The 63,602-nt window shown below is 41.3% G+C and overlaps 1 protein-coding gene and 1 long non-coding RNA gene across 2 annotated transcripts; one reads left to right on the forward strand and one right to left on the reverse strand.

The window, feature by feature from the left end:
- The first annotated feature begins 32,562 nt into the window (after positions 1–32,562).
- Positions 32,563–37,451, forward strand: LOC118888772. Its single transcript, XR_005018367.1, has 3 exons — positions 32,563–32,642; positions 33,767–33,853; positions 35,545–37,451. It is a non-coding gene; the product is annotated as an uncharacterized LOC118888772 (long non-coding RNA).
- A 706-nt stretch (positions 37,452–38,157) lies between these two features.
- On the reverse strand, positions 38,158–60,431 carry VSIG4 (V-set and immunoglobulin domain containing 4). The gene is made up of 8 exons (XM_036839879.1): positions 60,233–60,431; positions 54,143–54,499; positions 53,097–53,378; positions 42,561–42,623; positions 41,948–42,025; positions 41,509–41,613; positions 39,254–39,275; positions 38,158–38,914 (listed from the first exon to the last, which is right to left on the reverse strand). Exons 1-8 carry the CDS (start codon positions 60,285–60,287, stop codon positions 38,677–38,679), a joined length of 1,200 nt encoding a protein of 399 aa, XP_036695774.1. The 5' UTR covers positions 60,288–60,431; the 3' UTR covers positions 38,158–38,676.
- Between the last annotated feature and the right edge of the window lie 3,171 nt (positions 60,432–63,602).

A 63,602-nucleotide genomic window follows, 5' to 3' on the forward strand; every position in this document is an offset into this window, starting at 1 on the left:
GGGTGAGCAGACAAGCCTCTCAGGCTGGTGAGTGCTGGTTGGCACCAATACTCTGTGTGGGAATCTCTCTGCTTTGCCTTCTCTACCCCTATTGCTGTGCTCTCTTCTGTGGCTCTGAAGCTTCCCCCCCCCACCCCCGTCTCCACCAGTGAAGGGGCTTCCTAGTGTGTGGAAACTTTTCTTCCTTCACAGCTCCCTCCCAGAGGTGCAGGTCCCATCCCTATTCTTTTGTCTCTGTTTTTTCTTTTTTCTTTTGCCCTACCCAGGTACATGGGGGTATTTCTTGCCTTTTGGGAAGTCTGAGGTCTTCTGCCAGCATTCAGTAGGTGTTCTGTAGGGGTTGTTCCACATGTAGATGTATTTCTGATGTATCTGTGGGGAGGAAGCTGATCTTCACGTCTTACTCCTCCACCATCTTGAAGGTCTCCTATGGATATTTCTAAAAATACAAATGCACTGGGGCAAGCCCCATTCCCTGATGCTTCCAATATCTATAGCTGAGGAAGCAGTATATCAGTTGGCTTTCTTGGGAGTTAACACAGCGTGTTTAGCCCAAGACCTAATTGGAGGAGGAGAATCCAGACAGAGGCTACAAAGTCCATAAGTTTTGTGACTTTCGTCTGTCTCCTTCCCACAGGGCTATCCTCTGGAAATAGGAAGCAATGTTTGAATTGCATATGTGTCAGTCACAGCACCCCAAAGCACTGTGGCACCAACCAATCTCCCAGCAACCCTTCCTTTATAGATGTGCTGGGGACCCCAGGCTTCCAGATGTGTTGGTTGGCAATCTCCTTTGTGTCTGCAGGGCCGTCAAGAGGGGTTGGACTGCACACAAGCAGCCTGCCTTTCAGTGCCATGCAGCAGAGGCCAGCTCACCCATAGAGTGTGAATTCCTGCCTCTTCCTTCACACCAAGTCCTGTTTGCTTAGTGCCTTCCTCTCCTTCCCTGTTGTGCCCCTTGTAGCACAGTTCATGCTAAAAATGGACTGAGGAGAGACAGGAAAGTGACTGTACTATCCCAACCTGCCTCAGCATCCTCTGGTTAAGAAGCAAAGAGTTTGCAGGAAGCAACTCTGGTTAGAAAGAGAAAATTATACATTGACCTCTGTACTTTTTCTGCCTAAGTTGTCACGCCAGTTAATCATAATCATTTATGGAGCAAGTGAAAGAAGAGAAATATGTGGAAAACTTGGTTTCTTCTTTCAAACAGTTCACAGCCATGGATAAAAGGACTGAGGAGAGTACCAGATATGCTAATTGACTATAATAAAGTATAATCAATGTTATTAAAGACAGATTAACTAAATTTAGGAGGAAGCAGCAAATTTACTTTGGGAAAGTTAGGGAAGATTTCACATTTAGAATGAAATTTACAGTGGGTTTTGAAACTGAGTTTTGTGTACTGAGGCAGCATAATGTGCAAAGAAATGAAAGGGCATAGTTAATGGAAAGTAATTTTTAATTGCCAGGGATTAGGGTATGTGTCAGTGGGAGAATGGAAGGTGGTAGAAGGAGTGACTATGAATAGGATGTTTGAGATGAAATTTTGATGCTGCACTAAGAAGTTGGCCTTATCCTGTTGATGATTGGGAATCATTAAATTCCTATCAGAAAAGTAACATAAACAACGAATTATCAGACAGAAGTATAGAGGATGAAAGGAAAGTTGCAGTTGAAGTCTTGAAAGAAAATTTTGTTTAAAAAAATTAAAGGAAGGGGCTTCCCTGGTGGTGCAGTGGTTGAGAATCCGCCTGCCAATGCAGGGGACACGGGCTCGAGCCCTGGTCTGGGAGGATCCCACATGCCGCGGAGCAACTGGGCCCGTGAGCCACAACTACTGAGCCTGTGCGTCTGGAGCCTGTGCTCCGCAACAAGAGAGGCTGCGATAGTGAGAGGCCTGTGCACCGCGATGAAGAGTGGCCCCCGCTCGCCGCAACTAGAGAAAGCCCTCGAACAGAAACGAAGACCCAACACAGACAAAAATAAATAAATAAATAAATAAATTTATAAAAAAAAAATTAAAGGAAACCAAAAATGAAATAAATAAATTACAAAGACATAAAAGTGGACAAATGAAAATAGTAGATAATGTATGTCTTAAGAACCAAATTCTAGCTATAGGATGCCTTGTTTGATCCAATTTCTGGCTATGGAGACCCCAGGCAGGTGGTGGAAGTGGCTCAGATAGCTTTTGATTCAAAGACAACCAAAGCATATTGACAAACTACTATATGTCTGGGAAGATGCTAAGCAATTTTACATATATTAGATGATTTTCCTCTGGTTTTGGGATATCAGATTTGATTGTTCCTCTATGCCAGGTTACCACTCATCCCCCTCTGTATCCTCTGTCCCAACATGGATGTAGGGACAAAAGCAGGAGAACAAAAATCAGGAGGCCTTTGATCTAGTCTCAGTTATTACTTTGCTCTACTGTGTGACCTTGGGCAATTCCTTTCCCCTTTCTGGGCTCCATTTTCCCCTTTAGTGCAAAGAGTTTGAATTATCTCTAAGGATCCTTCCTACTCTGTCATACAATTTTCTAAGTAAGTAATTCAGATACAGTGAGTACTACATAAATTCTGAGCAGAGAGAATCTTATGGGCTGGGCTGATCAAGAAGGGGTTCTTGGAGGAGGTGAAATATGAGCAGAAGCTGGTAGAACTGGGCATGTCTTTCATAATTTTGTTTTCCTTTCCCTATTGTACTGAGAATAGCTGAGAGGCAGGGAAACGTACTTAAAAGTATACCATAATAGAAAAATACGAGTTTTGGAATTGGCTGAGTTTAGAGAGGAATCCTGGATCTGCTATATTATGTGACCCCAGCTGATACTTCCAGCCCTAACAAACATCTTGATTTCAGCTTTATGAGATCTTGAAACAGAGGACCTCGTTAAGCCATGCACAGACTACTGACCCACAGAAACTATGAGATAATAAATCTGGTAGATTTATAGTAATATTATTACAGAGCAATAGATGACTAATACTATGGAACAAAATGAAATTATTTCAAAAACATGCTTAGTGAAAGAAGCCAGATCCAAAAGTGTACATATTGTGTGATCACACGTATGTAAAGCTCAAGGTCCTTTCTAAATTGAAAATTGCTTGATTCTAGAAATACCATGTCTACCATATAAGGAAGACCCTTACAAATCTAGCTCACATTATCTCCACTTTCAGACACCATAGAGAGTTTTCATCACATTGGCTGGAACAACTTAGCCTCTAGTGTTTGTGTCAAACTGTGATGAGAATTTGGTTCAGATTTACTTTAAAAAATGTATCTTCAGTTCCAGAGCGTTGTATAGAACCTGGTGGCCCCAATCTTGCTCTTCCAAACAGTTTGATTTCTACTCCAACCCAGTATCTGAACATCCAGGCCGGTAGGTCTTGTTGCCCAGCTGCTCTCCCTTTGCGCAGCTCAGCCTCAATGCCCTCTGCTCTAAGAACTTGTGAAAAATGGCCATTCAACTTCCACAAAGAAAAACACTGTCTGGAAATTACAATTTTCCTTTCCTTTCCCTTCCTTTCCTATTCTTTTCCCTTCCCCCTTGGCAGTAGCAAGGAAGAAGAGCCAAGCAGAGGAAGTGGGTAGTTACAAATTGCTTAGAGGTCTCAGAGCAGCTCATTGGTCATTATGCTTGTTGCTAAGGCAAATGTTCCAGGCTATGAGGTAACTTTTGCAAAAGTATACGTGTTCGAGATTAAGACTAAATGATGAATGATGTCAATTGGGGGCCTGTTTGTTCTCTAAAGTGAAGGGTAATCACTTGTTAGCTGATGTAAGACAGGATGCCTTGATGACAGGGAATATATTTAATTCTACCCAACAAATATCTTGTAGGTTCTGCCCCAGATCTGGCTCCAGATCTTTAGCCAGTCACTTCTCCTCTTTGGGTCTCATTCTCCCCATGCATATAATGGGACCTGGATCTTTCTTAGTGTTCCTTCTGAAACCAATATGCTGGAGACATGTCAGATCTTTACTGTTGGGGGGGAGATCTCAGCTATGATGAGGACTGTTGAAGGTTTTGAAATATGAGATGTAGAGGAGTTAAAAGTGCACTGAACTTTGAGTTCACCGTCTTAACTTTTATACTAACAAGCTGGATGACTCTGAGCAAACCACCTCATTTCTTAGAGTTTCCTTTTTCTCATTTGTAGAACAAGGGCTAGATGATCCTTAAGGCCCCTTCAACTTTGGAACACTACAAATGCATAAATTTCCAATAACAAAGACTCTATTTCATGTGCTGTGGAGACATAATTGGATAAGACAATTTTTGCTCTGAAACAACTTCACATCTAGTAGGAAAAATGGATGTTTACTGTAATTGTCCTCCTTATATCATCTGGAATCCTTCGTCCAATTCACAAATTCTCAGCCCTCTCCAATTCAAAAATTCATTCAAATGACATTTTCTACTGGATTGAGTGATTCACTAAACACATGTTAACATGCTAAGTATTTGAAGAAAATTTATCCTAAGACATATCCTAACTCTTATCTGGCATTCCAATCTGGCTCTAACCTAGTTTTCTCAGTCCTTTTGTATACCTCTATTATCACATAACACATATACAACTAAGATTTTGTGATATATCTGTCATTCTCCAGGTGGACACTTAGCTTCTGGAGGGCCATGACTAAGCCTTGGTAATTTCTGAGCTCTTTTCATGGCACTTGGCACATAATAAATGCCCAGTAAATATATGTTAAGCAAAAGAATAAATGAATAAGTGAATGAATGAAACAAATCTAATATAAGTGAGAGGCATATATAAATCACAGAGGAGATTCTAGCTTCTGGTAACTTGTGACTAGTGGAATTAAAGGAGGTTCCATGGAAAAAAATGTTATATAACAATGTTAGTAAAGATTATTAGAGTCTCATCTTGGGGAGGATTCCAATGGAGGGAGCCAAGTAAAGCCAATCGAATTAGGCAGGGAGGGGTTATGTTCAGAGACTGGGGAGCAGTTCAGCTTGGCCATTCCATGCAGGTTGATGAAAAGGTAAGGAGTGAGACAAGCAAAAGTTCTTTGGGAACAGATTATAGTAAATTTTGAGTACCAGGCTAAGGGTTTTTAACTTTCTTCTGTAGGCAATGAAGAATTACTGGTGGCTTCTGAGCACATAAATACTGTAATCCAAGGTGTGCTTGATGGAAAGGATTGTGGGAATGGGGCTGAGGAGGCACTGAAAGTTTGGGCAGTGACATGAGACTGCCTCAGAGACAGGATGACAGACCCTAGACCCTGCTGTGAGATGACAGAAGAGTGGCATTCTAGCATGCTTGTGAGAACTCAAGCCATCATAATTTAGTGATAGATGCCAACAGTTTCATGAAGGATGGCCTTATTTTCAACAAATAAATAATGAATCATTCTTTCCAGCTGTGAACACTAGGCAGCTGTGGCCCATATACGTAGTGCCAATCACCCGGGACGTGACATACCAGTTTAACAGGGGACTCTAAGTTCTGACTGAGGCTCCCTCCAGCAGTACTAATTCCTGTGTGACTTGGCCCATTCCAGCTGTGAGCTGTTCCCTGTACTACTGGGAAAATTTTTCTTGTCATAATATTGCCCTCTAGTGGTCTTTATTCTTCCTACAAGCAGAGGCACTCAACCCCATCTTTAAACTGTTCCCCTTTTCTCGCAAGTTGCAGTTTTCTTTTATGTCATTCTCTTCTTTCTCTCTCATCTCTACTTCCTTTCTCTCCTTCTCTTGTTCCATGGTAGAATGAAATAAGTGAAGCAGACAGGACTAGACTGTATTCACCCAATATTACAGGTAAGGAAATTGAGGCTTAGAAAGGTGAAGTAATTTGCTCTATATCACTCAGTTAAAAAGAGGCTGGAATGGAATTCAAACCTTATCACTTGACTTAGAATTCTGGGTTCCTTCCAGGTGCCTTTCCTCATTCTCTCCTCTCCCTTTCCATACTCTCTCCTTCCCCTTTCTTTCTTTCCACAAATGCCAAGTGACTAGTCTGTACCAGGGACAGTGTTAAGACCTGGAGATGAATAGATCCTATCTTAGAGGGAACTCCCAGTCTCTCTCTCAGTACAGGCAGACATATAATAATTATAACCCAATGTGATTAGAGCATTGATAGCATCATATTGAATGTGCTGGGTCACCAAGGACATAGGGTAATTTACCTGTCAGAGAAAGGGGGGAAAGGGAGATGATTTCAGGACAAGGGACCAGCAAGCATTAAGGCTTGAGGAAAAGATACGGCATTTTCAGAGAAAGGGTAAAGGAGTGGAGGAAGGAGTGAGGTCTGGAGCCAGATTGTAGCAGACTTTGTGTGCCAGACAGAGTACTTTGGACTTTAACCTCTCTATTTACACAATTTCTGAAGCTTATAGGCAAATATGTTTTCTAAGCTATTGCCACCCACCCCCACCCCCACATACACACTAACTAAGCTGTTTAGTTCATTTGTCAGGCAGATCAAAAAAATAACAAGCAAATTATTATTATTATTATTAACATCTTTATTGGAGTATAATTGCTTTACAATGGTGTGTTAGTTTCTGCTTTATAACAAAGTGAATCAGCTATACATATACATATGTTCCCATATTTCTTCCCTCTTGCCTCTCCCTCCCTCCCATCTTTCCTATCCCACCCCTCTAGGTGGTCACAAAGCACAGAGCTGATCTCCCTGTACTATGCGGCTGCTTCCCACTAGCTATCTATTTTACGTTTGGTAGTGTTTATATGTCCATGCCACTCTCTCACTTTGTCACAGCTTACCCTTCCGCCTCCCCGTATTCTCAAGTCCATTCTGTAGTAGGTCTGTGTCTTTATTCCCGTCTTACCCCTAGGTTCTTCATGACCTTTTTTTTTTTTCTTAGATTGGCTATATATGTGTTAGCATACGGTATTTATTTTTCTCTTTCTGACTTACTTCACTCTGTATGACAGTCTCTACGTCCATACACCTCACTACAAATAACTCAATTTTGTTTCTTTCTATGGCTGAGTAATATTCCATTGTTTATATGTGCCACATCTTCTTTATCCATTCATCTGTCGATGGACACTTGGGTTGCTTCAATGTCCTGGCTATTGTAAATAGAGCTTCAATGAACATTTTGGTACATGACTCTTTTTGAATTATGGTTTTCTCAGGGTATATGCCCAGTAGTGGGATTGCTGGGTCGTATGGTAGTTCTATTTTTAGTTTTTTAAGGAACCTCCATACTGTTCTCCATAGTGGCTATATCAATTTACATTCCCACCAACAGTGCAAGAGGATTCCCTTTTCTCCACAACCTCTCCAGCATTTATAGTTTGTAGATTTGATGATGGCCATTCTGACCAGTGTGAGATGATATCTCATTGTAGTTTTGACTTGCATTTCTCTAATGATTAATGATATTGAGCATTCTTTCATGTGTTGGTTGGCAATCTGTATATCTTCTTTGGAGAAAGGTCTGTTTAGGTCTTCTGCCCATTTTTGGATTGGGTTGTTTGTTTTTTTCATATTGAGCTGCATGAGCTGCTTGTAAATTTTGGAGATTAATCCTTTGTCAGTTGCTTCATTTGCAAATATTTTCTCCCATTCTGAGGGTTGTCCTTTGGTCTTGTTTATGGTTTCCTTTGCTGTGCAAAAGTTTTTAAGTTTCATTAGGTCCCATTTGTTTATTTGTGTTTTTATTTCCATTTCTCTAGGAGCTGGGTCAAAAAGGATCTTGCTGTGATTTATGTCATAGAGTGTTCTGCCTATGTTTTCCTCTAAGAGTTTGATAGTGTCTGGCCTTACATTTAGGTCTTTAATCCATTTTGAGTTTATTTTTGTGTATGGTGTTAGGGAGTGTTCTAATTTCATACTTTTACATGTACCTGTCCAGTTTTCCTAGCACCACTTATTGAAGAGGCTGTCTTTTCTCCACTGTATATTCTTGCCTCCTTTATCAAAGATAAGGTGACCATATGTGCGTGGGTTTATCTCTGGGCTTTCTATCCTGTTCCACTGCTCTATATTTCTGTTTTTGTGCCAGTACCATACTGTCTTGATTACTGTAGATTTGTAGTATAGTCTGAAGTCAGGGAACCTGATTCCTCCAGCTCCATTTTTCTTTCTCAAGATTGCTTTGGCTATTCAGGGTCTTTTGCTTTTCCATACAAATTGTGAAAATTTTTTTTCTAGTTCTGTGAAAAATGCCAGTGGTAGTTTGATAGGGATTCAAGCAAATTATTTTTAAGCTTATCCAGAGACACAGTGTAAACCCAGGGCCAAAAGGGGACCAAACACTGATTTCCTACCTTCCAGGTGTCCTGATGTTGATCAAAATTGAGGAGAAGAGGCATATGTGGAGAAAGAAATTCAAAAACAATGAGACAGATTCCAGACATCTAGACCAATCTCAGGTAAATAATTATTAGCCTGGGGCTTACCATGAGCAAAGTCCTCTCACAACCACTGGGTTCTTCAACAATCCTAGGAGGGATGTTAAGAGGCAAGTTCAGCTCTTTGTTTTCCAGAAGAAACAAAGGTTCAGAGACTGACTTACGCCATGCTAAGGGAAGGAGGCAGAACAGGATTCCAAGTTCAGTACTGTTGATAACCATCTAGTTCCTGTCAAGAAATATAACCAAAGGAACACTAAAGCCTCAAGCATTTTGAAGACTCATTAACAACACTTTAATTTAAAATACCTCACAGTTAATTTCCATTTCCTGCACATTTTCTTCAGACATATGGTCTTAGGACCCAGAGAAGCCACATTGAGCCGTGGCTGTGACCAGTATGCCACATTTACATTCTGAGCCAAAATACCAACAAAGGTCATTCTTACTCAGGGCCAGTTGAGCAGCATTTAGGCCTAGGATTCCAGGAACTGGAAACATACCAAGAAATTGACTTATTTTCCCCCACCAGATAAAACAGTCCTTGAAATTTGTTCAGTGATCTTTAGGCATTCTTCTGCCTTTAGATGCTTCTCTTTCATAACTGACTTTCTCTCTGTTTGCACCTCCTGACCTCAGGGCATGGACCTCAGGGATCTGCTACTGTTCTTCTCTAAATGCTCTTTCTTTTTGTGTCTTATATCTCCATCACTCTATGTGTATGTATCCGTCTCTAAGAGAGATCTCATCTCCTCTATGCTGAGACTCCCACATGTCCTCATGTGGTACCAAGCCATAAACATTTATAAATTCCTTATAAATCCTTACAAAATACTATGAAGTATGTGGGTAGCATCATTAACCTTTTTTAACAGATGAGGAAACTGATGCCCAGAAAGGTTAGGTTATTTTCCCAAAGTCAAACTGTTAAGAAATGCAAGATTTGAATCCAAGTAGTAGATTCTAAAGCCTGTATACTAAAGCACTGTCCATGTTATCTTGCTTTTAATTTCAACATTCAGGGCCTCTCACCTCTTGCTTTCACCCCTTGTCCCAGTCAGTTATCCTAATATATTAAGTTCATTTCAACCTTTATATATTGGTTTAAGCTGCTTCCCCTACGCCCAACACCATCCGGTTTTTATTTCTCTGTACCTATAAAGATATTTGGAGGATTAATTCAAAGTCCTATGTTTTCCACAAAGCCTTCGCTAAACACTCCAGGATACATAACATCTTGATTGCAGTTAGCATGGAATCTTAGAATGTCTTTTCACTGATCTTTTAGTACGCAGGGATAGATATCTTTTCAATTCTATCTTAGCTTTTTCAAGAACAGGCACTTCTCTCATGGCAGTCAGATAGCTTTAACACAACACTTAGGTATATACTTCTAGTGAACCAATTTTCCAAATCTAAGTAAATACTGGTGTGACAACAAGTCAAATTACTTGAATCTGGAATGAATGGTCCCAGTCCACAGGGTAGACTTTAGCTTGTGCAATAAATAATTTAACCAATGGTTAATTAAATAATCAATTGTCTTAGTTAATCAACTCATGTTTATAAGAATGTTAACAGATTTGTTACAGCAGGCAGATAGCTAGATATGAGCAGAGAAAGGGGCAGCAGGGGCCAGGTGGCAGGAAAGCATACATCTTGTAAACAGCGGGGGTCTATGGGCAGACAAAGAAAAGTAGGAACCTCCAGACTGACAGGAAACCACACATTTTGGGGGAGAAGTGTCCTGGAGGTGGACAGGCTGGACATGTGGGTGAGGCTGGTCTAAGAGGCTTGTTCAGGCTTCCTGGTGGGAGGGACTAGTGCCTGCCCACTAGTGGGTGGAGCTGGGTCTTGTCCCTCTGGTGGGCAGGGCCATGTCAAGGGGTGTGTTTAGAGGCAGCTGTGGGCTCAGGAAGACTTTAAGCATCCTGTCCACTGGTGGGTAGGGCTGCATTCCTGCCCTGTTGGTTGTTTGGCCAGAGGCATCCCAGCAGTGGAGCCTATGGGCTATGGGGTGGAGCCAGGTCTTGGTGTCAAAATGACAACCTCCAGGATGGCTCATGCCAGTGAGTACTCCCCAGTACCTCTACCACCAGTGTCCTTGTCCCTGCAGTGAACCACAGCTGCCCCCCACCTCCCTAGGAGACTCTCCAAGTCCACCAGGTAGGTCTGGCCCAGGCTTCTATGAAGTCACTGTTTTTTCTCCTGGGTCTCGGTGTACATGAGACCTTGTGTGTGCCCTCCAAGAGTGGAGTTTCTGCTTCCCTCAGTCCTGTGGAGTTCCTGTGATCAAGGCCCACTGGCCTTCAAAGCCAAATGTTCTGGAGGCTCCTCCCCCAATGCCAGACCTCCAGGCTTGGGAGCCTGATGTGGGGCTTAGAACTCTCACTCTTGTGCGAGAACCTCTGCAATATAATTATTTTTCAGTCTGTGGGTCGCCCACCCAGTGGGCATGGGATTTGATTGTATCACAGATGCACCCCTCCTACCATCTCCTTGTGGCTTCTTTTTGTCTTTGGAAGTAGAATATCTTTTTTGGTAGGTTACAGTCTTTTTTGTCAATGGTTGTTCAGCAGGTAGTTGTGATTTTGGTGTTTTTGTGAGAGGAGGTGATCTCAGGTCCTTCTATTCCACCACCTTTTTCTCAGACCTGGTGTCCCAGCCCAGGCTCCCTCACCCAGGGCAGCACCCACCCATTTGCTGTGGGTATCTATGAGGAGCACTCAAGACAGAGCACAGGGCCTGCTCCCGGTGCCAAGGTCACAGTCTTGGAGGGGTGCCCATCCTTGGGTCCAAGCCACAGCAGACCCAGCAGATCCTCTATATATTTAACAACCATTTGGTTTTCCTTTTCCGTGAAATGCCTGTTCAAATTCTTTTGCTGATATTTCCATTTTGGTTTATCTTTTTTTTTGAATCACATTAGAGGTTTATATATAAAATGCCACTAAATAAATGTACACAATGTTAGCTTGTGTTAGCATTTTGAATGTTAAGAGGCAAGTGGACTTTTCTTAATATCCATTGATTCTTTTTTTCAACTATTTGTTGAACACCTGCTATGTTCCAGACTCCAGAGTATATAATGTTGAGCAAAAGAGATATAATTCCTGCCCTCATGAAAATTATGATCAGTTAAATGGGTAGATAGATATTAATTAAACTATTAATTAACTAGTTACAAATAATTATAAGTGCTATAAGAGAAAAGTACTTTGACTAAAAGGATTGAGGAATCCAGGCTGGTGGGCCATTAGGTAGGCTGCAATAGAGAAAGGATGAGTAGCAGTGCTCCCATTCAAAGAGCCAGAACCAATAGGAAAGGATCTCTCATCTCCTGAAGACAATCACCCTCTAAGGCTGTTTCTCATTAGCTCTAGGATCACAATCTGCTTGAAAAGTATTGCTTTATGAAATAAAGTTAGCTATAAAGGCACTGGATGAATAGATAATCTAGCACTTCAATATTAATCTTTGGCCAAAAATGAGGAAGAGACTATCCTCTGTATCCCCAGGACAAGTCCACTGCCAGAATCCTTCTAGGAAAGCCAGAAGAAATATGTGGTGGGTAAACCAAATGTTTTCTGCAGAAACTAGGGAAACTGTGACTTGTGGAACCTCAGTAAGACTGTGTACTCCATTATAGCATTATCAACACCAGCAAGAGCAATGATATTAGCAACATCAAAACTCAGAGCAATAGCAAGAATATCAAGATGCTTAAAAACAGGAGCAACAATATCAACACGAACAAGAACATCAATCACAACAACAGACAGTATAAGGACAGAGGATGATAAGAGCACCTCAGACTTTTTTGTACTTACTCTTTCAAGAAGACAGTAACAGCAAGTTCAAGGATGCTTGCCACTTCTGTCATGCTATGCAGTGAGAAACCACCTTCAACCTCAAGAAACATGGAATGGAGGATAAAGTGTGGCCCCAGAATGTGATCCATCAAACTCCAATGATCCAGTGGAGAGACACCATCCACTGTGAGGAAAACCACAATCCTGAGCAAGAATTGCTCCTAAGAGTTGTATGAGGAAGTCCAAAAAATTTGGAGAAGTAGTCCAATTCATCTGGTCTCTACTCCCACATTTCCAGCCTTTCCATGCTTGACTGAGAAGCCCATCTAGGCTTGGGACCTAAGAAAGTCTTCCTAACACAGAAAACAGTTTGGGTTGTGGTAGGCAGCATTGGCCTAAATAGTTTTTATTTATGATGCTTTATAACAAAATAGAATGGCCTTTACTTTAATTGACTCATCATTTTAAGACCTTGAAACTTAAGAAGCAGAAGAATATAAGACTTCAAATTCTCCAGGACTCATGGCTCTCTGGCTGATGAAAGCTTCAGGACATGGTTTGAGGCTAGGCTGTGATAAGGGCTGGGCCGTAGTGAGCTTGGAAGTTAGGGCTGCTCCAGGGGGAGGTTTGAACCCATAGCCACTCTAGGGAAATGTGGGGGTCTCGGCTGTCCCAGTTTGTCAATGTTCCTCTCAGAGTGTGGTGCCCATAAGGGAAAACATTCTGTAGTCTGACTTTTTTGGCCACCACATTTCACAATTGATGCATACTGAACTCACTGTCCACCGAAATCCCAAAGCTGTATTACACATGCTGCCTCTAAGCCACATCTCATCAGTGGCCCTTCTCCTTGGATAGTGTCAGCGGCGCATCAACACATTCTTTTGTTTTTGTCTCCTCTTTCTCTAGCCTCCAAGGAGACTATCCCCCTCAACCTCCTGTCTGTTGTGACAACACAACAGTAACTTCAGCCAAATTACAACATAATTGAATAGGTTACTGTTTTCTATATACTAAATTCCATTCCTGCTATGTCTTCCTAAACACTGGACTTGGGACACAACTGGTCCTTTTATTGAGACTTGGGACACATTCGAGTTCCATCACACCAGTAATACGTGTCCAAATCCCTTTTTCAGGCTCAACTCTTTCTGCAAAAGGCTGAGCTCATATGTTTCTTGTTGATTATGTTTGATTCATTTTCCAAACAAACAAATTTGGTCTAATTTGACCTCTACAGGAGCAAGTAGAGGAGATGGGGTTGGTTGGAGGATGTGATCCTTGTGGGATTTGACACACCTTCACGATAACTATCCAAAGTTCAACTCCTCCAGAATTTATAATAATCAGCTCTTACATATCATTTTTTTCTTTTTAAAGGTTAAACAAGTCTGATTTTATTATAAAGAGGCTTTACTCTTTCTTTCTTTCTTTCTTTCTTTCTTTCTTTCTTTCTTTCTTTCTTTCTTTCTTTCTTTCTTTCTTTCTTTCTTTCTTTCTTTCTTTCTTTCTTTCTTTCTTTCTTTCTTTCTGGCTGTGTTGGGTCTTTGTTGCTGTGCACAGGCTTTCTCTAGTTGTGGCCAGTGGGGGCCACTCTTCATTGCAGTGTGCAGGCTTCTCATTGTGGTGGCTTCTCTTGTTGTGGAGCACGGACTCTAGGCTCATGGGCTTCAGTAGTTGTGGCACATGGGCACAGTAGTTGTGGTTCGTGGGCTCTAGAGTGCAGGCTCAGTAGTTGTGGCACACAGGCTTAGTTGCTCAGGCGGATTCTTAACCACTGCGTCACCAGGGAAATCCCTGCATATCATTTCATTTAGTCACTGTAAGAGTCCAGTGAGATACATATTTTCACCTGTTTATTGATGAGAAAGCCAAGGTTTAGAGAGACTAAGGGTTGTGTTTAAGAGTTACACAACTAGTTATGAACAGAGCTGAACACAGAAACTCTCTTGAATAATAATGCAGGACTTTTCTGCCTTTCCATTTGGCTTTACCTAAAAGTTGGTGGGACCTCCCACCTATGCTACTCCTGCCATGGCTATCCTGTTTCTGACTGTTTTTGGAGACCTCACAGTGGGACAAAATATGCCTGTGACAAAATCATGTGGTGCCTTGTCCAGACCTGAAGTAAAAGAGAAAGGAAACTGGCCTCATTGCTTAAGTGCTGCTGCCAATGAGGTGGCCTGGTCATAGTGCTTAAAGAGGAGGAGAGAGATTTAACCAGACTACTAAGAAGGTCTCCCTTTGCCAGGGACTCATAATGCCCTGAGAGAGACATCAGTGGACAATGGACTAAAAAAAATTGGTCTCTGCCTGTATTAGTTTTTTAGGGTTGCCATAATAAAAAATTCAGACTGGGGGGCTTAAAAAACAAACAAAAAATATTTCCTTACAGTTCTGGAGGTTAGAACTTTAAGGTGTCAGCAGGTTTGGCTTCTCCTGAGGCCTCTCTCTTGTCTTGGAGGTGGCCACCTTCTCACTGTGTCCTCACATGTTCTTTCCTCCATGTGTACACATTCTTGGTGTCTCATTTTGTGTCCAAATTTCCTCTTCTTATAAGGATACCAGGCAGATTGGATTAGGGCCCATCCCAATGGCCACATTTTAACTTAATTACCTCATTAAAAGCCCTATATCCAAATACAATCATATTCTGAGGTACTGGGGGTTCAACATATGAATTTTAGAGGACACAACTCAGCCCATAATACTGTTCCTCAGAGCTTGGACTGAATCTAGTCCTCCTTTTAGTTTTAAATACATAAAGAATAGCTGCATAAAGAGACACATAAATAAGATATTTCTGAGAAGAAGGATGTGTGGTGAGAGGGGTCAAGATATTGATTACCATCTAGTATCTATACCTGTTCCCCCAGGTTCCAATTCCTTCACCCCTAGGCCTAGAATTTCAGGGTTTCTTGGCAACCCCTTATTGTCTTCTTGCTAGCAGAATCTTATTTTTCTTGCTGAACTGTCTCTTTTTCTCCTTTTTAGCTAGTATTTGATCCTTTGAGAAAGTTTGGCTTTCTGGAAGCAAGTATAAAAAATAAAATTTTGATCTATATTTATAGATCTTTGATCCAAAAATGGACATTCTATCTTTAGGCAATGATAATCATAAATATGGTAGACATAGATTTCAGATTTCCCAGCATAACTTCAGGTCTAAAAGTTTGGTCTTATTGCTCCCATAATTACATGCACATTTGTTAGACTGTTTGTTCGCATCTGGGTTCAGAAAATATACTTCAGGGAGTTACTAAATAAATTTTAGTATTCCCTTCAATAACTTTCCATTGTTTGGGGGACAAATTCTAAACTCAGCATGACATTCTATGTTCTCAGTGATTTGGACCTGCACATCTATCCAGTTTCATCTCCTGCCACTCCTCAACATAAACTTTGTGATCAAACCACACAGAATTTTAGTCACCCAAAATTACCTGCTTCATCTACATGTCTGCACATGTGTTTTAGGATACTCTTCTAGAATGCCTATGATGCTCTTCTTCCCACCTCTACCCGTAAACTGCCTGCTATCATCTAATTTATCCTTCAAGTCTCACTTAAAATCTTCTCTGTGAAACTTCTCCTGCCCTCCCCAGGAAGTTAATCACTCCTGTTTTGCCACTGTAGTTTATACGTACTATATTACATATTATATATACTATAATATAGCTTATACATATTGTATTACATATTATACTTGAATATATCATAGTGATTATCACTTTGTCCTAATTGAACCATTCCGTTTATTTGGCTATTTTCCCCACTAAACAGGGACCTGACTCAGAGTAAGTACTCATGTGTTTGTAAATTAATGAATAAAAAAATATGAAGAGGACATTGCCAAGGATGTGTGTCTTCCCCTTCCTACCCTCCAACATGATCAACATAATTTCTGTGATTAATGATATGGGAGTGAGGTAGAGATAAGAATAGCTAAACCTAGGCTTCTAACCTGTTTACCAGTTATGGGATCTGATCTGATCTAAGCTGAATTACCAATGCTGGGCCCTAAGAAGACCAATCCAAGTTGTCAAATTAACCTAAACTCCAAAAGGTATAAGTAGTGCAGGGGAAAGCAGGATGGCCTGATAGACATGTTCCCAGACAGGCCAACTGTCATGTTGAGGGGTTCAGAAAACCTGGCTTCTTCCGCCTCCATCACCTGAGGTCCCCATCCCAGGGTCCCTGAGACTCTGAGAGACCAGAATATTGCCACAGAAGTGGGGAAATACCAGCTTGGAAATTGCCACACGTAGGCTTTGGGGAGGTAGTATGGGGGTAGGATGGAGGAAGAATGGTACAGAGGGACTGATGCAAAAGCCAACTGTCATTCTTGAGCAACTGAGGAGGTATGGGCTAGAAGTCCAGACTGCTGTTGCTGGGACTTCCCTTTCACAATGACTCTGCAGTGAGTAACCGCTGGGGAGGCGGTTACAGAGGCCACCTCAGGCCAAGCGTGGGCTAGGGGTGGTGGCAGATAAGCCACCCACTCATGAGTTCCCACCCCATCCTACTTTCCTTCTTCACATCTATTATTACATCAGATCTGACAACAGCCCTGTAGTGTAGGCAGGGCAACGATTATGACCCTTTTTTCTTAAAATAAATTTATTTATTTATTTTTGGCTGTGTTGGGTCTTCGTTTCTGTGCAAGGGCTTTCTCTAATTGTGGCAAGCAGGGGCCACTCTTCATCGCGGTGCGCGGGCCTCTCATTATCGCAGCCTCTCTTGTTGCGGAGCACAGGCTCCAGACGCGCAGGCTCAGTAGTTGTGGCTCACGGGCCTAGCCGCTCCACGGCATGTGGGATCCCCCCGGAGCAGGGCACGAACCCGTGTCCTCTGCGTTGGCAGGCGGATTCCCAACCGCTGCGCCACCAGGGAAGCCCTGACCTTTGTTTTACATTTGAGGATGTTGAGGCCCAGAGCAGTGGTCCGTAAAGCAGCCTCTTTCCCTACTAAACTGCTCAACTGCACTGAACTAATGGTCCCTCCATGCCCAGAGCTTGAGCTCTGCTCTTGCTGGAGCCTCATGTCCATCCAACTTAATAGCTGTTTGGCCTTTCCATGACTTCAACTTCTCCATTTCAGCCTAAGTATAACACTGACCCCAGTAATGTCAACTTCTCTCATCCTGACTTATGTTGGGTCGGAGGCAGCAGTCATTTACTCACTAAATATTATTTAATGTCTCCTACCATGTGCCAGGTACTAAGCATTAGCTAATATATCAGTGAATAAAACACAGTTCCTGTTTTTCTCACAGAGCTCACAGTCACAAAATGCAGTGTCCAGAACCAGGGAGGTGACCAGCAATAAACATGTAAATTGACCCAAAATTAAATTATTCAAAATGGAAGGAAGCATTATACTGTGAAGAAAATCAGTAGGGTTTTTACTGTGTGAGAGAAAAAGGATAAGGAGAGCTACTCTTTGGTTGGAAGGGGGGCCATCCCATGAAAAGGATATTTTAAGTTAAGACCTGAAGGATGAGAAGGATTCAGACATGGGTTGAAGGGAATTTCAAAGGCCAGGAGGTAAAAAAGAGCCAGAGATGTACATAGTCCACCTGACTAGGGTTAATAGCCATCTGGAGGCAGTGTAGTACGCAGGAACAGCACTGGATGCAACCTGAGGAATCGCTTTGCTGTTAGAGCCATTCATGCTAAAAGTTCTTTAAATGGCGCAGAAAGGAACTGGCATTTACTAAGTGTCTACTATGTGCCAGGCATAAATTAATCCCTTTTCCGCATGGATTTTTAAATTTTGTTCAGTCTCAGCATTCTCATCTGTATAACAAGGAAGTGGGGATATTTGTTGCCTAAGGGCTCTTATAGCTTGGAGACATTAACTAGTCCATGACCCCATCTTCCTGTTAGAAAGTTGAAGCCTGCAGAGATGAAGCGCTTTTGCCTCAGGTTGTCTGATGGATAAGTATATCACTCTTCAACTCTAGGCCTGATCAACTAGGGTAGGACTGAGATAGTCTCATCTGAACTAAAAACTAAATGGGCACACCAGACTCTTGGCACTGCTCAGGAAGAAGTGTACGGCGGGACTCCATCTTGGATGCAGAGGGAGTAAGTCATCTGTGAGCCCATTGACAGTATGGTTTCGCCTTTGGATGTCAGCAAAGCTTTTCTTAGCAGCAGATATTTCCAGGAAGAGCAGAAACTGCAACGCAATGTTTTGGGTAGATAAGCTTTATCTTGGTCGGGGCAGGAGCCTTGGAAGAGGGTTAGATATAAAGTCCAAAATCTTTGTGCTTTCATGGGAGGAGATCTGATGAAAGTTTCAAATCCATTTTCATTTATTTTCTATAGCCCTCTTTTCTTCTACTTCTCCTCTGCCTCCTTCTCCTCCTCCTCTGCCTCCTTCTCCTCCTCCCCTCCCCCTTCCCCCTCCTCCTCTTCCCCCTCCCTCTCCTCCTTCTCCCTCTCCTCCTCCTCCTCCTCCCCTCCCCCTCCCCCTCCCCCTCTTCTCTCTGCAACTCAAAGTGCTACAGCCAGTTATAACCTCAGGCTCAGGTTTACCTTAACACTGGTCCTAATATCTATCCCAGCTCCCAGCTTGAGGAAGAGAATAGAAGAAGATAAAGGAGAGAAGGAGAGGAAAATGGGAGAAGAAAGAAGGAAGAGAAGATGAGAGAGGAATGACTAGAAATAAAAAGGAAAGTAGAGGAGAGGAATGCAGGGGAAAGAAGGAGAGGATAACTTCTCTTTGAATAGTATTCTCACCAATCCTGCCTCACCATGAAAGCAACTTCAACGAGGCCTAAGGCTTTTCCCATGAAATAGTATTTCACCTTGATAACAATGCAACACTTTGGTTACCAAACTTCTCAAATCAATAACCTCAACAGAAATAAAATGCATCTGCAAATCCCCTGAATCTTCCAGAGTCCCTTGAGCTCACTCCAATTACTATCAGGGGAGAGAGCAGAGCTCTTTGTACATAAGAGTAGGGGCAAAGTGAGACCCTCTTCCTCCTTTCCCTCTACCCAAAGCAAAGGTTCCTCTGAGATTTTGCTCAGTAAAATCAGCACGTACTAGATTAGCCATCTGGAGAAGTCCTTAAGGGGATAGAAGCTCTCACTAATCAAAGTAGGAAAGAACAGAGCTTCACAGAAATCAAAAATCTAATTAAGGTGGAATCTCAAGAGGTCTGATAGGGTATTAAAGAAGTTCTAGAAAGCTCATCAACAAGATTAGCTCATCTGCAGAAATAACACAGAAGGGTGGGTGGGGATTCTGTATGAACACTGGAAAAAAACAGGACCTAGAGCTGTAAGTGCTCATTGTATCCATGGTAGTGTCTCAGGGACAGAGAAAATAAATAGGTTACCCTGACCCTCATTTTCACCCCATTTTAGTTGAGGAGGTTTGGAGAAAGGAAGAATTCATTAAGTTCATCTAATGTCCTTTGTCCTGTCTGTGTTTTCATCAAGCAATTTTGTGATTAATTTGGTTTCCAGAATGAATTTTTCTGAGCAAGAGAGAAATTGTTGTTCAACTAACAATTCCCCAGCTGTTTGGGGATTATATTTGTTCTGGAATTAAAAATACAAAAAACGAACAAAAAACCCTTTGTTATTACATCCATTTCCTGTGATTTTGTCTTGTATGAGTCAGTTCATTGACTATGGTCAGGTCAACTCCAGGTATCTTCTCAGAAATGGAGTTTTGAGGTCATGTAAAACTGAACCCTGTGCCCCAAGATGAGAGATCTCTGAGAAGTGTATGGTCAGGACACTCAAGATGGCTGTTCTCTTGCTTTCTGTACATCCCCAACTCGACCAGTGCCTGCTTTATCTACACCCTACTAACATGACTGACTTTCCTACATACTTGCCCCAGGCCCCAGCTAGTGACTGTTCTTATCAAAGGGGCTGTGTGGGGCGTTCTCCTCTGCTAGTTTCCCTGGTAACTGGTGAGTCAACCTGACGTCAATTCCCGCTATAACTGGCAATCTCCCCTTACCCTGGGAGCGAGGCCTGCTGCCACGTCCTGCCCACCTTCCGCCCCATACGGTGGGGTGCTGCTCCATCACCTTGCTTCAGACATGTAAGATCTCCCATCCATTAAACCACTGTCGCTGAATCTGGGCCCTTTCTTCAGTCTTGAAGCTGGGCAAGCACAGGGGCTTGTAGGCCCATGGAATGCAGCCCAAGAAGTAAGCCCATATCCTTAGAAGGCACTTCTATCTCATTCTGTAATGTCAAGAAGCCAATTTATTTATTTTGCAGATGGGGACAGTGAAGTGCAAGAGGGCAAGAAACTTGCCCAAGTGGGTCAATGGCAAAGCCAGGATCTAGGCCTAGGTCATAACCTTGTTCTACCTAGGTTCTTGTCCTATACCATTCTATGTCTGCATTTTGTAAACTCTCTCTTAGCCTCTAAATAAGGATCAGGAGTTCTGTGAACTCTCAGAAAAGTAGTCATTAAATCAATTGAACCTACTTACTTTTCTAATAACTGCCCAAGGGACAGAAGTCTATTTATAACTTTGCTCCTTTTGACTTTAGATGACAGATTTCCTCCCTCTACTGCCCCCACCCCCCCCCCATGCCCGGGTTTTCCCTTTTCTCTCAGATTTTAATTTCCTTTTCTTCCTTACTTAAGGTGACAGGAACATAACCCTGATTGAAACTGTGTTCATTTCTTTTCAAATTTTCTATCAGTATGTCCATGGGAAGAAAGTAGAAGTTTAGAAGAAAACCCAGTTGCTGTGCCATCCTATTTTCACCTCCAGCCAGAATCTGATTCTAGGTCTTTCACTAAGAGCCTACTCTGTACTAGGTATGGAGCCTAAGAAAAGAGATAACCCTGTCAGCTGAAGAGATTTGGACTGGGGCAAGACTGGAGTTGGAGACTGAACATGTATGGAAAGGATCTTTCAATAAGCATTTTAATCAGATTTAACAAGAGTTTACAGAAAGTCTGCTTCATGCTGGAACTTACTCTAAAGGCTCTGGGAATCCCAAAACAAGTTAAGTTAAGGTCCCTGCCTGATTGATCTCTCCTTCTAGCCATGTAAACAGATAACCTAAATGCAATGTTTTCAGGCCGTAGTTGAGGTATATACATAGTACAGGAGACTTCATCTAGGGGAGCCAAGAGTGGTTTCCCAGAGATGATAATTGAGCTGAGCCTGAAGAACAAACACAAGGTCACCTGTCAGGATAGATGTGAGGGGGCTAGGAAACCTTCCAGGTCCACAGAGAGGCATATGGAAAGGTCAGAGGTATACTACTAGCGTATAAGGGGTGTCGTAGTTGGAACATAGGATGTGTGGATAAGGGTGAAGACATAGGTTGTGGACAGGTTGTGAAGGGTCCTGACTAATTGGCTGAGGAATTTTCAACTTTTAGCTTCAGGCAATGGGGAACCACTGATCATTTTTAAGCAGTGAAGTAACACCATTAGAACAGTGTTGTTGAAAGACCGTCTTGGCAATAAATACCAAACTTTAAGGAGAAAGAAATCATCAACTGAAAATAAGCATCATATATATATATATATATATATATATATATATATATATGAATTATATATATTCATTTTCATCTTAATCATTAAGAATAAGATTACCCTTTCCCTTAATACAGGCTCTCTGGTGGCTGACCTCATTACCATTCATTCATTCAGCTAACATTTCCTAAATGCTAACTTACTTTGTGCCCCAAACTGAGGATACAGAAATTAACCAAGGGCCCCTTGCCCTTGAGGGAACTCCAGGCTATAACAAGAGGAAGACAGGGGCATAAAATATCATGATACAAGGAAGTGTTATAATCAGAGTATTAATAAAAATATATAATGGTGGTCAAAGATGACTGATCTCTCTATCTTGGATTCCCTTCATGAAGATATGGATTCCCTTCAGGATGATGAGAAGGTTTGAGGTATAGGGTCAGGGACATGAGGACTTCTTAGACATTCAGGGGGATATGCTCAATATTCAATTGAATCTACTAATGTAGAGGTGAGGGAGATAGAGGGTGAGCAAGCTGCAGACACATGCACATACACACAGAGAAAGATATAGAACTCAGGGAAACACTATCGTAATAAGGAGCAGGAAAAGAAAGAGGAATTCATGAAGAAAGCCAAGGAAAGTAGTCAGGAAGATAAGCAAATAAGAGGAATGTAGGCAAGCAAATTCAACTATTCTCACCGAACACTACTCTGGATCAGGTGCTGTGTTAGGCACTAGGGAAACAAATGAAGAAGACAGTCCCTGCCATAAGCTATGATCTTCTGGCAGAAAGTTGATCTTTACATCTCATCTGAGCCATGCTTGTGTGACACTGATGACAAAATTCATTCTGAAGAGAGAGGATAACTTCTAAACCACAGGACTTCGAGAAAGAAGGAATGGCTGACAGAAGCATCTGTTGCAGAGACATTGAGGGAGATGAGAGCTAGTAAAGAGGCTTTTGGCTTTGTTGAGAAGGCGTTCATGGTAATTAGGTGACACCAGATAGCAGGGTCAGTGCATAAATGGGGATAGAAAACAAATAGAAAGCTAAGTTATGGTGAATTAGGAGGATAAACAACGAGGCAACCTTTAGAAACTACTTTTCTAAGAACTTTGAGTGAACTGAAGAATGATGGAGTGGGCATTGGAAAGAGATTTGTTTTAAGTTGGTTGTGATCAACATATGAAGGACCAAGCAGGATGACATCTGAGAAGAGGCCATCAGGCTGGATGAAGTTTCTGTGAGCAGAGCCAGTGGAGTAATGGAAGCAGGTGAAGTGAGAGTGGCCTTAATATGAGTTCTGAAATGCCTTTGTTTGGCTTAGGAGTCAAAGAGGGAGGTTCAAAAGGGGCACAAGAGGGCTTCCCTGGTAGCGCAGTGGTTGAGAATCTGCCTGCCAATGCAGGGGACGCGGGTTCGAGCCCTGGTCTGGGAAGATCCCACATGCCATGGAGCAGCTAGGCCCGTGAGCCACAATTACTGAGCCTGCGCGTCTGGAGCCTGTGCTCCGCAACAAGAGAGGCCGCGATAGTGAGAGGCCCGCGCACCGCGATGAAGAGTGGCCCCCACTTGCCGCAACTAGAGAAAGCCCTCGCACAGAAACGAAGACCCAACACAGCCAAAAATAAATAAAGAAATAAAATTAAAAAAAAAAAAAAAAAAAAAAAAAAAAAGGGGCACAAGAGGCTGGAGGCTTGCAACTCAGGGATGAATGTTTGGAGGAGAAGTAGGATAAGGGGAGAGGAAGTTGACTTAAACCACAACAGGCATGGTTCAGATGAGATGAGAGGATCAACTTCCTGCCAGAGGAAAATAGCTCATGGCAAGAGAAGTGAGAGAAACTCTATATTTGCAATCTCCCCAAATTTACAAACAATTCTCCCCCTGCTTTGCAATAAAAATTGGTACTGTCCACCCTGGAGGCAGTGGAAGTTACTAAAATGACTCTTCCAAGTGGCATGTGGTATAGAAGAAAGTAGTAATGTTGGTTTGAACTTCAAGCACTCAGCTGCTAACTGAGTGACTTGAAATGAATCATTTGAGCACTCTGAGCTTCATTTTTTTCATTCGTGGAAAGGGAAGAACAGCTGCTACCTCCTAGAATAGTTGTGAAGGTTACATGAGAGGATGTGCATAAAGCATCCAGCACAGTGCCTGGGACATAGTAGCCATTAGCCAACTGTTGGCACACTTCCCCCACTTCCTGTATCCCTAGTCTTATCAACACAATGTGCTGGAGTCTCCAGATGCCAACCCCCTTTCTTCTCCCTGTTTACACTTAATAGATAATGAGAATATGGGAAAACCTGTGGATGCTGGGAATCCATGCCACAATGTCCAAGAGCTGACCATCTCCTGGATAGGGTCAAGTTGTCCAGAGGGGCCCACAAAGTACCCCTCATCCTACCTCCTTTATCAAGCATTGAGACAAGCCAAGCTGCTTTCCAGGATGTCTGATAGCATCAGTGAGTCAGAGAAGTGGGCTTAATATGTAGTTAGGAACACTCTCAGGCTCCAAAACAGGTCTTTGTTTGTCAGAGACAGATGGTATTTGCTTCACACTACTAGAAGGAGCAGCAGATCCCCCTATGAGTCTCAGGTTCAGGCTCAGGTTCAGCCTCAAAGGGTCCTGGAGTAAAAGCCACCCACGAAGTTCCAAACAGGTCCAGAGAAATCCCCAGCCACAAGAAAAAAGTTATCCCTCACATTCATATTATCATTTTATAGTTTAGAAAACTTTTCTCACACATGTTAGGTTAGGATTTATATGAATATGTTTGTGTTTAACATAATATAAATATAGTTTATAATAAAATTATAAATTGTATAATAAATATTATATATAATAATAAATAATATATAAACATGATATAATTAATATTAATATTATATATATATTATATATATATAATATATATTAAAGAACCAAGGCTCAGAGAACTTTACTTAGTCTGGATCATCATTCAGATGTCAGTTTTAGGCCATTTGGAAGAAAGACTTACCTAAACTCTTATACAAGATTAGATTTACTATTATTTTCTCTCATAACACCCTATATTTATCCTACAAAACCTTGTATTTTTACTGTGAGATTGTTTGGTGAGTGCCTTTTTCTCTCGTTAGAGCATGAGTTCTGGGAGGGTAGGGTTCTGGTCAGTTGCATTATCTTTGGTATCTCTATCACCCAAACCATTTGAAAAATTCTTAAATGGGAGAAGGGGGTTCTTAAAGACCATATAGTCCACCACATTTATAAAGAAGAGCAAAGAAGGAAATTTCCCAAGTTCATACTACAAGCCATGGCATAGCTGGGCCTGGAACTCAGTCTCCTGCCACTGTGTCTAGGGCTTTCTTTAATGAATCTCCAATCTCGATTAATTCTGGGTCCTCAGTCATTAGGCACCAGGGTCAAGGGATGATCAAAGCTTTCAATATTTACATGTCACCTCATTTTCAGACCTGTACAACAGGAATAATTATTTTTCATTAACAAATATTTATTGAACACCTACTATAAGCAAGGCATTAGGAATATAGTTGTGAATAAGATAAAATCACTGCCCTCATGGAGCTTGGTAGAAGACACAGACAATAAACAAAAATATAAAATGATAGAAGCAAAGTCAAAAGACGAATGATAGACTAGTGAAAATATTTGCAATTCTTATTACGTACAAAAGGAGAAATCTCTCTAATATACAAAGAAGTCCCAAACACAAGAAAAATAAATTAGCAACCTTATAGAAAACTGGATATAACAAACATGGTTCTTGACCTCATGGAATTTGTAATCTAGCAGGAGAACCCCCTTTTCTCCAAGGCTAGGGAGTGGCTGGACTGCATGGTTTTAGGACACCAAAGGAGATGGTGAGTCCTTGAGTAGCTCCTCTCATGTCTTCTTAGGTATACAGCTAATAAAAATCTAAATCTCAGCTCTGTCACTTACTAAATATGTAACTTTGAGGGAAATTGCCTAATTTTTTTGAGCTTCAGTGTCCTTATTTTGTGAACTGGGAATAATTCTAATTCTACAGGTGTGTTGAGAGGACTAAGTGATATAATAGATGTGAGAGTACGTGGTACATAATAAACACTCAACAAAACTTTTTTCCTTCCATTTCCCACATCTCATTCTGCCTAGAACTGAGAATAGAGGAGCAGTGCCTCTTCTTCTGTGAATATTTAGCTTTTTTTTTTTTTTTTTGCTTCTTACCATGTAATGTCTGGCCTTGAGAGGAGTTCTCAGTTATACCACTTTCCTGAAATCCCATGAGGTACCTATTTATTAGCTCAATTTTGAGATGGGTAAATGGATAGTCGGAAATATTAGTAATTTAGCCAAGTCCCCACAGCTGGAAAGTGGCAAACTGAAATTCAAGTCCAGGTCTTTGAACTTCAAACTCAATGCTCTTGTCACTATAGCACAAGGCCTTGGGTGACAATCTGCAATGCCTGCCACCAGTCAAGCACCCACTTTTAACATCTTTGATATTTTTATTTCCCACTTAATGAAACTGTAACAGTCTTTATGAGTAAGAGACATTAGACCATCTACATCATAGCATTTGCTTTGGGGTTAAAAAAGTTCAGGTTATACATTGGAGATTCTGAACTACCTATTGCCATACACATTGTGATGGTTGACACTTTTTAGATGAGCCTGTGAAAGCTAACATATGCAAATAAGGGACAGGAGCATTAAGGAAAACTGTCTGTGGTGACTAACCCTAGAGAGAAGTATGTAAAAATTGACTACCTCCTAAATCAGTGCTAAACTAAGTTCTAGCACCCTAGTTCTAGAAGATGTTTAGCTGTGGTGTAAGCACAAAGGCTTGGCCTAAATTCTCTTTTTGTCCCCACAAATGCACCATTCTTGCCCTTTGTTTAGTCAGAAGAAACACTAAGAAGATGAAAATGGTCTGTGTGTCAAGTCAGTGAAACCAGGGGAACCCATCCCAGTCTGAATTAGAGACTATATATTTTAAAGAAATGCAGTTTTGTTCCTTCCAAATATATGCAATGGGCTATCACAAGTTTTTCCTCCTTCCTTCCTTCCCTGTCCACAATTGTTGCCTAGGGGTTTTAACCTTTAGGTGGACCATTGTGGAAAATAGATGAGTGGTTGGCTAGTTATTTCTTCAGTTATTTCTGTCATAGATGGAAGCTTCTGAAGGACTCTGATTGGGAGTAAGGTATAAGAAGTGAGGAGCACAACCAGCTTACTTTTCTAAGTCTTTAAACAACTCTCTGGAACTCCTATCTTATCTTATCTACCTTTTTTTTTTTTTCCTTTGGTCACACCGCATGGCTTGCAGGATCTTAGTTCCCTGACCAGGGATCGAACCTGTGCCCTCAGCAGTGAAAGCGCGGAGTCCTAACCACTGGACCACCAGGGAATTCCCATTAATTCATTTATTTTTTTCTTTCCAAGAAGCTAAGCAAGGGTCAGCTCAGCTCAACCCCTCTAATAGTCATAAATTGGAAATTAATTGAGTTTTTTCTGAATAAGACTGCCCTTGTAGACTGAGATGATAACTGACTTGAATTTGCTATTTCTTAACCAGAGCCATATTATATATCTTTGTAGATTGCTTCAAAATTCCTACCTTTCATAAATTGTTGCATAGCATTTGGGCAAGTGACATGACCTCCCTGAACCTCAGCTCCTCTTATGTCAAATGGGGATAATTTTAGTATCTCCCTCATAAGGTTGTTGTGAGGATATTACTAAACTAATACATGCAAAGGGTTTGAGACAATGCCTGGCACTTAGTAAATTCTCTTGGTAGGTCCAAGGTCTTTGCCTGGTTTCTCCCAGAGCACATTTGGTGAGTTGGATAGGCTTTGGGGTGGCTATTGTTCTAGTGCATCTATAGATATTCAAAAATATACTTAAGCTTATATTTACCCTGTTACATCAGTGGTCCCTCCATTCACACATGCTCACCATGTTCTTTCCTACCTCTGCACTTTTATTTGTGTTCTTCTTTCTGTCTGGAATGCTCTTCTCTGACTATTGATCTTATTATCTTTCAAGGCTCTTTTTAAATGCTGCCTCTTCTGTGAAGTCTCTAGTCCACCCAGTTGGAATTAACTTTTCTTTCCATGGCCTAAACTCCAGAATTCCTTGTCTTGAAGATGGAAGAGTATTGCACCACCTGTACATTCTCTGATTTCTCATGTCTCATTGGATAAGTTTCAAGCCCTCAACATAATATACAAGGGCTTCCTCAGTTTGGCCTCCTGTTACCTCTCCCACTTTTCTTTGAGCTATTCTTTCCTTTGCTTACTCTATTCCAGACCACATCAGCCTCCTAATCTTCTTGGAATATGCCACATATTTTCCCATCTCAGAGCTTTTACACATGCTGTTTCTTCTGCCTGGAATGGGTTTTCAACAATTATTCACTTGGCTCACCTGTTCATTTTTTCTTATTCTTCAGTCACACTTCAAAGGTCACTTCCTTTGAGAGGTTTTCTTGACCTATTCAAGCCTTGTGGATTAGGTTCCCTGTGTTCTCCTAGCTTTCTGTGATTCCTCCTTTCTTGTCATATTTGCCTGTAATTATTTGTTCAATAGCTATTTTCCACCACACTGCAAGTGCCAAGAAGGTAGGCATCTTATGTGTCTTGTTCTCCTCTGTATCCCAAGTGCCTCGCACCATGCTTGATACTTAGAAAACACTCAATATATTTTTGTTGAGTGAATGAATCTAGTCCAGCCTCATTGTAGATATGGCCCATAGAGAGAGAGGGCTTTACTCAAGGTCACACAGATAATCAGTGGCAGAGAATAGACTGTAGTCTGGGTCTCCTGACTTCAGGTGCACTGCTCGTTTCCATACATTCACCACCACTATAGTATTTGTTCTTTGTACATGCTTATGTATTAATCTGGATCCTGGACTAGGCTGTAAATTCCTTGAGGGAAGGGACTACATTTTATACTTTTGTTGTCCCACATGGTAACTACTAGCTATGTGTGGTGATTGAACACTGAAAACATAGGTAGGCCATATTGTGGTGTACTGTAAATTTAAAATACACACCACATTTTAAAGAGTGTAAAATACCTCATTAAAACATTTTTCCATTGTTTACTGGTTAAGATAACATTTTGGATGCATTGGGTTAAATAAAATATACTATCAAATTACTTTCACCTATTTATATTTCAAATTTTTAATGTCACTATTAGAAAATTTGTGGCTCACATTGTATTTTTATTAGATGTATAATACTGCTCTGCTGTGTATTTATTTTTCCCCTTGGTGCCAACCATAGAGCTTTGCAGCCAGTAAGTGCTCAACACACCCTTGTTGAATAAAGTTGAGTTATAGTTGGTAGGTTAATTGCTGCCACATTTCTTGTCATTGTCACTGGGTTTGTGGGGAACCTCACAGTGAAACCTCTATCTCCAAGCCCATGAGTACATGAAGTTCTTCAGTCTTGGCCTGGGGGTGCCCTGTACATTGCATCAGCCTTTGGATTTCCTTTCAGAGGAAGCCCCAGTGCAATCATACACATAGCAATCACCAGGGTTGAGGTGGAGTGTGTGGACACTGGCTTCTTGCACAGGAAGTGGCCTCAGCTTTGCAGTTGTCCCTGGGGCATTTTCTTGACAAGCTTCCTATAGGAAGTGGGGGTAGGTGAGCAGAGAGTTGAACTCAATGTTGAAGGGGGCTTCTCAGTTCCTTCATGAAAGTGAGGTAAGCTAAGGAATGTGGGGATCTTGGGTTCTTTCATTTGCTTATGCACTGATGCATTCACTTATTCACCTCACAGTTCTGGGGCAACTATTTCATCCTTGGCCCTGTGAAGAAAGGAAGGGATCAGATACAGTCCTATTTGGGGCAGTTCTTGGTCTTTTTGGAGAGACAGACACATAAATGCAGTGTGGAGAGGTTTTTGAGACTAGAGGCAGGCAAAGCCAGGAGCCATTAATTTTGTCAGGAAAGGGGTGGTCAGAGAAAGCTTTCTAGAGACAGTGAGCATCATTATTTTATCTCCCCATCTTTTAAAATCGAGCTAAGATCCTACTTTTCTAAGAACCTTTCTAATCACCACCACTTCCTCACCCTCTGCCCTGGAAGAATCATGTCTTTCTTACCCACTCTTCTGATAGTACTTTGTACCTTCATCAACTTGTCTCACACTGTAGAGATATATATTTCCTTGGGTGCATGCCTGAATCCCTCTCCCCTCTAGCCTGACAATTCTTCAGTATGATGTGGTGACTGATGCTCAGACAGGCTGTGCATGATTTTTCAAGGGCGTACAGTTAATGTTACAGAGCTGGGTCTATAATCCAGGGGCTATAACACAGGATCCAAGACACAGGGACTCAGACTCAAAATTCAGTGTTGTTTTTCATTCCAGCACTGAGTGAATAAATGCATGTATCTACAGTGTGGGACCCCTGCACTGTCTGCCTGCTCCCCCTATCCAACTCTCTTCTCCCTCATCCCGCCTCATAAGCATGGTCAAGCCAAAGAGCATCCAAAATGGAAGAACTCTATGTCTTTTGGTTGGACAACAGACCTAAAGGAAAAGTCCCGTTTGTGCTGTTGCTGCAAATTGGCCCTTCCAAACATGCTTTGTGTTTGTGAGGCAAAGAGGAGCTCCGAGGAGCCCCATGTCATTTTCTCTAATTCAGACCTTTTGCATAGTAGGCATGATTTGTAGATCCTCCTGGCTCCTAATGTTTTTGTTTTTTTTTTTTTTTAATTCGGGTATAGTTATTTTACAGTGTTGTGTTAGTTTCTACTGTACAGCAAAGTGAAGTAGAGTTCCCTGTGCTATACAGCAGGTTCTTATTAGTTATCTATTTTATACATATTAGTGTATATATGTCAACCCCACCTTAAAGTTTTTCTTTCATGGATCTACTATGAAGCTGAAGTTGGCCACCATTAATTACTACTTTAAGTGAAGACATTGTTTCCAGAGGGCCTCTGTTAAAAAGCTAGGAGAGTACCTTAACTGATAAGTGAGAAAAAAAAACTGAGTGGGTAGCTGAACTTAATCTCTAGGATATGAGTAGGGAGGAAGGGTCCCTCCCTAGAAAAGTGCCCACAGGACAACCCTGACTCCACCACAAGCTTTAGTCAGAAACCAAAATAAAAAGGAATTGAATCTTTCTAGAAGCCAGATCTGGGGAAACTGGTTTCAAGGACTAAGCCAATAAATTATTCTGGTAGAAGGAAGTTTTCTGCAGAGTAGTGTGAGTGTAAGTGAATCCCTATCCCAGGCTGTCCCCTAGAGCCTCTAGGCTCTGCATACACAGGAAAGACCATAGTGAGAGAGGGGCAGGTATGGAAGGGGTTATAAAGGAACCAGGGAATGTTTGAGTTGGAGAGGCCACCAAGATCATCTAGTTCAACCTCTGTTGGTTAAATGGGAAACTAAGACTAAGGGAGGGAACAGAGCTGACAGATCTGGGAGTAGGACACCAAACTTCTGGCTCCCAGAATGTGGTCTTTTCTCTTGAACCCGAATTTATATGACTGCATGTAGCTTGGATAGATTATTCACCGAGGCTTGAGTACTGCCAAGGGTCCTATTTCTTCTATGTAGACTAAGGACTGAGACGGGCACTGCAATCATTGAAGGTGATCCTGTAAGTATACCCTGAAAGCATTGCAAGAATTGCCTCTCCCATCTGCCATGTCATCAGGATTCATGATGTAGAGCACTGCATAATGGGAATCCAAAGTCTTCCTGGCTGTGAATGGGGACTGCCCAAGGATTGCAAACATAAGGCTCTAGGAAGTCATTCACTTTCTTCTCATAACTGTCATGTCCCTCATGAAGCCTAAAGGTCACAGTTGAACTTAAGTGTCTGGTACTATCTTTTCCTTCTCAAGGTCAACCACTTTCTTCGTAACCAACATGGGAGAGTAGAAAAAGCCTAACATTTGAGTCAGAAAGACCTGAGTACAAATTCTGCCTTCTCCATTATTTCCTAGTTTTGTGTCCTTAGGCAAGCTACTTTACTTCTATGTGTCTCAGTTTCCTCACCTATAAATAGGAATAATGATAATACCATACTAGATGGTTGCTGATTAAATGAGATAACACATGTAAAACACATAATAAATACTTTCATAGATGTGAATTTTCTTTTTTCTTTCTGTCTGTAAGCTCCCTGGATGCCAGAATGTGACCTGTGGGCAGAGCTGTGTTAGCAGGCCCAGCTTCATAGGCATGTAACCTGTAAACTTTCACAGGGCCTCATGCTTAGAAAGACCCCAAACTTAGCTTAATGTTCTGCTGTTGCCATCTTGAATTTTTAATTTTTTTTTACAAAGGGCCCTTCCTTTTCATTTTTCACTGGGCCCTGCTAATTATGTTTGTGTGCCAGGGGAGATAAAATGGGTGTTTCAGGACCAGGAGGCATTCTGACAGGGTGAGAGAACACATGATTTGGAGTTGACAGAAATGGATTCAAATTCTAGGTATACCGCTAATCTGCTTTTTGATATCAAGCATTTCCTTTTATCCCTCAGGGGGTCAGTTTCTCAATTTTAACAATGGGGATTTTTATTTGATAATATCTCAGCTTTGACATCCCAGGACTCTTCAGTAAACCTGGGGAAAACTCCCTGGCCATAGGTCGAGCCTAGGGCAGCCAGGGCTTTCTGCTCAGACTCTCTGCAGCTTGGGGAGTTAGTATCTGTTGGAGTTCAGCTGGCAGTGGGTGAGGACATGGCAGTGAGGACTGTTGCTGCAGTAGGAGACCCTTTCACAACGGCACTCTTTTGTCATTTTGCACCCAGATTTCCGTTGGCTAACCTCAGCCTTATCTTCCTCATTTCTGTTTCCTCTTGAAGACACCAAGGGCCCTTCAAAACATAAGACCTTCCTGCTCACAGCATAAAGCTCAGTTCCCTCTGGCCTCTGCAGGTTGACTCATCACCAGGGAACCTATGCCTCCTACAAGATGAAGGCACCACTCCAGTAACAGGTATAGTATCAACTTGTCCTCTCTGCTTGGATTCCCAAACTGGGGCAGTGTCCATGGCTACCAAATATGGCTTGGATCTGTTCATCCCATTCTCCTTGGACCCTTCTCAGGAATTCTGGATCAAGGGTAAGGGAGAAGAAGTGTCCCATTGGTACCCTTCTGTCCTGGAGCTTATAATGATGAGAAAGGAGAATGACATTTCCTCTCCAAACAGGCTGTTTAGGGGACAGCCAAATGGAAGTGGAATGTTCTCTGGAACCAGGATCAGGATATTTGAATAATGGTCCTGGTTTTGCCATTTACTCATTGTGTATCTTTGAACAAGTCCTTTCTCCATTCTAGGGCTCATATTTTTGACCTCTTCTGCAAAGAAGAGGAGGGGAAGGATTAGATGGACAGTGTCTAGAGACTCGTTTAGTTTTTATATCCCTTATTTTGATAGTTTTTAGCCCTCTGTTGGGAAAGGACATGAGAGTGATGCTGAGTAAATATCTCTGGGTGGGGCTGAGCAGGGGGTTGAACTATGCCTGAAAAAAAGTCCATACTGCTCCCAGTATGAAGGGGCCCAACTGGGTCAGTTGCAGGGCAGGTCTTACTGCTTGGTGTGTTAGCCCTCCCAGGGTAGACAGGGAGCAAATGATATTTTATGTAGTATAACAGACCAAGAGAAAACTTTCAGGGACCCTCAGTATCACTCCACGTAGATATCCATCTTTTCTTCCTATGGGTCTGGCCAGCCTTTCTCAGCTGAACCTGCTTTCCTTATATACACTCTGTTGGAGAGGCATGAACTAAAACATCAAATGTGGAAATAAAACCAATATAGTTTCAGCTCAGCCACTGCCTCTTTCCATTAATACTGGGGCAAAATAGTCTATAAGGCTCTTAAACTTCAGGTACTAAGAAAGAACCTTTAGCCTCCTCATACCTCTCTTCCTTTTTGATGAAGTCAGAAAGGGCATTCAGGAGGCTGTGGACACCTTCAGTTTATCCAGGTCTTCTCACAGAAGCTGGTAGCCAGTAAGGATGATGATAGAAGAAAGGCATCAGTCCAGTTCTCTCTCTCCCACTACCCTGAACCCAAACTCTATTAATCAGCTTCCTTGATTGGCTTCCACTCACAGATCCAGGGACTGAGCCAAGGTGCCTGTGAGCTCCTATATGAGAGGCTCTGGAAAGCTCACCAAACACTTTCCTGACAACTTTGCCAGGTAAGTCTTCTTGTCCGCATTTCCAGAGAAGACAACTGAAGCTCAAAGGACAACTGAAGCCTAAAGGAAAACTTTCCCAAAGCCATGATTGGCTAATTAGTGCCCAATGCAGCATTAGAATCTAAGTTTGTCTGATTCTTTCCACTATGCCATATCTGGTGACCAAGATTGTTGCTTTGGCTGAAAAAGCCACACTTCTGGGTGGCTTGGGTAAGTAGAGAGGGAAATGAGGGGATGGAAAATATCATTTAGAGCTTTAGGTTTGAAGTCACTCTCAGATAACAAATTGGAGGAACATGTCACCTGCTTATCAACATACATTTACCTGAAAGAGTTAAGTTTTTTTTAATGCACTATGATTTTTTGCTGAAAGACAAGTCCCTCTGCCTTGTCTTAGCTGGGATAAGGCTTTCTGACCTCATGGGGCAGTTTTACGTTCCTTGGAATGTTTGCCTCTTTTCATGCCAGTATATAATATAAGCCAGCTACTTTCTCACAGATCAACTACCACAACTGGGAAAGGGAGGAATTTAACACGGACTACCTGGAATTTTTAGCAACAGTATCTGGGTATTGCCAAGTGAATTCTCTCAGAAGTTCCAGGCCTGATCATGCTCCTGGCAGCTTCTTTATTTCTCTGATGGCTGTGGGTTGAATGATCCCAGTACCTCACTGCCAAGTCCACTGCCTATATTTTGCCTTCCTTTTTGATGTGTCTCCCTTTTCCCAGAGAGATATACAGAGCATGGAGGTAAAAGGACCAGTGAGGAAAACTGGAGGGCACAATGGGATGACATAGGGCACAACCCCAAACTGTGTACAACTTGTATGATCTTTAGCAACTCTCATCCTCAGTGTGAGCCTTCATTTCCTCCTTCATAACATGAGTAGGTGAAACTATATGAAGGTCTTTTTATAGCTGCCATTCTTGAGTCCAGATGGGTTAAGTGCATCATGTTAGGCAAGGCTGAGACCATAAGAAATTCCTGTTTCATTGTCCTGACCCTGTTAAGTCAGTGGTCAATGGCCTTTGCTTTCCTTGTGGTAGTTCAACCACCTTTTTTTTTTTTTTTTTTGGAGCATTTGTTATGTATCAAATACTGACCTAAGGGCTTTACATACATTATTTCATGTCATTCTCACAATAACTTATTAGGTAAGTACTACACTTACACCCATTTTGTGGATGTGGAAACCTAGAGCTCAAAGAGATGAAATGATTTATCCAAGATTTCTCAGCTACTCAATGGAAGAGCCAGAATTCATGCCCGTGCTTAACCTCAAAGCCTATATCCATAGTCATAACACTGTGAGAACATAGGCTGAGAGAGTTGGGAAGGTGGGACATGGACATTGACTCTGGGACCTGGTCCTTTCTTGAGGTCAGGGAGGCAGGACAATGACCAAATTGTACATTCTCTGCTGCATAGAGAATCTCATTGAAGCTCCGGACCCCTAGAAATGCCATAGCTATAGGACTCAGGCCTGAGGACCCCCTCAGCTGAGCACTGGGGCTTCACCTGCAGGATCAAGTGGGTCTTTCTTACATACCCTAAGGATGCCTCTTCTGGTTAGAAGCCTTATTGCCTATTTTGTTCACTTCCTTATTCTGGTACTTCAGCTAGTCCCTATAGCCTCTGCAGTTTCCCTGGTGCTCAGGGTGTGACTCCTTTCTCTTTCTTTCCCTCCAGGGCCATATCTCCCAGGAAGATCTTGCCTCCACACTGAAGCCCCTGGCCCAGCCTCCTGCAGTGCCACGCTCCGTGTATTTGACAAGCTGAGTTAGACACTCCATGTAGTAGAGTGTCAGTTTGTCAAATACCCCAAGTGCGGCATATGCCTAGCAGCTCCAGGCCAGGACAGTTGAGATACAGCAGATAGACTGACAGCTGGATACAAGAACACACACCAAGTACCAACTAAGCTCTCAGAAGTTATTTTCGGTGACTTTGAGGGGATTAAAGCATTGTACCTGAGGGTGTCGGAGGGAAAATGAAGCAGCTCTGCTACACACAGTGGGAGCCCTAGGGGGATACAATAGTCTTGAAAAGGCATACGGGCCCCAGGGATGGAAGTACTCCTTTATTCATCACTTTCTCCCTTCACATTCCCCTGTCAGAGTTCCCTAGCAAGGACATCTGAATTCTCACACAAGCATCATCACAGGGCTTAGACACCCAGTTTCTGGACATTTAACCTTGGCTTCTTAACACACTTTGACCTTACCTATCTCTCTCTTTTTCTTCATGCTTTTTCTCCTCCTGGGAACACCTTCTTCATTTCTCTCTTCTTATCCAATTCTTTCTCATACTTCTTGGCCCAGCCAAAGTCCAGTCTTTCCAAGGACTTTTGAAAGTCAACTTATACTCTTTCCTTCTTCATTCTCAAAGCACTCCTTGCCTGGGTGCTTGTATGTACCCTTTTATCTCCTACTGCCAAATGGTACACCTTGAATTGTTAATGGACTTTTGCAGGGGATATTTTTGAATTCCCCACTAGATTGTGAGCTCCTAGAGAACAATACTCTTTCCTTAATTGCTGCCTCCCCATTCCATCCCTACTCCAGCCCCAGCACAGTACTCAGGTAACAGAAAATACTTAATAACTGTTTATTGGTTGATAGACTTTCCACTAGTCTATTAGTTTTGGGCCTTTGGGCCAAATGCTACCCAGGAATTTTGTAAGAAAACAATTAAACTTTGGTCACTGCAGTGCTATAGGGTGTGTGAGGTAATTGCCAACATGGAGGGTTTTTCTTCCTGAGAAATAGGGTCAAGAGTCAGAGGAGGAGGGCAAAACTGTAGACTCAGAGGGCAAGTAAGTTTTGGAATTACTTGGTAACAAAAAGTTATACAGATGCTTTATTGCAGGATTTTTCAGAGACTTTAATATTGTAATGTTCCATTGGAAATCTCCAAGAGAGGGCCATAGAATGAAGCATTTCCCATGTTTATCTGATCATGGAAACTTTTTTCTGTGGGCCATTTCCTGGGTCGAGTGTTCCATGGAACAAAATTTGAGAAATTGCCTTAGAGGAACTTCATATCTCTCCTCTCTTCTGGAGATCTTGTCTTTTTACTCCTCTACTTTTCTCCACCCAACTACCTGCCTAAGACACGTCCTGTGTTATTATACCATTTTTGTTTAGCCTATTCTGCATATTTGGTCTAGCCTTATACTTAGGACTTTCTCACTGGCTTGTCTTGTATGAAAAAGATTATCAGGTTTTGGGCAGAGATGATCTCTAGAAGTTTCCTGCTGCAATAAATATATGCTCCTAGGTCTGTAATTTTATCTTGTTTTATCTTGTTATCTTGTGGCATTTAATTAACTTGCAGTATCAGTGTTAACCTGCATCATAGAAAGAGTTTAGAAGTTTACCTTCATTTTTTTTCTACTCTGGAACAATTTATGTAGCAACAACAAAAGGCATATGGGTCCCAGGGATGGATGTGCTCCTTGATTCATTACTTTCGTTCCTTCCTGTAAAGCGAAGGACTCTTTGTTTACTTTTACGTATGATTTTGACTTCTGTAATCAATTCATAGGGGAGCAGCTGCTGGTTAAACCTGAGCTGACCTTGGAATTGCATTGTAACCAAAAGTGGCACATGTCAGCTTCCATAAAGGGTGAAGAAGTTGATTTGACATGCATTACCTGAGGGAAAAGAAACAGTGATGAACTGACCCAGAACAGTTCCTCTCTGAGGAGATTAATTTAAAGGTGTATTGTGTGTGCACATATACAGACAGATAAACACACACACACATGCACGCACACACACACTCACACTCCTAGTGCCTATTCCTGTTTGAGAAGAGAGACTTCCCTGTTCTGACCTCTACCCCACATTGTAAGAAGGGGCCAAGAGATAAAGACGATCTATGAAGAGTACAACTACTCCAAAGGTTTTAGGATTCTAGGAGGTGGAAATCCTTGAGGGTGATGCATTCATACTTTGGAAAAAGGGGGAGCTCTTTATCTCTGCACCCACAGTCTGCTGAGACAGAAGAAAGACTCCTTTTTTAGGTTTCCAATTTACCTGGGAAGAGTCACCCAGGTGGAGCTGGCAGGATGATTAAGAAGGGAATAGAAGGCAGCTGAGTACTGTTTTACCAAATATTCATTGTGTTCCAGTGAGCTCACTGCTGAAATGAGGTAAGGGTACCATGGGTGGGAAGGAGGAAAAAACAAAAAAGCAAAGGTGCTATCCATACTCCCAGGGCCCCAGCCATCTCAACTAGTCTCACTTTAATCACTCTTGGTAGGTCCTTGAGAGAGGACCAATATGACCAAAGTTGCTGTTATGTTTAGATATTTATTGAGCATCAGAAGAATACCAGAACACTAGACTCACAGTACAGGAGCAGAACTGAACCCTGGCCTGTTACATGACAATCTCAATTAAAAGCTATCTGGCACTAGAGAAAGGGAAGTGATCCTAAACCCAACTGGTTCCCTGAGCTGCCAGAGCTGAGCTTCCCTCTGGTCATTCAGTGGTAAGAGGTCAAAGTTGAGTGGTGTCTGGAGGCATGATGACCAAGTCCTAGTGCTATGGGCACTTCCCTCTGGTGTTTGGAGAGAAGCAATGGAAGCTCCAGGCAGGGATACTAGAAGGGCCTAAGGCATGACCCAGCAGCAGGCTTGCTTGAGGTGCATATGACAACTTCTTAGGCAAAACCATTCACTCTTAGCAACCCCAATGTTGACAAGGAAGACACTTTGGACTATCCAGGAAGAAAGATAGCAGGGAAAGGGGCCATGCAGAATGCCAGGGATGAATAAGCAATTATGTCAACAGACCTTGGCCCAGTAGGACATTTTTAGCAGCTGCTCTTGCCCTTGGTGACCAGAAGCTCATAATCTGGGGGAACCGTGTGCAGCAGGCGAGCATAGTCACCATTGATCTGGGCGATGATCTGGTACTCCTGGCCCAGGCAAGGCTCATCAGAGTAGTCGTTGTCCAGTGTCTGGGAAGCTGGCTCTTCACTGGAGCAGCCACTTGTGAAGATGGCCACCCTCATGGTTTCACCAGGGTCACTGGCCTCCTCGGCATGCACCCTGTGGTCCAAGATCCCACCACCCATGAGAAGAAACTTGAATCTGGTACCCTGGTTTCCTACTTTTCTGCCCCAATTCTTGCCAACTGACCCTCAGGCACTTGCCACCCAGGGATTCTGGGAATGGAGGGCTAGAGGACCTAAATTATTTTGTGTGTTCACTGGGCCAAGACAGTACCACAGAAGATGCTTCAGAGAGGGAAGAAAGTTGTGCCCTGACCCTGAAGGCCTCTGGGCTTAAGATTGGGTCTGTGCCAAACCCCCTTTCCTCTATGCCAGTGACGAACAAAATTGAGGGCAAGGAATGGGTCAGAAGATAGAAGAGGAGAGGTTATCTTACCTGGCCACTTCACAGACATGCTCTAGAAAAAAAGGAAGAATCAGGTCAGAAGTCTCCATGGGGAGTGAGTAAGGACCAAGCATGAGTACTTGTCAAAAAGTAAGGGAAGGAGAGACAGAAAGGGGGATCTCAATATGTCTCAGCCTTCCAACAAATAGGAGCTGTTGGGAAGGTGAGTTGAAATACAGGGATGCAGATTTATCAGGGAAATGAAAAGGAAGCACACTTTATCACTGTCATCTTTGACATACTCTGACTCTGGACATTGGGCTGGAGCAGTCGCTTGGTATGGTGGGGGGAGGGACACTGGAACTGGATCCACTCTCCACCCAGGAATCTTGCCAAAGATCCCCAGGGAGTCCTTGTGAGAAACTTGGCAGCCATCCAGAGCCCAGGTAAAAGGGTCTGAATTAGTCTGATGCCCGGGACTTTGGCTTGAGACGTTCCCAAATTCACTTATCCCCACCCTGCACCCAGGAAAGATCCTGGAATAAGTCACCATTGCTCCCTAGTGTCAGTGGAGGAGAAGTCTACATTCCATGCAGGCTTAAAGGCTCTAGCCTAGTACAAAGATGGATATCTCTTGGTACTGCCCTCTAGGAGCTTGTAATCTTTCAGAGGTGCAACAGGGAATGCATACATTAAACCACAACAAAGCAAACACAGCATGCTGCAGCAATTTTGCTTTGTGATAGAGCCCTGTATTTCCATGTCTTACCTCCCCAATTGGCCTGGCAGCTACTATACTGTAGGTCTTTTTCATTTTTATATGCCTAATGCGTGGTACATAGTAGGCACTCAATAACTACATGTTAAATTGGATTGATGCCCTAAGGCTGTCTCCCTTATAGAGAGGTAGAAAGCAGGAATTCTGGGAAGGCAATCCAGGAAGGGAAAACTATAAAGGCATGAGGTGTGTGGCCTATTTGCCTGCTTGACTCCAGTGTCTGGAAATGAAAATAAGTATAAAGGCATGGTGGGGATTGACAAGATAGGCCAGAGCCAAATTACAGAAGGCTTTGAATAGGATGTTACATTTTGACCTCTACCCCCTGAGTCATGAGGAGTCCTGGACTGTTTTTGAAAGGAAAATAATCTAATAGGATTACAGTTTATATCCAGTCTCATTGAGACTATAATGAATGTTTTCCTTTTAGTACTCCTGGGATTTGTGACCACTTGAGATATCTCCACATCCAAGTTTAGCCTCATGGGTCGTAGCCATGGCAGTTGGCCAAGACCAGAGCTTATGCTTGAGACCCAGGATAAGGAAACACTCAAGGCTCCCTTCTCTTTTTTGGTTGGAGAGACCCATGGTAGAAACCAGACTATTTGGGAGTAAGAGCTACTACAAACGAAGAGACACACAAATGCTAGTTAAAATAGCTAGTGCAACAGGAACTGAGGTATAGTTATGTTTCACTTAGATATCAACATCCAAATTCTTTTTCCTCCTCTTCTGGCAAACAGACGTTAAATGGCCCTGACAACTACACAGTAATCATGTCACTCCTCGGCTTAAATAATTTTTAGCGATTTTTAATGCAAGGCTTAGAGAAGAAAGTCCAAATTCCTTAACCTGTCATTCAAGACCTTCTATAATCAGGAATAAGCTTTCCTTTCCCCCTGTATTTCTCTATTGCTTGGCTACGTGAATTTTCTTTATTGATGACTCCACTCACATTCATATTTCACCATTTTACCCCTTTACTCTTATAGTTTCTCCTTCCTAGACTATTGCTCCCTTTCAAATGGTTTTCATCCTCCAAGGAATGGTCTAAGTCCCGCCTCCTTCTGAAATCCCTTGCTAATTACTCTAGCCCTAACTGACTCTCCTGTCCTCTGGATCCCTTTAGCATTGATTGTCTTCTCCAGGCTTTGAGTCCATAGCCTTTATAGCTATGTACTGTTATTGATAAACTCCACGCTTCTACCTTGATTCCATCAATCAAATTGTAAGCAACTTGAGGTCAAGGACTGTGACTTCTCCTTCTCTTGCATCCTCATTAGAAAACCCATTATGTAGATGCTGTACTCGGTTGGGTACCAAAGATTTGTGAATTAACTTTCATAAGTTATATTCTCATTGTTGTCTTGCATGTCTGTCTCCATGGACCCCCTACCCTCACTTTCACACTAGGCTAGGAGTCCTTTGAAGTGCCTAACATAGTGCTTGATACTGAGTTTATGCTCAACTATACTGCTGAATGAATGAATGAATGAGCAAGAGCCACCCAATCATACTTATCACTCACCCTGTTGGGATGTCTTCCGGCAGACCATGATATAAGTCATGGTGGTGACCACAATACAGCAGAAGGAGATGATGAGAATTATGGCAAAGATGGGCAGGCCATTTCCTAGGAGGTAAAACAAGACCAAGTGATATCTGGTTGAAAACGAGTCTAGCAACAGTGACTCCAAGGATCAGTCCAGACCAGTTCACACTTCTTTCTTTTCCATCTTCTCCTAAATTTCTTAGCTAGCCAGAGAGACAAACAAAACCCTAAGCCCATGAGAAAGACTTGAGAGAAGCTAGAGACTCCACGTATAAACAAGTTATTTCAGACCCACTGGTTGATGACTGATTGGCCTAGGCATTTGAATGACATAGAACATTGTATATAGTGGAAAGTTTCAGTTGCAAAGTTCACAGCCAAAAGGGAAGGCTAGAATTCTTAACATTGCCCTTACCTGGCCCAGCACTTGTCTTTCCAACGTAGCCATCCACTTCAGTGGTCCAGCCCTGGGATGAGTTCACTGTGGATGTTGCTATGACAACAAGTGTGTTAGGGTTAGAGGCCTCTCTTCCAGAAAGGAACTGTGAGGTGTAGGGTGACTGCAAAGTTTGAAGTCCTTCTGTGGGTATCTGTGCTAAGCTTTCTGCAATTCCTGGCCATGTCATTGACCACTATTACCATAAAGCAAGGTACCTTAGTTTTTCACTGTTTATGATGGGAAGAAGGCCAATAGAGTGGAGGCAATATACTTAAAGTCCTATAGCAAGTCAGACTAGGAGCAAAGCAGAAGTCACAGTTTTCTCTTTTCTCACTTTTCCCATGGGATTATTCAAATTCTCTCCTTCCTTTTGCTTCAGACATTTTCACAAAGAAGAATATATATATTCATGATTCCACTTCATCATGACCCTTAAATCTTTCTTATTTCCATTTCTTTAGTACTAATTTCCTTATGAAGAACATAATGACCTCTTATTACCCATCTGATGGCATTGGGCTTCCTCCCTTGGCTTCTATGAAACCATTTCAGACCTTTCCTACTCCCGCAGAACCCTAGTAAAACTCACCTTCGAAGGGGGATTGCATGGTTGGAGGTGCCTTAGTCTTGGACTCGAGTGGCTTTGAGGAATCTGCAAGGAAAAGGGAGTCCATTCAAGGGCCCTGGCACCTTTGAGTGAACAGTTGAATGCCTTAGGGAAAATGGGAAGTAAGTAAGGGCCAGTCAGGTCCTTAATTAATCTGGATGGGAAAAACACTTTGTTTTAACTAACTTCTGATTGAAATTTAGCTATTCATTCTCTTGAGAGGGTCTTAGAAGGATTACAAAGAAGGTGGCTGTGGTGATGTCAGTAAAAATGGTAGAGTAATGACCTCCAAATATTCACTTCTTCACAAAAGCAATGAAATAACTGACAAACAAATTCATAACATTTTTTTTTAAGATTTGCGGAAATTAGCCAAAGGTTTGCATCAACCCAAGTAGCATTTATGGAAAAAAAAACACCCCAGTCATGTTAAGAACAGCGAGCTCTATGGCATTTTTACTTACCCCAGCCCTATCACCCTGCTCCAGGCCAGTAGTAGCCTTGAAAATAAACCCCATTCTAGGTGCTGGAGTGGACAGAGCAGATTTAATTCCCAAACAATTGTCATTATTTGACCTGTGTGGTGGTTCCCTGAAAGACCTGATTCAAAAGGCTTATATTTATTGGTCACCCAGTGCTAAAACTCTCCCCAGGGAAGGGATGTATTTGTCACACAGCTGCCTGAGGCAATAGATAATAGTTGAGGTAAACAAGAAACTAGCCAAAAACTTAAAAAAAATAGTAATTATATTTTCATAGAGACTTTGAAAATCTCTGACACATTCCTGGTAATCTAGAAGACCACAGACATACCTAGGGTTTTGTGCATGCTCAGGAAAGACATGAGAACATCATAAGTTCTTTCCTCTGGCTAGCCTTGAGGCTCTGCATTAGCAGGAAGTGAAGGCTATAGCACAGTTATAAACTTCCTGGGTAAGTGTTGAAGACATAGTTCAAAAGGCAACAGAGCCCTGGGAGTTTTAGTGGTTCTAAGTATTTAAGGAGATATCTGTCCAATCAGTAGCTGACCACTAAGCTACCAAGCAGAGACTTCAGTGGCAATCCATGACAAAGAATACAAGAGACTACTTAAAATTATCTCAGAAAAGTTACTGAACAAACAAACAGCAACTAGTACAATAAGCAGTGCCCAAAAAAAGCCCTGGAGAGAGAAAGGGAGAGTCAGATTTCTAGATTTGCCACATTATATTATTTAAAAAGTCAAATTTTCAACAAAAATATGAGATATGCAAAGAAACTAGAAAGTAGAGCCCACAAACATATAAAAAAGCAATGAATACAAACCATTCCTGAGGAAGCAGAGATACTGGACTTACTAGACAAAGATTTTAAATCAACTAAATTTGTTAAAAAAGAAATAAACCAAAGGAAAGATTGTGCAAAAATCTAAAAGAATGAGAACAATTCAAGCCAAATAGCAAATATCAATAAAGAGACAGAATTTATAAAACAGGAACCAACTAGAAATACTGGAGTTGAAAAGTACAATAACTGAAAGGATAAAAATCACTAAAAGGAAGAAAAATTCACTAAAACAGATTTAAGCAGGCAGAAGAAGAATCAGTAAACTTGATAACAATTGAAATTAGCCAGTTAGAGAAAAAGAAAGGAAAGTGAATGAAGAAAAATGAGTAGCACCTCAGAGGTTTGTGGGACACCTTCAAGTGTACCAACATACACATAATGGGAGTTGTAGAAGCAGAGGATAGAAAAGGGTAGACAAAATATTTTAAGATATAATGTCAAAAAACTTTCCAATTTGATGGAAAACAGTCTGCAAATACAAGAAGCTCAATGAATTCCAAGTAGGGGAATATTTTTAAAATTCACACCTAGATACAAACTCAAAAGCCAAAGCCAAAGAGAGAATTTTGAAAGCAGCAAGAGAGAAGCAACTCATCATGTACAAGAGATTCTCAATAAGATTAATGGCTGAGACCATAAAATTCCTAGAAGAAAACATACGCAGAACACTCTTTGACATAAATAATTGCAGTATTATTTTAGATCTGTCTCCTAAAGCAAAGAAAGCAAAAATAAACAAATGGGAACTAATTAAACTTAAAGGCTTTTGCACAGCTAAGGAATCCAACAACAAAACAAAAAGACTACCTACTGAATGGGAGAAAATATATGCATAATATGAACGATAAAGTGTTAATACCAAAAATATATAGATAGCTCATATAACTCAATATCAAGAAAAATAAATAAATAAAAACAAATAACCCTATTAAAACATGGGCAGAAGACCTGAATAGACATCTTTTTCCAAACAGTCACATGAAAAAATGCTCAGCTTCATTAATCATCACAGAAATGCAAATTAAAATCACAATTAGATATCACCACACACCTATCAGAATGGCTATCATCAAAAAGACCACAAGTAGCAAGTGTTGGTGTGGATGTGGAGAAAGGAGAATGCTAGCACACTGTTAGTGGGAATTTAAAGTGGAGCAGCCACTGTGGAAAACAGTATGGAGGTTTCTCAAAAAATTAAAAATAGAACTACCATATGACCCAACAATTCCACTCCTGGATATTTATCTGAAAGAAGGAAAAACACTAATTCAAAAAGATACATGCTTTTATTTCCATTTCTCTAGGAGGTGGGTCAAAAAGGATCTTGCTGTGATTTATGTCATAGAGTGTTCTGCCTATGTTTTCCTCTAAGAGGTTGATGGTGTCTGTCCTTACATTTAGGTCTTTAATCCATTTTGTTTCTATTTTTGTGTATGGTGTTAGGGAGTGTTCTAATTTCATTCTTTTACATGTAGCTGTCCAGTTTTACCAGCACCACTTATTGAAGAGGCTGTCTTTTCTCCACTGTATATTCTTGTCTCCTTTATCAAAGATAAGGTGACCATATGTGCGTGGGTTTATCTCTGGGTTTTCTATCTTGTTCCATTGATCTATATTTCTGTTTCTGTGCCAGTACCATACTGTCTTGATTACTGTAGCTTTGTAGTATAGCCTGAAGTCAGGGAGCCTGATTCCTCCAGCTCCGTTTTTCTTTCCCAAGATTTCTTTGGCTATTCAGGGTCTTGTGTGTTTCCATACAAATTGTGAAATTTTTTGTTCTAGTTCTCTGAAAAATGCCAGTGGTCGTTTGATAGGGATTGCACTAAATCTGTACATTGCTTTGGGTAGTAGAGTCATTTTCACAATGTTGATTCTTCCAATCCAAGAACATGGTATATCTCTCCATCTATTTGTATCGTCTTTAATTTCTTTCATCAGTGTCTTATAGTTTTCTGCATACAGGTCTTTTTGTCTCCTTTGGCAGGTCTATTCCTAGATATTTTATTCTTTTTGTTGCAATGGAAATAAAAACAAAAATAAACAAATGGGACTTAATGAAACTTAAAAGCTTTTGCACAGCAAAGGAAACCACAAACAAGAGGAAAAGACAACCCTGAGAATGGGAGAAAATATTTGCAAATGAAGCAACTGACAAAGGATTAATCTCCAAAATTTACAAGCAGCTCATGCAGCTCAATATGAAAAAAACAAACAACCCAATCCAAAAATGGGTGGAAGACCTAAATAGACATTTCTCCAAAGAAGATATACAGATTGCCAACAGACACATGAAAGAATGCTCAACATCATTAATCATTAGAGAAATGCAAATCAAAGCTACAATGAGATATCATCTCACACCGGTCAGAATGGCCATCATCAAAAAATCTACAAACAATAAGTGCAGGAGAGGGTGTGGAGAAAAGGGAACCCTCTTGCACTGTTGGTGGGAATGTAAATTGATACAGCCACTATGGAGAACAGTATGGAGGTTCCTTTAAAATCTAAAAATAGAACTCCCATAGGACCCAGCAATCCCACTACTGGGCATATACCCTGAGAAAACCATAATTCAAAAAGAGTCACGTACCAAAATGTTCATTGCAGCTCTATTTACAAAGGCCAGGACATGGAAGCAACCTAGGTGTCCATCAACAGATGAATGGATAAAGAAGATGTGGCACATACATACAATGGAATATTACTCAGCCATAAAAACGAACAAAACTGAGTTATTTGTAGTGAGGTGGATGGACGTAGAGACTGTCATACAGAGTGAAGTAAGTCAGAAAGAGAAAAACAGATACCGTATGCTAACACATATATATGGAATCTAAAAAAAAAAATAGTCATGAAGAACCTAGGGGCAAGACAGGAATAAAGATGCAGACCTACTAGAGAATGGACTTGAAGATACGGGGAGGGGGAAGGGTAAGCTGTGACAAAGTGATAGAGTGGCAAGGACATATAAACACTACGAAACGTAAAATAGATAGCTAATGGGAAGCAGCTGCATAGCACAGGGAGATCAGCTCTGTGCTTTGTGACCACCTAAAGGGGTGGGATAGGGAGGGTGGGAGGGAGGGAAATGCAAGAGGGAAGAGATATGTGGACATATGTTTATGTATAGCTGATTCACTTTGTTATAAAGCAGAAATTAACACACCATTGTAAAGCAATTATACTCCAGTAAAGATGTTAAAAAAAAGATACATGCACCCCAATGTTTATTGCAGCATCATTTACAATTGCCAAGGCATGGAAAGAACCTAAATGTCCATCAACAGATAAATGGATTAAATAAGATGTGAGAAGAATGGAATGATATAGAAACAAAGTTTTTATATGCTATTGAAATTAAGGTGGCATGAATTCAACCTAGATTGTAGTAAATTAAGAATTAATGGTAATCCCCATAGTAACCACCAAGAAAATAACGAAAAATATATATGGAAGAAACAACAAAGGAACTACATAGTACACTGTATTATATTTATTTAATACCAAAGACAGAAGTAATGAAGGAATAAAGGAATGAGAAAAGACAAGATATATAGCAAGCTGGCAGACATACACCCTACCTTACCAGCATTTACATTAAATGTAAATAGCTTAAATTCTCAAATTTAGAGACTGGCAGAATGGATAAGAAAACACAATTCAACTACAAGTTATGTATATTTAGGATTCAAAAGACACAAATGGTTTGTAAGTAAAAGAATGGAAAAAGTATGCCGTGCAAATAGTAACCAAAATAGAGCTGGAGTAGCTATACTAATATCAAACAAAATAGACTTAAAACCAAAAAGTGTTATTAGAGAAAGAGAATCACATTTTATAATTATAAAAGGATCAGTCAATCAAGAAGACACTACGATTATAAATATATATGCTCTTAACAACAGAGCCCCAAAACACATGAATCAAACAGTGACTGAATTTTGGGGAGAAATAGAGAATTAAACAATAATAGCTTGAGATTTGAATACTACACTTTCAATTATGGATAGAACAATTAGACAGAAGATGAACAAGGACATCAAAAACTGAACAATACTGTTAACCAATGGACCTAATAGAGAGATACAGAACACTCTACAAAACAATGGAATACACTTACTTTTCAAGTACGTATGGAACATTATCCAGAATAGACCACATGTTAGGCCATAAAATAAGTCTCAATAAACTTGAAACAATTGTAATAATGCATCACAATAAAATAAAATTAGAAACAAATAACAGAAGGAAATTAGGGAGATTCAAAAATATGTGGTGATTAAATGTCACACTTCTAAATAACCAGTGGGTTAAATAAGAAGTCATTAGGAAATTAGAAAATACTTTCAGATGAACGAAGATAAAAACACAGCATACTAAAACTTATTGGATGCAGTGAAAACAGTACTCAGGGTTCAGATGTAAATACCTACATCAGAGAATAAGAAAGGTTTCTGATTAATAACTTAATCTTCCACCTTAAAAAGAAAATTAAAAATAGAAGAGAAAACTAAACAGAAAACAAAGCAGATGGAAGAAAATAAATATTTAGCAGAGATAAATGAAATAGAAAATAGAAATCAATAGAGAAAATCAACAAAACCAAAATTTGGTTGTTGAAAAAGATCAACATAATTGGCAAGCCTTTAGCAAGACCAACCTACAAAAGAAAGAGAGAGAGAGAGAGAAAGAAAGAAAGAAAGAAAGAAATAAAGAAATAAAGAAAGAAAGAAAGAAAGAGAAAGAAAGAAAGAAAGAAAGAAGAAAAAAAGAAAAAAAAGCAGGCTCAAATTATTAAAATCTTTGATGAAAATGGGGACATATCTACTAACTTTGCAGAAGTAAACAGAATGACAAGGGAATACTATGAACAACCATATGACAGTGGATTGACTAAGATATAAACAACAAATTCCTAGAAATTCACAATCTACTGAAAGTGACTAAAGAAGAAATAGAAAATCTGAATAGGCAGAACTTTAACAAGTAAAAAGGTTGGATTGCTAATCAAACAACTTCACATAAAGCAAAGGCTAGGCCCAGGTGGCTTCTCTGGTGAATTCTATAAAGGTGTTTTTTTGTTTGTTTGTTTTGTTTTTTAATGCCAACTCTTCACTAATTCTTTCAAAAAGTTAAGTGTCATAACACCTTCCAACCCAGTATATGAGACCAGTATTATCATGATACAAAAGCATAGAATGACATCAAAACAAAAGAAAACTAAGAACCAATATCCCTTATGAATATAGATGCAAAACTCCATAACAAAATACTAGCAAACCAAATCCAGCAGCATATTAAAAGGATTGTGCACCATGATTAATTTATCCCAGGAATGCAAGATTGGCTCATTATTTGAAAATGAGTCAAGGTAATGCAGTCTCTTAATAGAATAAGGACTAAAAGAAACACAAAATCATCTCAATAGACACAGAAAATGAACTTGACACAATCCAATTACCTTTTCATTATAAAAACACTCAACAAGCTAGGAATAAAAGAAGTGGTCTCAAATCAATAAAGGGCATCTACCAAAATAAAAGCATCTATCATCATAATGGTGAAAGAAAGAATATTCTCCTGTAAGATCAGAAACAAGTCAATTATTTCCATTCTTTCCATGCTTATTCACCATTGTACTGTAGGTACTAGCCAGGGAAATTATGCCAGAATAAGAAATAAAAGGCATCCAAATTGGAAAGAAAGGAATAAAATTATTCCTATTTTCAGATGACAAAATCATATATAGAAAAGCCTCAAGAATCCACAAAACAATGATTAGAGCTAATAAATGAGTTTAGCAAGATTGCAGGATATAAGATCAATATACAAATATCTGTTGTATTTCTGTACACTAGCAATGAACAATCCAAAATTAAAATTAAGAAACTAATTTTAGAATAAAAGGCACCCAAATTGGAAAGGAAGAAGTAAAATTTTCACTATTTGGATATAGACGTGATACTATATAAAGACAAACCTAAAGACTACCAAAAATCTTTTAAATCTAATAAATGAATTCAGTAAAATAACAGGACACAAAATCAATATACACAAATTTGTGGCATTTCTACATACTAATAATGAACTATCAGAAAGATAAATGAAGAAAATAATCCAATTTATAGTTGTATCAAAAATATAAAATACTTAGGAATAAATTTAACCAAGATGGTGAAAGACCTGTACAGTGAAAACTGTAAGACACTGATGAAAGAAATTGAAGACATAAATAAATGGAGAGATATCCCATTTTTCTGGATTGGAAGAAGTAATATTGTTAAAATGTCTATACTATCCAAAACAATCTACAGATTTGATGCAATCCTTGTCCCAATTCCAATGGCATATTTCACAGAACTAAAACAAATAATTCTAAAATTTGTGTGGAACCACAAAAAATGCAGAATAACCTAAAACAATCTTGAGAAAGAAGAACAAAGCTAGAGGCATCACAGTCCCTGATTTCAAACTATACTACAAAGCTGTAGTAATCAAAAGAGTATGTTACTGGCACAAAAACAGACACACAGATCAATGGAACAAAATTGAGAGCCCAGAAATAAACTCACACTTATATGGACAATTAATTTATGACAAAGGAGCAAAGATGTGAATAAAGATCTCTTGGGTTTTCGAGATTTGGAAGTGATGACTCCAGTTTACAAAGTTATGTTGTGCTAAATAGGGAGAGACAGCCAGTGAAAACTACCTTTTTTAGTAGGTTGGTAGTGGCCATAGGAGAGAGGTGGTGTGGCAGATGAAGAAAACGTTTTTTAAAATAACATACATATGTATGTTATTTACATACATATGTATATTAGGCTTACATAATACATATATTATACATACATACATACACACACACGTACATACATACATTTTAGGCTTATGTAGAGGATAATGGGTGAAGCAGGGAGTTGGAGTAGTTGAGGTAAAGAGCTGAGGTAGAAGGTTTTCTGTGGAGAGAAGAAAGACACATCTTATTCTGAGCCAAGAGAGAATGGGCAGGGAAATATCAAGGCAGAGAGGGTGGTTGATAGAATTCACATCTGAGGGCGGGGGTCTGGATCTTCTCAAAGAAGGAGAAGGTGACCTCATCTTCTGGGAGCAGGGCTGGGGACATGAAATAAGGCAGAAAGTATTCTGAATAGCTGTTATAAGGAATGGAACATAGATGAACAAGTTGATTGGCAAACAGCATGGGGACAGGCAGTGGATGTCACAGAGCATGAAACTAAAGTGGGACCAATGCATCTCTGTGCTTTTTCCAGAATTAAGGAACAGCACAGAGGGTGAGGGGATGGATGAGGAGCTGAGAGCTATGTAGGACAGAGATGAAACAAGTGACCAGACTCATGGGACTAGGTTGAGGTGCAAAAGAGGCAGGTAGAGGAAGCCAAGAGAAAGTCGCTTGGCTTAGAGAGCAGGGAAGGATGTAATTTCTCTGAGCCTCAATTTCCTTATCTGTCAGAGAGCTCAATTGTGAGCACTGCCTAACAGCTCTGTGGCCTGTGAACATGGACTAGATAAGGAATAGACAGGCTGATTGGTTGTGAGCAAGATCCTGCCCAGATGGACTAGAAACAAACTCAGAAAGGTGAGAATGTTCAACTTGTCCCTTTATGAAGTACACATTCTTGGACTTTCTGGCCATGTCTTGCTCTCTCTGCTTGACCAGATTATCGACTCTCAGAGAACTGGGCCAGTGTCCATATAATTCTCTCAGAATGAGACTGCCCTTATTCCCAACTAAACTAACAGACCAAAACCTACAACACACACATCCTCATTACAATTCAACTTTGGGAAACAAATCCTTGCAGGCAAAACAGGAGTCTCAAACCAACATCAGTCTCCTAACCCAAGTGGAAGGAGACAGTTTGTTCACTTTTGTTATACAGAGTTGGCCTCAGAGGATAATAATTTTCAGGTGGCTCTGAGGATAATCTCCTAAAGGCAGTTAGTACTCAACATGTTTTGGGCAATAGAAACCTTATTGAAATAAGTATCTTCCCTTCCAAGGAGATTTCTTGAAAGGTAACAAGACTCATTTGGACATATCACTGCTGGGCTGATCACTTAAATCCCAGCCTACAATCTTTTTTTTTTTTAAGATTTATTTATTTATTTATATTTATTTTTGGCTGCGTTGGGTCTTTGTTGCTGTGCGCGGGTTTTCTCTAGTTGTGGCAAGTGGGGGCTACTCTTCATTGCGGTGTGCGGGCTTCTCATCGCCGCGGCTTCTCTTGTTGCAGAGCATGGGCTCTAGGCGTGCGGGCTTCAGTAGTTGTGGCTTGTGGGCTCTAGAGCACAGGCTCAGTAGTTGTGGTGCACGGGCTTAGTTGCTCTGTGCATGTGGGATCTTCCTGGACCAGGGCTTGAACCCGTGTTCCCTGCACTGGCAGGCGGATTCTTAACCACGGCACCACCAGGGAAGTCACCCAGCCTACAATCTTTATGTAAACAGTTTGTAGTATTCCCAAATAATTCTTTAATAAATAATCTGACCTTGATTAAGCATAGTCAATCTTCATCGAGACTTCAACCAGAACTTGCATTTGGCTTTAGGAATAAAGGGGGGGGATTTAAAGAAACTATGCAGAGATCTGGGCTTTAGTTCATAAAACAAAACCAAACATAATCAACCAACAAAATAACAATAAAAAACACACCAAAGCACAAAAAAACAAACAAACAAAAAGTATCCCAAAGGGTGCCCAGGAGCTGGTATAGGTTCCACCATGAGAGGCAATCAGACATAGTAGAAAGAGCATGAAATCTGAGTACAAATATCGCCTTGAACTTCCAAGCTGTGAGCCCCTGGACAAGTAGGTTTCCCTTCCTGACTCTTAGTCTCCTCTTCTGTAAAATAAGGGTATCTCATGAGATATTTGTGGGATTCAATCAGAAAACATGTGTCAACTTCTTGTGCATTGTATCTGGCAAATAAATGTACCTAGTAAATGTCACTTTTCCCTTTACCATCTTCATCTACTTAACCTACAACATGACAGGCATTGTCTCCACCCCTATTGTCCCCAGTCCAGAATTTTTTTTTGTGATTGAACAACCCAGGACCCCCTTCCCTCCCTGCCCCAACCTCTCTTCTCTGGAATACAGGCGTATACTGATGTGTCTCTGGAACAAGGTAGTCCATTGAAATGCTCACCAGGAAAGAGAATTGCTCACCTTTGACCACAAACTTCACAGTGTCACTGTGCTGCTCAGAGCCTAACCGGCCCTTGGCAGTACAGAAATAGGAGCCTGAGTCTGTCACCACTGCAGGCTTGAAGAGTAAGGTACTCAAGACTCCTACTTTGATGGGTTCTTGGTTGTTAGTCTGTTCCTTGTACCAAACATAACTGATGGGAGGAGAACCCCGAGCCTGGCATTGAAGGCTAATCCTCATTCCCTGGGGTACCATGAAGCCATAGTCACTGCCAGTCGTCACTGTGGGCTTGGAAACAGAAACTGCAAAGGGAAGACAAGAGAGGAGGCTCTGGGAAGTTACAAGGGTATGGGAACACAAGTCTGAGTCATCCCTGCTGAGTCTAGGGGTATGAATATATCTGCAAAGGGAACTAAAAGGAACTCCTGACATGGGGAGGAAAAAGGGAATAGGACAACTTAAAGAAAAAGAGCTTCCTTTTGGAAGATTAGGTACCATTTTGTATTACCTGAGGATTTGGGTTATCTGGAGTTAAAACAATCAACTGACTAAAAACAACAACAACAACAAACGGGTTTTGCTGTTGTTTTGCTCAAGTAGAGTTTTTGGATTATCTGCAGTTTGGGATTACCAGGGGTCAGATCTCTGTAAAATTGTCAAGCCAGTTAAGCTTATCTTGACTAATCCATGCATCCCTTTTCCCAGAGCTTCTCTGCCAGCATCTATCCACTCTCCAATATCCTGATCAGATATACTCATTTTTATGGATTTTAAGACTCAGAGTCCAAGGAAGCAATCAAGCTATCGATGCAGGAATTTCTGGGACACTTGAAGGGGTAGAGATTTGAAGGCCAGAAAGCCTTCCCAACATTTATTAAATTCTGCCATGAGAGTGATAACACTGAGGATACTCTGCCTGTCCACTTCCTGTGATTAGCACATATAACTGAAGAGAGACGATGTAAAGGTAAACAAAGGTCTATGGGTTTCTCAGGGTTTTCTAGGATTACAGTTCTCTATCAGGTTTTTGCTCACCAGTACTTTCCTAACACCCACAGTGACTCACGTTTCTGGACACGGAGTTCAATGATCTTATTTCTCACGACTTGGTTGCCATCAGGGGTCTGCCAAGTGACTTCACACGTGTAGTGGCTCCGGTCATCCATCTCCAGGGTATTCAGTTGGAGGGACACATCTCCTGGAACCTTGTGGTTTACATGCAGGCGGCCCCGGTACTTTGCTTGCTGGATATGGTCTCCAGAAGAGTCACGTAAAAAGATGGTGACTGGGCCCGAGCCACGTTCTACCAGCCACTTTACCAAGACTTGTGTATAGCCTTGCAGAGGACCATAGGTGCAGGGAATATTTACATCCCCTTTCCAAGGCCCTGTCACACTCTCAGGCACTTTCAGGATGGGATGACCTGAAGAGGGGGAACAGAAGAAGGAAGCAGACACAGATGGCACACCCACCTGGGTGCTAAGATGGCAGTGGCAGAGAGGCTTTTGAGAAACACAGCCTTAACTCATACTTTCAGATTCCCCATGCCCTTTTGTTCTCTGCCAGCCCTCCCATCAATCAGAACCAGTCCTTAGAAGGAAAGTCCTTAAGGTTGTTTAGCTCTTGTGAGTTTCAAGTCCTTTTCCTGTCACTGCCTTGCTGTGAGGTGACCCTGGGTAAGTCACCTTTCACCATGGAGGACCCATTTTCTTTGTGTATAATGTAGAGAATCTGAATGGAATGATCTCTAATGATTCTACAAACTCTAACATTCTGTAAATCCATGAAAGAAACGTCTTTCAACATTTTCCAAAAGAAGTGTGGGAGAAAATGCTGAGCAGTTGGGTCTGAGCTATTTTACTGTATGTAATTATGTACCTGGAGAAATGTGGTGGCTTCAAGGCTCAGAAGAAAGGGCTATCTGCACTGCTAATTCCCCATTGCTCCCTCAGAAAGGCGCAGATTTGGTCCTTAGACTAAAGCTCTTTTCTGGAAGGGAGGAAAGAGGCAGACAAAGGACAATTTTGAGGGTGGAAACTTGTGTGAGATGCATTCCTGTTTAACAAAATCTTTAGTTATTGTTGTGTTAAACCTGTAATTTGTAAGCTTGACTTTTTTCTTCTGATTTCTATCCTTTCTTTGTTTATTTCCCTTTTGGTTTCTCTGAGTTCTCAGCAAAGGTACATTGGAAATTTTCATCCTGAGGAGGAATGGAGATGAAAAGGTCTGGAGGGGAAAAAGTTCTGAGTATAGTCCTAGAGCTGGCTGTGGTAGAAATGATGGTTGGACCAAAGGATGGTTGCTTCTTGGCTTGCTGGGAAAGGAAACTAAGGAGGGAAATTTGTGGGTGTTGAGAGAGCTACCACCTTCCATCAGCAATTTCCATCCATAAGCTAATATCTTGAGGATTTTGTGTTTTATTTAACTGGGGTCAGGAGTGAGAGATTGTATTTAGATATGTCTTTATATCCCTCTTAGGAGAGGTTGTTTCAAAGTGCAAGCTATTGCTGAATAAAAGCTTTTCATATAGCCCAGGATTCCCAGGCTTCAGTCAAGCAGATGGAAGTTGGGGTGGGGGCTAGCTCCCAGAATGTATTGCCAAGTACCAGGGCTTCTATCAATGGGGTTACTAAAGTTTAACCTTTGGTCTGTGCCCTCACCCGGGACTCTAGTACATAACCAGCATATTTTGGCCAAGATAAAAGCCTTGAATAAAAAATAATAAATAAACATGGATCCATGTTGCTAGGTCCACCACATTCTCTCTGGAGAGTTTCAGACTGGGCAGAGAGAAAAACTCAGATCCACAAATGGGAGCACAATACAGGCAGATTTTGGTTTGCCCTAAAAATGAATTTTGTAATTAATCAGAGCTGTCCATGATGGACTAAGCTGTCTAGGGAAAATTCTGAGCTTTGTTTAGGTCTTGGACAGCATTATTCTTTAAGGCCTCTTCCAATCTTAGATGGTTCAGTGCTAATAGACTTAATGAAAGCAGAAATTAAATAATTACATGTTCTAACTGGTGGCAAGCTTTCACCAGGTAGTGGGTTTCACTGTGCTATTGACAGTTCCTGCCTCCATATGCATGCAGATACAGCCTATCATCGTCATGAGCACACATGCCCATATATATTTTTGCTCACCTGCAAGCACAAGCATACCAGCCTTAAGCCCCTTGAAAACCATTTGACCCTTTCAGTTTAATCTTTCTCCAGCCCTCCCAAATATCCTTCTCCAACTCTGAAAAGTATTCTTATACTTCCCTTCCTTCCAGAGCAACAAAACAGCATTCTGCTGTGAGGACAGCTGGAGCAGCCAAAAATGCCTGCCTGTGAATAGATATGTTTTCCCTTTGACATAGGGGGAGCTGCAAGGTCTGTCTTGCATTACTCTCTCTGGCAACTTGCTGGAGATTCTCACATAGCTCAATCTGGTCTGTCAAAAACATGGGCAGTCAGTCCCAATTTCCCAGTCTCACTTCTAGAAGTAGGTCAGGCTTCACTTCTCCATCCCAGAATAGGAGAGTGGGGCATAATTAGTAACAAGACATCCAAGAATGGCATATTTTCCCCCTTTTACTCTTTTTCTTCCCTTCTCTTTTATTCCTTTCACCCATTCTTCCATCTTGCTCTTGTTACTTCTCCTTTTTCTTCTTGTTCTTCTCTCCTCTTACTTTTCCTGTTTCATCAGTAGCATGAATTGACAGTGTATGGTAGGCACAGGGTATCACAAGAAAGAGGACAATGTACCATTCCTCATGTACCCTGACCTCCAAAATGAAGGTAACTTCAATAGCATAGGTTTATACCTTCCAACTCTTCCTCTGGTGCACAAAGAGCCTAGAGAAACACTGAGTAGGAGCACTGCACCTAGTGAGATCAGGAAGACAGTGAAGGACTGCATGATGTAGTAAGAAGAGTAACACCAATCTAAGTTTAAGGTCTGCCTTACCATATATCTCTCTGTGTGACCTTGGGTAAATTGCTAAGCCTGACTGAGTTTTAGGTCAGCAAAATAGAGGTAATAGTAAACCTTCCATGGAGTGTTATTATGATGATAAAATGAGCTCATAAGTGTGAAAGCACCTAGCATAGTGGCTGGCATTCAGTAGGTGTGGGATAAATGCTACTCCTGTCCCATGCCTCAAGAGAAACTTCACATATTTGTATTGATTCTTCTTATCCTAGAAATCCTCAATATGTCTTCCCCAGGGTGGACAGATTCATTAGATTGGATCATTGTCTGCTTTAATAATGACCTGAAGGAGAAGTTAATACATGAGAAAGTAAGGAGTTTGCCTTTCCATTCTGCTGGGACCTACCAAGTTATGGGCAGGTAATAGGTCATCCCTGGGTTGTAAGGAAACCCAAGAGGACACTTTAGCGACAGGACTGGCTTGGCAGCCAATGTGAAATGTTGGCCAAATTAAACAATACTCCTGACTTTCCTGGAAGATTGGGTAGAGGAAAGTCTATTTCAGGAAAGTACCAAGACTTAGGGGGATGCTCTGCCCATTATGGATCTATGCAGACCACCAAATTGTGAGGTACTTGGTACAACAGGGTTTGAAGTATCAGGCAGGAGAGAATTTGGAGACTTCCAGTATGGCATAGCTCGAAGGGCTTTTAGAAACCACTTAGTCACATTCCCTCATGGTACATGTGGACAAGCTGAGGCCCAGAGAGAGAAAGATGCTTACTCAAAGTCACACAGAGAGCAGGAGCAGAGCTGGGCCTGGAGGCCTAGAATGAAGTCTTTCAGCTCCTACACTGCCTTTTTACTTTTTAAACTGATTAATCCACCAGCCACAACAGAAACCAGCAACCCCTTATCTGGGCCTATTTGACATGGTTTAATGGGTGTTATCCTAGGGCTGGATAATATCCTCCTGACTGCCTGAAAAATAATTCCCCCATCTGCCAGCTGCTTTCTGAGAAACCGTTCCCAGAACTTCAGAGCTTAGTTCTCCTCCCTCATGGAAGGATTGAATTTCCTGAAAATATTGCATCCCCTCAGAAGAAAGAAAAGGGCTGAGCATTGACTCAAAGGGCTTTGTTGAAAAAAGTTTTGACTTGAGAAAGAAGGCATATTACTGAGGCCCACTCTGGTCCTGGGACCTGGACTTTGAAAAGCAAAGGTCTGTGGTCTGTGTGATGATACTAAATCAAGGAAAGGCCTAGTTTTGGGGGTGTGGGCCCTTTTATGAGATACATTATGGGTCCCATCTTGAATTTTCCTTCTCCCATCATCAAACAAAGATGTTGAGATCTTCCAGTGACCCCGCACCTCTGTGTTTGGCTTCTCTCCCCCTCTTGGGATGCTTCCTAGAAAGAGGATTAGCTTAGATAATAGGTATTTATAAAATATTTATAGTTTTTATAAAATGCAAATATTAGGACTTATTTTTATTGTGATTATTTCAACATATGTCTTAGATCTAGAGGCTTTTTAGAAGTGAAGCCACAGTCCTACAGAGCTGTCCAGCTGACAGGATCTTCTGAGGTCAGCCAAGTTGATCTAACTATATAGATGGGTTGGGGACACTGAGATGAAGGGAGATGGAAAGTGTTATTGGCCGTTCAGTTTGTCCACAGTCTCAGGTCTGTGGTGTAAGACACTCCACGCAAATGGAAGACCTGCTTCCAGGTCTAAAGGACCCTCACTGGCTGTGGAGGGAACAATACACATGCACTCACACACACACACACACACACACACACACACATGATTTAAATTTAACATTTACAAAATGTTCCTCTGAGCTCCAGTCCTGCCTCTTTAATTCCCAGCTCAAATCAACAGATTTGGAGAAGGTAGAGTGGTGCACTCTAAAACATGTTAGATAGTGAAAATATTGTAGTTGTAGAAAGAACAGTAATTTTTAGGAGCATTAACTCTGCTGCTAATGCTCTGTGCCCTGGAGCAAATTATTTTCCTTCTTGGGTGACTTAATTCAGTGTCTCTTCTAACTTTGAGGTTCTAGAATTTAATGGGTCACAGAGCCCCAGGACAAGGTGGTTTAATCTGAGTCAGTTATGGAAAGCTGTGTTCTTTCTAACCACACAAAGGGCACCAAGTTAACACTCATCTAGTCTCTCCCTCTAAGGATATGGAATAAACAGGGGTGCATCAAAGAATCTTTTACCCTATCCTGGATTTCACTTAGCTATTTTCAGGCTCAGTTTCCTAAAAAGGTTATTTCAATTTTCAGGGGTATAAATGAGGATGGAGTAAAACCCCACAAAATAATGCTACTATGGGATAATCAATCCTCTTTTGGGTATGTGTCCAGCATTAAGCTCCCACAAATAGCCCAGACAAACTGGGCTATGTCCACAGGGAAGTGAGATACCCCAGGAGGTGGTAAGAAACCAAGTCCTGTGAAGAACAGTTGAAGGAGCTAAGGCTGTTTAGCTTGGGGAAGAGATGAATCAAAGGGACATGGTTTCTGTCCTCAGGACTCTAAAGAGCTGTCACAGCATAGAGAGAGAAGATATATTATCTGTGTCTCCAAGAAACAGGGCTGGGGTTTTTGGATGGAAGCCACAGGGAAGTTGATTTAGTTCAACACAAGGAAGACCTTTCTAACAGTTGGAGCTGCCTTTTTAGATGGTCTGGACAAGTAGTGAATTCTCAGTCACTGCAAGAATGTGAACAAATATTCTGAACACCTGTTCATAACAGTGAAAGGTGGATCTAGGTTACTTCTAAGGTCCCATCTAGCTCCTGACAACATTACTTCTTTTGGGGGCTGTATACCTTAACAAGGATCAAAACCTGGGAGTATAGGGGTAAAGGTATAGTGGTAGAATTTCAGGTGAAGGGCAACAGGTGGGGGAGGGATTTGGGTGGCATTGGGCACATTTTTAATGCCCCTGAGATAAGACAAGTACTAGAAAATAATGTGGATGTTTTCCAAGAGAGGATCCTTTCCAATTTCTACCCAAAATTATCTCTTGGCTTCTTCAATAGACTTCAACCTCCTCCCTCCCTTCTGCCCAAAGCTGAGAGAGTCTGGAGCATTGGCTGAGAACACTCACCTAGTCAGCAGGAGTAGGCTTTCCTCAGTAGGCATTCAATCCCGCCTCTCCCCACCCACCCAGCTTTTTGCCTGTGCCAGCAGTGGCAGCCAGGCCCCCTTTTGCTACCTTACCATAGGTGACCACCAGTAGGTGGCTCAAGAGCAGTAGGCCCAGTAAGAGCCCCATCACAGCCAGAACCACTTCTGTCCTTTCTTCCAGCCTCCTGCTGTCAAAAAGACTTGAACTCCTGATGGCTTCCAGTGTGTGTGCCTGCTCACTTCCTTTTCTTCCCTATATCTCTCACTCGGACTCCCAGTCCCATCTCACATTCCCCTTCCTTCCTTATTTCAGCACAAGTCACGTGAGCACACCCTTCCCTCCCCTGCCTGGGGTTGGAAGTTTAAGTGTGAGTGAAGCAATTCCTCCCCCTGCTAGACTATTGACTTGACTTTCCCTGGAGCCAATAGGGGTTTCTGGTCTTTGATCTCCCAAGCTGTGTTTGCTTGTGTTTCCTCAACAAGACGAGATTGAGGAATGACCTTTTGGATGAGTCTGCTCCCTCCAATATGGGAGTGTTTTCCTTTGTGGTGGGCCCAAGCAGAAAAGATCAACTTTGCTGGCCTATGCAATATTCAGCAGTCATTCAGTTAACCCTGTCTGTTCAGACTATGCAAATAAAGAGTGTTGGAGGTGGGTGCCTATGGGCCTCAGAACACAGAGATTAAGTTTATGAAAGACATTTTTATACATCAATGCTTAAATAATTTGTAAGCCCATGAGTAAGACGGTTATGAGGGAATATACCCCCATATCTCATAGGGAAAGCTCTTTGAATTACTTTCTCCAATAGCTCTGCCTCTTTGGTGGTAAGGGTACACATTAGTTCCCATTACTGCTCACAAGGAATCTATTATATATTTATTTTGTGGGAAAGTTAAGTCTAGCATCCAATGTACTTGCCAATTGACCTGAGAGTGGTATGCTCTATTAGGTTGATGTTTTCAGTAGCTTTCAATTGGTACGTACCCCTGATCTGTGAGAGAGTGATATTAAGCCTTATGGGAAGCTTAATTACTTCTTTTCACGGCCCCCAGAGTGACTGTAAATCCACCAGAAGTCTACCTCTAGGTTTAGCACTGCCAACAATCCACTAATATTTGAAAATATAAACACTTCCAAAAGAAAAATACATCCAACAAATTCATACTGAAGTGTGAGTAACATCTGAATTTAGCTTTCTTTTTGATTAGAGGGATAGAGAGGCCTTGGTTGGGGAGGCATGAGCTTTAAAGAGAGGGGGAGTGGGACTCCAAAGAGAGACATTATCTCCTCCACATGCTTGTCAAAGCATGTTTACATACAGATGATTTGGGGCTGTGCAAGGGCTAAGAGGAGACTTCAGAATTTCAGGCCCTGCCATTATCACAAGGAATTCTGTCAAGCCCCTCTGCCTCCCAGATTCAATCCCACTTGTCTGGTTGTCCCTTGATAATTGGTTACCTCATTCAGTCTACCTCACTGGAACTTCTAGTCATTCGTTCCCATAGGGTCCTCACTCAGGGAACACTGAACTTTGGAGAACCCTCCTTTTGTATTTTCCAACCAACACCCTACCACACTACCATCATTCACATACAAACACACACTCACACACACACACACACACACACACACTTCTTCACCTATACAGTCTTTCCCGACGAAGAGCTGGAAGCCCATGCCCCCTTGGACTGGTGTCAATTTCTTTCTGGCCTGGTGATTGTATGTTTGAACTGCCTCTTGCCTCTTGTTAGGATCTCCTGGATCTGAAGATAAAGAAATATCCTTGAGAGCATGCACAGCATTTCTCTAGGGAAGACTTCCAGTCCTGCAGTGGGTTCAGTAACTGTTGAGCAAGAAGAACATTGAAGGTGAAGTTAGGAAGCCCAGAGACAGGTCGGGCTCTGCATCTATTTCATTCTGAGACTTTAGACAAGTTAAATCTCTCTGCGCCTCAGCTTCCTCAATTGTAACATGAGCACTGTTAGCCTTGATATTTGTATCTTTTCTGATCTTTAAAAATCAAACTATAATATACATACAATAATAAGTATAACAATGACAGCTACTATTTCCTAATCATTTGCTCTTCCAGGCACTGTACTAAGCACTTAGTGCAGATTATTTCATTTGACATTTACAATCACTCAGGTAGGTATTGATATTATTGTGTTATTGTACTTACTCTTGTGTCTCTTTTGTCACTCTATTCCCTCTTATGCTGTTATTCTTTTTCTTTGTAGAACTCACTTGGCATGTTGCATATTTACTGGTTTATTTGTTTGTTGTCTGTCTTCCACTCTAGAATGTAAACACTATGAAGGCATGTTCACTGCTATACCCCCAGTGCCTAGAACAGTGACTAACATAAAATAGATACTCAGTAAATGTTTTTTGATGAAGGAATTGCATAAATCACCATTTTACAAATGAGACTGAGGCCCAGAATAGTGAAATCACTTACCTGTATAGAGCTACCTAGACAAGATCCAAATTGTTAAGCACAGTGTGCATGTACACCTTGGGTTTGGCTGAGCTGGAAGGAAGCAGTGGTGCAAAAAGGAAATCCACACAAATCCTGCTCAAGAACATGCATACACACAAACCCATAAACCCACAAATATCATATATAAACATAGATGCATAGGTACATATGGACACATAGTTATACATATGTGTATATAATGACCATAGGCATAAAATATTAGCACATTGACACACAACACATGAAATATACATGCAGAGATACACAGCACACAGACACACAAAAGAGTCATACAGACATGCAAATATACACAGACATGCACTTGGACACAAAAACAAGGATTGAAACACAGATCCATTTATCCAAGCAGATCACAAGCAGACAGTACATGCATATAAGCATGTAAACACACAGATACACACATATAAACATTAACCCAAAGAAACATTTAAAAAGAGGGAGATGTATTTAAAAGTAAACTAACAATAACTAACAAACACATACTAAGGGATAAGGGAATGACAGAAACTTATTTGTACAATGGGAATACAGAGGTGGTAACAAATCCCATGGACTTCATTGGTCTAAGAAAACTCCTGAGAGGAGCTGGAATGTGGGCTGGGACCTGAGATTTGGTTAACACTGTCTAGGCAAAGAGAATGGGGAAAGAATTCCAGATAAGATAGGTAATGAACAAATGCATATTATTTACCTTCAATGTTCCTGACACTGTTCTAGGTACTGGGGATACAGTACTGAACCAAACAGACATGGAGCTTATTTTTCTAGTGGAGAGTATCTATTAAACAAACAACCAAACAAATAAATATGGAAATGAAACGTTATATTATATATGATATGGCTCAGCCATGAAGTCTCAGCATCATAAACACTGAATCTTACTCTTACCAATAAAATTATCTATGAATGTATTGAGATAATGGGAAGACAAGAAATATGCATGAGTTTATGTGTGC

Source organism: Balaenoptera musculus, chromosome X (genome assembly GCF_009873245.2).
Source record: "Balaenoptera musculus isolate JJ_BM4_2016_0621 chromosome X, mBalMus1.pri.v3, whole genome shotgun sequence".
Classification (NCBI taxonomy): Eukaryota; Metazoa; Chordata; class Mammalia; order Artiodactyla; family Balaenopteridae; genus Balaenoptera; species Balaenoptera musculus.

Excerpts from the sequence above, each read along its gene's own strand:
- VSIG4 (XM_036839879.1), bottom strand. The coding sequence starts at position 60,287 with ATGGGGCTCTTACTGGGCCTACTGCTCTTGAGCCACCTACTGGTGGTC. Across the intron at positions 53,379-54,142 it reads TGAACTCCGTGTCCAGAAAC|TTTCTGTTTCCAAGCCCACA; the intron begins GTGAGTCACTGT and ends TTCCCTTTGCAG. Across the intron at positions 42,026-42,560 it reads CATGCAATCCCCCTTCGAAG|CAACATCCACAGTGAACTCA; the intron begins GTGAGTTTTACT and ends TTGTTGTCATAG.